Consider the following 72,089-nt stretch of genomic DNA (forward strand, 5'->3'; position numbering starts at 1 on the left):
GTGATGGACAAGATCCAATCCTAAGCATAGCTCAAAGATCGTGTAGTTCGTTTGCTATAGCTTTTCCGAATGTCAAGTATCAATTCCTTAGAACATGAGATTGTGCAACTCCCGGATACTGTAGGAGTCCTTTGGGTGTGCCAAACATCACAACGTAACTAGGTGACTATAAAGGTACACTACAGGTATCTCCGAAAGTGTCTGTTGGGTTGGCACGAATCGAGACTGGGATTTGTCACTCCGTATGACGGAGAGGTATCTCTAGGCCCACTCGGTAATGCATCATCATAATGAGCTCAATGTGACCAAGTGGTTGATCACGGGATCATGCATTACGGTACGAGTAAAGTGACTTGCCGGTAAAGAGATTGAACGAGGTATTCGGATACCGAAGATCGAGTCTCGGGCAAGTAATGTATCGATTGACAAAGGGAATTGTATACGGATTGATTGAATCCTCGACATCGTGGTTCATCCGATGAGATCATCGAGGAGCATGTGGGAGCCAACATGGGTATCCAGATCCCGATGTTGGTTATTGACCGAAGAGTCGTCTCGGTCATGTCTGCGTGTCTCCCGAACCCGTAGGGTCTACACACTTAAGGTTCGGTGACGCTAGGGTTGTTGAGATATTAGTATACGGTAACCCGAAAGTTGTTCGGAGTCCCGGATGAGATCCCGGACGTCACGAGGAGTTCTGGAATGGTCCGGAGGTGAACATTTATATATAGGAAGTTAAGTTTCGGCCATCGGGAAAGTTTCGGGGGTAATCGGTATTGTACCGGGACCACCGGAAGGGTCCCGGGGGTCCACCGGGTGGGGCCACCTATCCCGGAGGGGCCCATGGGCTGAAGTGGGAGGGGAACCAGCCCCTAGTGGGATGGTGCGCCCCCCTTGGGCCTCCCCCTGCGCCTAGGGTTGGAAACCCTAGGGGTGGGGGGCGCCCCACTTGGCTTGGGGCGCAAGGCACCCCCTTGGCCGCCCCCCCCCTTGGAGATTGGATCTCCTAGGGCCGGTGCCCCCCCTAGGGACCCTATATATAGTGGGGGGAGGGATGGCAGCCGCACCCTAGCCCCTGGCCTCTCCCTCTCCCTCCGGTGACACTCCTCCCTCTCCCTGTGCTTGGCGAAGCCCTGCCGAGATCACCGTTGCTTCCACCACCACGTCGTCGTGCTGCTGGATCTTCATCAACCTCTCCTTCCACCTTGTTGGATCAAGTTGAAGGAGACGTCTTCCCAACCGTACGTGTGTTGAACGAGGAGGTGCCGTCCGTTCGGCGCTAGGTCATCGGTGATTTGGATCACGATGAGTACGACTCCATCAACCCCGTTCTCTTGAACGCTTCAGCGCGTGATCTACAAGGGTATGTAGATGCACTCCTTCCTCCCTGGTTGCTAGATGACTCCATAGATTGATCTTGGTGATGCGTAGAAAATTTTAAAATTTTGCTACGTTCCCCAACATAAGTCAATGTTATATTCATGTCCCAATCATGAGCTCTCAAGAGAAATGATTATTCAAAAAATTTATGCTCGGCTTTCTGATAACGATCGCACCATGCTCGATACTTCTTGTGCTGGCTCTTTTATGATGAAGACTGTTGAATTCAAATGGGATTTATTGTAAAGAATTAAACGCAACTCTGAAGATTGGGATCTCGACAAAGGTAAGGAGTCAGGTATGACACCTAACTTTGATTGTGTTAAATCTTTTATGGATACCGATGTTTTCTGTAAATTTAGCACTAAATATGGACTTGACTCTGAGATAGTAGCTTCTTTCTGTGAATCTTTTGCTACTCATGTTGACCTCCCTAAGGAGAAGTGGTTTAAATATCATCCCCCCATAGAAGTACAAGTAGTTGTACCTATTAAAGTTGAAGAAAAGACTATCACTTATAATGATCCTATTGTTCCTACTGCTTATGTTGAGAAACCACCTTTTCCTGTTAGGATAAAAGATCATGCTAAAGCTTCAACCGTGGTTCATAAAAGCAATATTAGAACCTATACACCTCCTGAGCAAGTTAAAGTTGAACCTAATATTGCTATTGTTAAGGATCTCTTGGCTGATAATATTGATGGGAATGTTATTTATTTCTGTGATGAAACTGCTAGAATTGCTAAACCTTGTGCTAAAGATAAACATAGACCTGTGGTAGGCATGCATGTTATTTCTATTAAGATAGGAGATCATTGTTATCATGGCTTGTGTGATATGGGTGCAAGTGCTAGTGCAATACCTATTGACTTCTACAACGAAATTATGCATGATATTGCACCTGCTAAGTTAGAAGATATTGATATCACAATTAAACTTGCCAATAGAGATACTATTTCACCAATTGGGATTGTTAGAGATGTTGAAGTCTAGTGTGGGAAAACTAAATATCCTGCTGATTTTCTTGTTCTTGGCTCCCCACAAGATAGCTTTTGTCCCATTATATTTAGTAGACCCTTCTTAAACACTGTTAATGCTAGGATAGACTGCAAAAAGGATGTTATTACTATTGGTTTAGGTGATATGTCTCATGAGTTCAACTTTTCTAAATTTCATAGACAACACCGTGAAGAGGAATTGCCTAGTAAAGATGAAATTATTGGTCTTGCTTCTATTGCCGTACCTCCTAGTGATCCTTTAGAACAATATTTGCTAGACCATGAAAACGATATGTTTATGAATGAAAGAAGGGAAATAGATGAAGTGTTCTTTAAACAGGGACCTATTCTAAAACACAAATTGCCTGTTGAAATCTTAGGGGATCCTCCTCCACCCAAGGGTGATCCCGTGTTTGAGCTTAAACCATTGCCTGATACTCTTAAATATGCTTATCTTGATGAAAAGAAGATATATCATGTTATTATTAGTGCTAACCTTTCAGAGAAGGAGGAAGAAAAATTATTGAAAACTCTGAAGAAGCACCGTGCGTCTATTGGATATACTCTTGATGATCTTAAGGGCACTAGTCCCACTCTATGTCAACACAAAATAAATTTGGAGAAAGATGCCAAACCAGTTATTGATCACCAACGACGATTGAATCCTAAGATGAAAGAAGTGGTAAGAAAAGAAATACTAGAGCTCCTTGAGGCAGGTATAATTTATCCGGTTGCTGATAGTCAGTGGGTAAGTCCTGTCCATTGTGTTCCTAAGAAGGAAGGTATTACTGTCGTTCCTAATGATAAAGATGAATTGATTCCGCAAAGAATTATTACAGGTTATAGGATGGTAATTGATTTCTGCAAATTAAATAAGGCTACTAAAAAGATCATTACCCCTTACCTTTCATTGATCAAATGCTAGAAAGATTACCCAAACATACACATTTTTTCTTTATAGATGGTTATTCTGATTTCTCTCAAATACCTGTGTCAGCTAATGATCAATCAAAGACCACTTGTACTTGCCCTTTCGGTACTTTTGCTTATGCCTTTTGGTTTATGTAATTCACCTTCTACCTTTCAAAGATGCATGATGGCTATATTCTCTGACTTTTGTGAAAAGATTTGTGAGGTTTTCATGGACGATTTCTCCGTTTATGGATCCTCTTTTGATGATTGCTTAAGCAACCTTGATCGAGTATTGCAGAGATGTGAAGAAACTAACCTTGTCTTGAATTCGGAGAAGTGCCACTTTATGGTTAATGAAGGTATTGTCTTGGGGCATAAAATTTCTGAAAGGGGCATTGAATTTGATAAAGCTAAAGTTGATGCTATTGAAAATATGCCGTGTCCCAAGGACATCAAAGGTATAAGAAGTTTCCTTGGTCATGCCGGTTTTTATAGGAGGTTCATTAAGGACTTCTCCAAAATTTCTCGGCCTCTGACTAATTTATTACAAAAAGATATACCATTCATCTTTAATGATGATTGTGTAGAAGCCATTGGAATACTTAAGAAAGCATTAATCTCTGCACCTATTATTCAGCCACCTGATTGGAATTTACCTTTTGAAATTATGTGTGATGCTAGTGATTATGCTGTAGGTGTTGTTCTAGGGCAAAGAGTTGATAAGAAATTAAATGTTATTCAATATGCTAGTAAAACTCTAGACAATGCTCAAAGAAATTATGCCACTACTGAAAAAGAATTTTTAGCAGTTGTATTTGCTTGTGATAAGTTCAGACCTTATATTGTTGATTTTAAAGTAACTATTCACACTGATCATGCTGCTATTAAATATCTTATGGAAAAGAAATATGCTAAACCTAGACTTATTAGATGGGTTCTCTTGCTACAAGAATTTGATTTGCATATTGTTGATAGAAAGGCAGCTGAGAACCCCGTTGCAGACAACTTGTCTAGGTTAGAAAATGTTCTTGATGACCCACTGCTACCTCTTGAGCACTGCGTTGGTTTTCCCCGAAGAGGAAAGGATGATGCAGCAAATTAGCGTAAGTATTTCCCTTAGTTTTTGAGAACCAAGGTATCAATCCAGTAGGAGGCTGCGCGTGAGTCCCCCGTACCTGCACAAAACAAATAAATCCTCGCAACCAACGCGAATAGGGGTTGTCAATCCCTACACGGCCACTTCCGAGAGTGAGATCTGATAGATATGATAAGATAATATTTTTGGAATTTTTGTGATAAAGATGCAAAGTAAAATAAAGGCAAAGTAAAGAGCAAAGGAAATAACTAAGTAGTAGGAGAGTAATATGATAAAGATAGGCCCGGGGGCCATAGGTTTCACTAGTGGCTTCTCTCGAGGGCATAAGTATTCTACGGTGGGTGAACAAATTACTGTTGAGCAATTGACATAATTGAGCATAGTTATGAGAATATCTAGGTATGATCATGTATATAGGCATCACGTCCGAGACAAGTAGACCGACTCCTGCCTGCATCTACTACTATTACTCCACTCATCGACCGCTATCCAGCATGCATCTAGAGTATTAAGTTAAAAACAGAGTAACGCCTTAAGCAAGATGACATGATGTAGAGGGATAGTTTCATGCAATATGATAAAAAAAACCATCTTGTTATCCTCGATGGCAACAATACAATGCGTGTCTTGCTGCCCCTTCTGTCACTGGGAAAGGACACCGCAAGATCGAACCCAAAGCTAAGCACTTCTCCCATGGCAAGAAAAACCAATCTAGTAGGCCAAACCAAACTGATAATTCGAAGAGACTTGCAAAGATAACCAATCATACATAAAAGAATTCAGAGAAGATCCAAATATTGTTCATAGATAGACTTGATCATAAACCCACAATTCATCGGTCTCAACAAACACATCGCAAAAAGAAGATTACATCGAATAGTTCTCCACAAGAGAGGGGGAGAACATTGTATTGAGATCCAAAAAGAGAGAAGAAGCCATCTAGCTAATAACTATGGACCCGTAGGTCTGAGGTAAACCACTCACACTTCATCGGAGGGGCTATGATGTTGATGTAGAAGCCCTCCGTGATCGATGCCCCCTCCGGCGGAGCTCCGGGACAGGCCCCAAGATGGGATCTCGTGGATACAGAAAGTTGCAGCGGAGGAATTAGGTTTTTGGATCCGTATCTGATCGTTTGGGGGTACGTAGGTATATATAGGAGGAAGGAGTACGTCGATGGAGCAACAGGGGGCCCATGAGGGTGGAGGGCGCGCCTGGGGGGTAGGTGCGCCCCCCTACCTCGTGGCCTCCTCTTTTGTGTCTTGACGTAGGGTCCAAGTCTCCCGGGTCTTGTTTGTTGAGAAAATCATGTTCCCGAAGGTTTCATTCCGTTTGGACTCCGTTTGATATTCCTTTTCTTCGAAACCCTAAAACAGGCAAAAACAGTAATTCTGGGCTAGGCCTTCGGTTAATAGGTTAGTCCCAAAAATAATATAGAAGTGGAAAATAAAGCCCAATAATGTCCAAACTAGTAGATAATATAGCATGGAGCAATCAAAAATTATAGATACGTTGGAGACGTATCACCCACTACCTATTGATGATAGCTTTCCTGATGAACAATTAAATGTCATACATGCTTCTCACAGTGCTCCATGGTATGCTGATTATGCTAATTACATTATTGCTAAGTTTATACCACCTAGTTTCACATACCTGCAAAATAAAAAGTTTTTCTATGATTTACGACATTACTTTTGGGATGACCCACATCTTTATACAGAAGGAGTAGATGGTGTTATTAGACATTGTGTACCTGAGCATGAACAGGAACAGATCCTACGCAAGTGTCACTCCGAAGCTTATGGAGGACACCACGCTGGAGATAGAACTGCACATAAGGTACTGCAATCCGGTTTTTATTGGCCTACTCTCTTCAAAGATGCACGTAAGTTTGTCTTGTCTTGTGATGAATGACAAAGAATTGGTAATATTAGTAGACGTCAAGAAATGCCTATGAATTATTCACTTGTTATTGAACCATTTGATGTTTGGGGCTTTGATTATATGGGACCGTTTCCTGCCTCTAATGGATATACACATATTTTAGTTGTTGTTGATTATGTTACTAAGTGGGTAGAAGCTATTCCAACTAGTAGTGCTGATCATAACACCTCTATAAGATGCTTAAAGAAGTTATTTTTACGAGGTTTGGAGTCCCTAGATATTTAATAACTGATGGTGGTTCACATTTCATTCATGGTGCTTTTCCGTAAAATGCTTGCTAAGTATGATGTTAATCATAAAATTGCATCTCCTTATCACCCACAGTCTAGTGGTCAAGTAGAATGATAGAGAACTCAAATTAATTTTGCAAAAGACTGTTAATAGATCTAGAAAGAATTGGTCCAAGAAACTTGATGATGCATTATGGGCCTATAGAACTGCATATAAAAATCCTATGGGTATGTCTCCGTATAAAATGGTTTATGGAAAAGCATGTCACTTACCTCTCGAACTAGAACATAAGGCTTACTGGGCTATCAAAGAGATCAATTATGATTTCAAACTTGCCGGTGAGAAAAGGTTATTTGACATTAGCTCACTTGATGAATGGAGAACCCAAGCCTATGAGAATGCCAAATTGTTTAAAGAAAAGGTTAAAAGATGGCATGATAAAGGATACAAAAGCGTGAGTTTAATGCAGGTGATTATGTATTGCTATACAACTCTCGTTTAAGAATTTTTGCAGGAAAGCTTCTCTCAAAATGGGAAGGTCCTTACGTTATCGAGGAGGTCTATCGTTCCGGTGCCATAAAAATCAACAACTTCGAAGGCACAAACGCGAAGGTGGTGAACGGTCAAAGAATCAAACATTATATCTCAGGTAGTCCTATAAATGTTGAAACCAATGTTATTGAAACGGTAACCCCGGAGGAACACATAAGGGACACTTTCCAGAACGTTTCAGACTCCGAAAAGGAATAGGTATGTGGTACGGTAAGTAAACCGACTCCAAAACAGTTCTAATGGCAAATTTTCTCAGTTTTGGAATATTTAGAAAAATAGAAAAATAAGAAGCAGTCCGGGAAGGACACGAGGGTTCCACGAGGGTGGAGGGCGTGCCCCCCTGCCTCGTGGGCACCTCGTGCGCTCTCCGGACTCCGTTTTCTTGTACGATACATATTTTGGTCGGTAAAAATTCATTATATAATCTCCCGAAGGTTTTGACCACCATATCACGCAAAAATCTCATGTTCTTGTTTTGAGCTGTTTTCTGCCAGGTTGTCAAAGCCAAGCATCATGTTGTCTCCCTCCTCCTCCAACAATGAGGGCAACGATGCTTGGCTAATGAAGATAGAGCTGAACAGAGAAGAACCCATGGAGATCAACGAGGATGAAGGGATCAAGACGGCCACAGAGGACCAAGTTCCGGCAACAGAAGACATCCTTCAACTTGATCACAATCTTCTTACCCCAACTGAGATCGAAGCCTTCAAGATGATTGAGTTAGCTCGTATACAAAACAAGTATCTCACACATGAAAATATTTTGCTGAAGGAGCATATAATCGCACTCAAGGGCATTATCCGCAAGTTAGAAGACCTCCTACGCTCGATGTGCGAATATCCATCATCACCACCATCTTCTTCACCAATAGAGGAGACATAATCATAAGGGTATGGGCACCCCCCATTAGAAACTGCCAAGCTTGGGGGAGGTGCCCCGGTATCATATCACCATCACTTCTATCTTTACTGTTTTTCTTAGTTCGATCCTTTTGGTAATATCTTGATATAGTAGCATAAAAGTTTTAGTATGATCTAGTTGTGAGTTTTGCTTTATGATCCTTCAATGTAATCGAGTCCGTGAGCTATATATAATGAAGATTAGTGTTGAGTCAAGGGCTTGATTATTTTTGCCATGATATTGAATGAATAAAAGAAAAGAGAAGAAATAAAAAGAAACAAAGAGATCATATGGATCTTATGGAGAGTAATGAGCTCACATAGAAAGAGTATGATGAATAAAAGTTATTGAGAGTTGACAAACATAGTTTTGGTCATCGTTGCAATTAATAGGAAGTAATAAAGAAAGAGAGGTCTTCACATATAAATACACTATCTTGGACATCTTTTATGATTGTGAGCACTCATTAAAATATGACATGCTAAAGAGTTGACGTTGGACAAGGAAGACAACGTAATGGATTATGGTTTCTTACATCTGAGATAAATTATATAGTCATGGATCATCCAACATGACTGAGCTTGCCTTTCCCCCTCATGCGAGCCAAATTCTTTGCACCAAGTAGAGATACTACTTGTGCTTCCAAACACCCTTAAACCAGTTTTGCCATGAGAGTCCACCATACCTACCTATGGATTGAGTAAGATCCCTCAAGTAAGTTGTCATCGGTGCAAGCAATAAAAATTGCCCTCTAAATATGTATGACTTATTAGTGTGGGAGAAAATAAGCTTTATACGATCGTGTGATACGGAAGAAATAAAAGCGACGGACTGCATAATAAAGGTCCATATCACAAGTGGCAATATAAAGTGACGTTCTTTCGCATTAAGATTTTGTGCATCCAACCATAAAAGCGCATGACAACCTCTGCTTCCCTCTGCGAAGGGCCTATCCTTTACTTTTATCTCCTACCTTGCATAAGAGTCATGGTGATCTTCACCCTTCCTTTTTACATTTTATCTTTTGGCAAGCACAACATGTTGGAAAGATCCTGATATATATGGCTAATTGGATGTGAGTTTTCATGAACTATTATTGTTGACATTACCCTTGAGGTAAAACGTTGGGAGGCAAAACTATAAGCCCTTATATTTCTCTGTGTCCGATTAAAACTCCATACCCATAAGTATTGCGTGAGTGTTAGCAATTGCGAAAGACTATATGATAGTTGAGTATGTGGACTTGCTGAAAAGCTCTTATATTGACTCTTTTGTATGTTATGATAAATTGCAATTGCTCCAATGACTGAGATTATAGTTTGTTAGTTTTCAATGAAGTTTGTGATTCATACTTGAAATTGTTATTGAATTGTTACTCTAGCATAAGAGATCATATGACAAGAATTATATAAGTTGTTGTTCTAAGAATGATCATGATGCCCTCATGTCCGTATTTTATTTTTATCGACACCTCTATCTCTAAACATGTGGACATATTTTTCGATTTCGTCTTTCGCTTGAGGACAAGCGAGGTCTAAGCTTGGGGAGTTGATACGTCCATTTTGCATCATGATTTTATATTGATATTTGTTGCATTATGGGTTGTTATTACACATTATGTCATAATACTTATGCCTATTCTCTCTTATTTTACAAGGTTTACATAAAGAGGGAGAATGTCGGCAGCTGGGATTCTGGGATGGAAAAGGAGCAAATATTAGAGACCTATTCTGCATAGCTCCAAAAGTCCTGAAACTTCACGGAAGTCATTTTCAGAATATATAAAAAATACTGAGCGTAAGAAGTTCTAGAGGGGGGCCACACCCTGGCCACGAGGGTGGGGGCGCACCCTACCCCCCTGGGCGCGCCCCCTTGCCTCGTGGGCCCCCTAGTGGCCCTCCGATGCCCATCTTCTGCTATATGGAGTCTTTGTTGAGGAAAAAATGATAAGCAAGCTTTCGGGATGAGACTCCACCGCCACGAGGCAGAACCTTGGCGGAACAAATCTAGGGCTCTGGCGGGGCTGTTCTGCCGGGGACACTTCCCTCCGGGAGGGGGAAATCATCACCATCGTCATCGCTAATGATCCTCTCATTGGGAGGGGGTCAATCTCCATCAACATCTTCACCAGCACCATCTCCTCTCAAACCCTAGTTCATCTCTTGTATCCAATTCTTGTCTCCAAGTCTGGGATTGGTACCTGTGGGTTGCTAGTAGTGTTGATTACTCCTTGTAGTTGATGCTAGTTGGTTTATTTGGTGGAAGATCATATGTTCAGATCCTATATGAATATTAATACCCCTCTGATTATGAACATGAATATGCTTTGTGAGTAGTTACGTTTGTTCATGAGGACATGGGAGAAGTCTTGCTATTAGTAGTCATGTGAATTTGGTATTCGTTCGATATTTTGATGAGATGTATGTTGTCTCTCCTCTAGTGGTGTTATGTGAACGTCGACTACATGACACTTCACCATTATTTGGGCCTAGAGGAAGGCATTGGGAAGTAATAAGTAGATGATGGGTTGCTAGAGTGACAAAAGCTTAAACCCTAGTTTATGCATTGCTTCGTAAAGGGCTGATTTGGATCCATATGTTTCATGCTATGGTTAGGTTTACCTTAATACTTTTGTTGTAGTTGCGAATGCTTGCAATAGAGGTTAATCATAAGTGGTATGCTTGTCCAAGTAAGGACAGCACCCAAGCACCGGTCCACCCACATACCAAATTATCAAAGTACCGAACGCGAATCATATGATCGTGATGAAACCTAGCTTGACGATAATTCCCATGTGTCCTCGGGAGCGCTTTTCTCTATATAAGAGTTTGTCCAGGCTTGTCCTTTGCTACAAAAAGAATTGGGCCACCTTGCTACACTTTATTTACTTTTTTTACTTGTTGCTCGTTATAAATTATCTTATCACAAAACTATCTGTTACCTATAATTTCAGTGCTTGCAAAGAATACCTTGATGAAAACCGCTTATCATTTCCTTCTGCTCCTCGTTGGGTTCGACACTCTTACTTATCAAAAGGACTACGATAGATCCCCTATACTTGTGGGTCATCAAGATTGACCCCCTCCCGATGAGAGGATCATTGGTGATGGCGAAGGTGATGATTTCCCCCTCCCGGAGGGAAGTTTCCCTGGCAGAACAGCTCCGCCGGAGCCCTATTGGTTCTGCCAAGGTTCCACCTCGTGGCGGCGGAGTTTCATCCCATGAGTTTGCTTATGATTTTTTCCTCAACAAAAGACTCCATATAGCCAAATATGGGCATCAGAGGGCTGCCAGGGGTCCCACGAGGAAGGGGTCCGCGCCCCCCACCCTCGTGGACGGTGGGTGGCCCCCCTCTGGTACTTCTTTCGCCCAATATTTTTTTATATATTCTGAAACATGCTCCCGTGAAGTTTCAGGACTTCTGGAGTTGTGCAGAATAGGTCTCTAATGTTTGCTCCTTTGCCAGCCCAGAATTCCAGCAACTGGCATTCCCCCTCTTCCTGTAAATCTTGTAAAATAAGAGAGAATAAGCATAAGTATTGTTACATAATGTGTAATAACAGCCCATTGCAATAAATATCGATATAAAAGCATGATGCAAATGGACGTATCATGTGTTAATGGAGAGATGCCATAACCTGACCTTGAAGGTGGAGGTCAGCTCTATTTTACCTCCTCAAGCTGAGTGAACTTTCCGTTGCCGTCTGATTCCACATGGCTTTGTGCTACCTCTTGAGCACTGTGTTGGTTTTCCCTTGAAGAGGAAAGGTTGATGCAGCAAAGTAGCATAAGTATTTCCCTCAGCTTTTGAGAACCAAGGTATCAATCCAGTAGGAGACTACATGCAAGTCCCTCGTACCTACACAAACAAATAAGAACCTTGCAACCAACGCGATAAAGGGGTTGTCAATCCCTTCACGATCACTTACAAGAGTGAGATCTGATAGAGATAATAATGGTAAGATAAATATTTTTGGTATTTTTATGATATAGATTGAAAGTAAAGATTTCAAAATAAATGGTGTCAGAAATAACTTGTTGACGGGAGATTAATATAATGGAGAATAGACCCGGGGGCCATAGGTTTCACTACTGGCTTCTCTCAAGATAGCATAAGTATTACGGTGGGTGAACAAATTACTGTCGAGCAATTGATAGAAAAGCGAATAATTATGAGAATATCTAGGCATGATCATGTATATAAGCGTCACGTCCGTGACAAGTAGACCGACTCCTGCCTGCATCTACTACTATTACTCCACACATCGACCGCTATCCAGCATGCATCTAGAGTATTAAGTTCATAAGAATAGAGTAACACATTAGGTAAGATGACATGATGTAGAGGGATAAACTCAAACAATATGATATAAACCCCATCTTTTTTATCCTCGATGGCAACAATACAATACGTGTCGTTTCCCTTTCTGTCACTGGGATCGAGCACCGCAAGATTGAACCCAAAGCTAAGCACTTCTCCCATTGCAAGAAAGATCAATCTAGTAGGCCAAACCAAACTGATAATTCGAAGAGACTTGCAAAGATAACCAATCATACATAAAAGATTTCAAAGAAGAATCAAAAATTGTTCATAGATAGACTTGATCATAAACCCACAATTCATCAGATCTTGACAAACACACCGCGAAAGGAGTTACATCGAATAGATCTCCAAGAAGATCGAGGAGAACTTTGTATTGAGATTCAAAGAGAGAGAAGAAGCCATCTAGCTAATAGCTATGGACCCAAACGTCTGAAGTAAACTACTCACACATCATCGGAGGGGTCATCGAGTTGATGTAGAGGCCCCCCGTGATCGATGTCCCCTCCAGCGGAGCTCTGGAAAAGGCCCCAAGATGGGATCTCTTGGGTACAGAAGGTTGCGACGGTGGAAATAGGGTTTCGTGGTGCTCCTGGATGTTTTCGGGGTATATGAACATATATACGAGGAAGAAGTAGGTTGGTGGAGCCACGAGGAGGGAGGCGCGCCCAGGGGGTAGGCATGCCCCCTGCCTCGTGGCCACCTCGTTGGTTGCTTGACGTCTACTCCAAGTCCTCTAGATCACGTTTGTTCCAAAAATCACGCTCCCGAAGGTTTCATTCCGTTTGGATTCCGTTTGATATTCCTTTTCTGCGAAACACTGAAATAGGCAAAAACAGCAATTTGCACTGGGCCTTGGGTTAGTAGGTTAGTCCCAAAAATAATATAAAAGTGTAAAATAAAGCCCATTAACATACAAAACAGATAATATAATAGCATGGAACAATAAAAAATTATAGATACATTGGAGACGTATCAAGCATCCCCAAGCTTAATTTCGGCTCGTCCTCGAGTAGGTAAATGATAAAAACAGAATTTTTGATGTGGAATGCTACCTAGCATAATTCTCAATGTAATTCTCTTTACTGTGGCATGAATATTCAGATCCAAAATATTCAAGACAAAATTTTAATATTGACATAAAAATAATAATACTTCAAGCATACTAACTAAGCAATTATGTCTTCTCAAAATAACATGGCCAAAGAAAGTTCATCCCTACAAAATCATATAGTTTGGTCATGCTTCATTTTCGTCACACAAGAATGCTCTCATCATGCACAACCCCGATGAAAAGCCAAGCAATTGTTTCACACTTTACTAATCTCAAACTTTTTTCAACTTTCATGCAATACATGAGCGTGAGCCATGGATATAGCACTATGGGTGGAATAGAATATGATGATGGGGGTTATGTGGAGAAGACAAAAAAGGAGAAAGTCTCACATCGACACGGCTAATCAATGGGCTAGGGAGATGCCCATCAATTGATGTCAATGCAAGGAGTAGGGATTGCCATGCAACGGATGCACTAGAGCTATAAATGTATGAAAGCTCAACAAAAGAAACTAAGTGGGTGTGCATCCAACTTGCTTGATCATGAAGACCTAGGGCATTTGAGGAAGCCCATTGTTGGAATATACAAGCCAAGTTCTATAATGAAAAATTCCCAGTAGTATATGAAAGTGACAAAACAAGAGAGTCTCTATCATAAAGATCATGGTGCTACTTTGAAGCACAAGTGTGGAAAAATGGTAGTAGCATTGCCCCTTTTTATTTATTTTTCTTTCTTTTTCTTTTTTTGGGGCCTTCCTTTTTTTGGCCTTTCTTTTTTGGGGGACAATGCTCTATTCATGATGATCATCACACTTCTATTTATTTACAACTCAATGATTACAATTCGATACTAAAACAAAGTATGACTCCATATGAATGCCTCCGGCGGTGTACCGGGGAGGGCAATGAATCAAGAGTGACATGTATGAAAAATTATGAATGGTGGCTTTGCCACAAATACGATGTCAACTACATGATCATGCAAGGCAATATGACAATGATGATGTGTGTCATGATAAACGGAACGGTGGAAAGTTGCATGGCAATATATCTCGGAATGGCTATGGAAATGCTATAATAGGTAGGTATGGTGGCTGTTTTGAGGAAGATATAAGGAGGTTTATGTGTTACAGAGCGTATCAAATCACGGGGTTTGGATGCACCGGCGAAGTTTGCACCAAATCTCATGGTGAGAAAGGGCAATGCATGGTGCCGAAGAGGCTAGCAATGATGGAAGGGTGAGAGTGCGTATAATCCATGGACTCAACATTAGTCATAAAGAACTCACATACTTATTGCAAAAATCTACAAGTCATCAAAAACCAAGCATTACGCGCATGATCCTAGGGGGATAGATTGGTAGGAAAAGACCATCGCTCGTCCCCGACCGCCACTCATAAGGAAGACAATCAAATAACACCTCATGTTTCAAATTTGTTACACAACGGTCACCATACATGCATGCTACGGGACTTGCAAACTTCAAGACAAGTATTTCTCAAATTCACAACTACTCAACTAGCACACTATAATATTACCACCTTTATATCTCCAAACAATTATCAAGTATCAAACTTCTCCTAGTACTCAATGCACTTTTTATGAAAGTTTTTAGTATACCGATCTTGGATGCCTATCATATTAGGAGTAAATTCATAACCAAAGAAAATTACCATGTTGTTCTAAAGGAATTTCAAAATAATATAAGTGAAGCATGAGAGATCAATAATTTCTATAAAACAGAACCACCACCGTGCTCTAAAAGATATAAGTGAAGCACTAGAGCAAAATTATCTAGCTCAAAAGATATAAGTGAAGCACATAGAGTATTCTAATAAATTCTGATTCATGTGTGTCTCTCCCAAAAGGTGTGTACAGAAAGGATGATTGTGGTAAACTAAAAAGAAAATACTCAAATCATACAAGACGCTCCAAGCAAAACACATATCATGTGGTGAATAAAAATATAGCCTCAAGTAAAGTTACCGATAGAAGAAGACGAAAGAGGGGATTCCTTCCGGGGCATCCCCAAGCTTAGGCTTTTGGTTGTCCTTGAATTTTACCTTGGGGTGCCTTGGTAATCCCAAAGCTTAGGCTATTTCCACTCCATGTTCCATAATCCATCAAATCTTTACCCAAAACTTGAAAACTTCACAACAGAAAACTTAGACAGAAAATCTCATGAGCTCCGTTAGTAAAAGAAAACAAACCACCACTTAAGGTACTGTAATGAACTCATTCATTATTTACATTGGTTTTAAACCTACTGTATTCCAACTTTTCTATGGTTCATACACTTAAATACTAGCCATAGATTCGTCAAAATAAGCAAACAACACACGAAAAAACAGAATCTGTCAAAAACAGAACAGTCTGTAGTAATCTATAGGTTTCGAATACATCTGGAACCCCAAAAATTCTAAAATAAATTTCTTGACGTGAGGAATTTATCTATTAATCATATTAAAAAAGAATTAACTACATAGCACTCTCTCATGAGGGCTAAAGCTTCTGTTTTTTACAGCAAGATCGCAAAGACCTTCCCCAAGTCTTCCCAAAGGTTCTACTTGGCACAAACACTAATTAAAAGCACAAAACCACATATAAACATAGGATAGATGAATTATTGTTACTAAAAAGAATCAAACAGCAAGGAACAAAAATAAAATTGGGTTGCCTCCCAACAAGCGCTATCGTTTAACGCCCCTAGCTAGGCATAAAAGCAAGGATAGATCTAGGTATTATCATCTTTGGTATGCAATCCATAAGTGGCTCTCATAATAGATTCATAAGGTAATTTAATTTTCTTTCTAGGAAAGTGTTCCATGCCTTTCCTTAACGGATATTGGAATCTAATATTCCCTTCCTTCATGTCAATAATTGCTCCAATCGTTCTAAGGAAAGGCCTACCAAGAATAATAGGACATGTAGGATTGCAATCAATATCAAGAACAATGAAATCTACGGGCACATAATTCCTATTTGCAACAATAAGAACATCATTAATTCTTCCCATAGGTTTCTTAATGATGGAATCCGCAAGATGCAAGTTTAAAGAACAATCATCAAATTCACGGAAACCTAGCAAATCACACAAGGTTTTAGGAATCATGGAAACACTAGCACCCAAATCACATAAAGCAAAGCATTCATGATCTTTAATTTTAATTTTAATAGTAGGTTCCCACTCATCATAAAGTTTTCTAGGGATAGAAACTTCCAATTCAAGCTTTTCTTCATAAGATTGCATTAAAGCATCAATGATATGTTTAGTAAAAGCTTTATTTTGACTATAAGCATGCGGAGAATTTAGCACAGATTGCAACAAGGAAATACAATCTATTAAAGAACAAGTATCATAATTAAATTCCTTGAAATCCAAAATAGTGGGTTCATTGCTATGTAAAGTTTTTACCTCTCCCATCCCACTTTTATCAATTTTTGCATCAAGATCTAAAAACTCCGAATCATTGGGACGCCTTCTAACTAAAGTTGACTCATCTCCAGTCCCATCATTATCAAGATTCGTATTGCAAAACAAAGATTTAATAGGAGACACATCAATAACTTTTAGATCTTCATCCTTATTATCATCAAGTAATCTTTTTTAGCACGCATCCTAGCGGTTCTTTCTTTGCACTCATCAATGGAAATTCTCATAGCTTTGAGAGACTCATTGATATCATGCTTAGGTGGAATAGATCTAAGTTTCAAAGAATCATCATCAAGAGAAATTATATCCACGTTCCTAGCCAACTCGTCAATCTTAGACAATTTTTCTTCAATCAAAGCATTGAAACTCTTTTGCGAACTAATAAATTCTTTAATATTAGATTCAAAATCAGAGGGCATCTTATTATAATTTCCATAAGAATTGTTGTAGGAATTACCATAATTATTAGAGGAATTACTAGGAAACGGCCTAGGATTAAAATTACCTCTATATGCATTATTACCAAAATTGTTCCTACCAACAAAATTCAAATCCATAGATTCATTATTATTCTCAATCAAAGTAGACAAAGGCATATCATTAGGATCAGAAGAAACACTCTTATTAGCAAACAATTTCATAAGTTCATCCATATTGCCACTCAAAACATTAATTTCTTCTATTGCATTAACCTTTTTTACTAGTAGATCTTTCAATGTGCCTGTCGGTGTCAAAACCGGCGGATCTCGGGTAGGGGGTCCCAAACTGTGCGTCTTAGGTCGATGGTAACAGGAGACAGGGGACACGATGTTTACCCAGGTTCAGGCCCTCTCTATGGAGGTAATACCCTATGTCCTGCTTGATTGATATTGGTTAATATGAGTATTACAAGAGTTGATCTACCACGAGATCATAATGACTAAACCCTAAAAGTCTAGTCTGGCTATGATTACCCATCTCCTCTCCGGACTAAGTCCTCCGGGTTATATAGACACCGAGAGGATCTAGGGTTACACAAGGTCGGTTACAAATAAAGGAATCTAGATATTTGGTCGCCAAGCTTGCCTTCCACGCCAAGGAGAGTCCCATCCGGACACGGGTGCAGTCTTCGGTCTTCGTGTACCTCACAGCCCATCAGTCCGGCCCATGGCTAACAGGCCGGACGCCCGAGGACCCCTTAGTCCGGGACTCCCTCAGTAGCCCCTGAACCTGGCTTCAATGACAAAGTATCCGGCCCGTAGATCTCTCTTCGGCATTGCAAGGCGGGTTCCTCCTTCTGAACTCCAAGATAATCTTCGGACGTATTGATCGTGTCCGGACCTGTAACACACACACCACACACAACCGCAGAGAGAATATAATAATCCACAAGTCCAATATGCTGGCCACTTTTTACAACATGACATTACGTCTGCCCGGTCATAATTTTGAACCGTTTTTTGTTTGCCGCTCCAGGTTTCGAGACGCGGTTGCCATTGGCACGTCTTGTCGAAGCAGAAATTGTGTCCCCTTATTGCGGGATTCTCATCAATACGGGCGTGGGTAACCCAACCGTGTCGTTTACACAGCCCTTGGGAGTAGGGGAATTCTAAGGCGAGGGGGGGCGTTCAATATTCACTGCCCTTCTAAGGAGATAAGAATCCCCTTTCCTCTCCCACGCCTTCTTTCTTCCTCTGCCCTTCCACTCTTGAACTCCAACGCCAAAGTTCTCATCTTTTTCCCATTCGAGCAAGCACTCAACCATGTCCGGATCCGGAGGTCAAGGCAAGTGGATGGCCTCCTCCGTCAAGGAGAAGTAAATTGCCGAGCTTCGGGCGGCCGGGTACCTGGCGAAGGAAATCGCCCACCGCCTTCCAGCCAATGGACAAATCGTCCCCACACCAAAGCCCAGCGAGAGGGTAGTATTCATCCCCCATTTCCTCTTTGGGCTAGGGTTTCCACTCCACCCTTTCGTCCGTGGGCTGATGTTCTACTACGGGATAGATTTCCACAACCTATCCCCGAACTCCTTCCTCAATATCTCGGTGTTCATCGTTGTGTGTGAGGCCTTCCTCCGCATCCAACCCCACTTCGGGTTGTGGCTCAAAATCTTCAATGTGAAGCCAAAGGTGGTGGATGGCCGGCACGCGGAGTGCGGAGGCGCAATGGTGAGCAAGCTGACCAATGTCTCCTGGCTAAAAGGCACTTTCGGGGAGACTGTCAAGGAACGGCAGAAACAATGGTACTACATCACAGAACCACGCGATGCCACCTAGACCGCGGTTGCCGAATTCAACTCCGGCGCTCCCATGCGACTCACCTCCTGGGTCGAGAAGAGCCCAAACTGGTGTTCATCGGAGGAGCTGATAGCGCTGCAAACGCGCATCCAAAGCATGGTGGATAAAGACATCAAGCTCGTCGACGTGATCCAAGGATGCTGGTGCGCCGGATCCTCCCCTGCCAGAGCCGAAGCCGCCCTCTATGGGAGTTCAATCCAAAGAAGCACCATACCCTGGAGACACTCTTCGAAACAACTCACGAAGATGCCTGGAAGCTGCTCTTCAAGGGCAACGAGATACCGCCGGCCACAGATTTGGACCGCGGGCACGACATTAACCACCTCCCCAATGAGGTACGTTATCTTTAACACATACCCTACTTGCTTATCTCGAGGATGATATCTAAACTTTTTTTATCGTTGCTTCTTCAGAACTGGATGAAGAGGGCGAAGCAGATCCGGTGTCCGGCTCCGCTGCCTGAAGAACCAGTCATCCTACGTTTAGCAAAGATGCTGGAGCCGGCGCCCTATAAGGCGCTAGAGAAGAAGGCCCAGGGAAGGCCAAAGGGGTCCAGAGTGGCCCGCGCTGCAATGGCGCTTCGGATGCGACGTCCAAAGACAAGACCCGCTCCTCCACCGCCGAAGATGACGACGATGAGGAGGACGAGGAAAGCGATTCTCCCCTTGATGGGGGGAGGAAGAAGAAGGCGGCCTCCACAATTCTCGAGGCAGAGGTGCCCAAGAAGGTGAAGGGCCCACTCGTGGGCAGCTGCGCATGGGACGTCGAAAGCAGTCCGGAGCAACGCCCCCGCACTAAGCCTTGGGCTACATCGTAAGTGCTAAGACTCATATCTACCCATAAACCAAGTCTCTCCTCCTTGTTGTATTGACATGATTGGTTATGTTATTACAGTCCGGCCCACGACCGCCCCCAGCGATCCTTGTCAGGAGGTTCGTTGGATTCAAAGGCGGTGGCCAGCGAGTCACCGCAGGCCGCTCACTCCCCCAAGGCCAAGAACGATGCGGAGATGCTGTCCTGATGGACTTTCCCAGGACGGGGAGAGGCTCAGGAGGCGCCGGAAAGCGACGCCTCCGTTGCCGGACACCAGTGGGAGCCGATCCCCATGGAGACTGGTGATGAGGGGGCGTATTCAGTTCGGCCCTCAGCTGGACTCGATTCCGAAGACCGACATGGCTCTAGAATCCAGGACGCAACCTCCTTCGAAAGAAGGGGGTATGCCTATTCCGCCGGTGACCCCTGTCCAACCAGGGGCACCGGATAATCTGTTGGACGCGCTACGAGGCGCTTCCATTGTGGATGAGCACCGTGTTCTTATGGACATAGTAATTGAAAGGGTTCGGTCCGCCAAGAGCGGACTAACCGAAGCCTGCAGCAGCCTACTGACAGGTTTTGAGGTAAGCGACGCAAAAAGAGAAAATCCCAATATAGACAGTAGCCCCTGAGACACTGTCCGGTGTTCAGAAAGAAAGGCCAAACAGAGGATCAATCCTTTATTGCAAGAAACTAACTAAATTGTCTGAAATGAATATGCAGGCGTCGCTGTTGGCCGCCGCCTCACATACTGCCGAGGTCTCCGAACTTAAGCGGAGACTGGAGCAGGCGAGGAGGAGCTCGGCCAGGTGAGGAGGCAGCTCCAAGAAAAACAAGGTATGTGATAACCCGTTATGTATTCGAAAAATGTAAAATGATATGCATTTGACCGAAGTGTCATGATATGTACAGAAGCGACGACCGAGGTCAAGGCCCAGAGAAAGGCCCTAATCGAAGCCGAGGGGAAGGCTGGCAAGGAGCAGGCCGCCCGTAACAAGCTCAAGGCCCGGGTCAACGAAGTCCAACAGGAGCTCCAGGACGCGGTGAGGAAGTGCGAGACCTCAGAGCACAATGCGTCTACTCAAGAGGCCGAACTCGCCAAGGCTCGTAAGAGTGCGGAGACGGCCCGGAGTGAAGCCCAAGGCGCCCTCCAGGAGATCCAGGAGGCCAGGAAGATCGCGGTGGGTAAGGCATTCAATATGCAAAGCAAGAATGTGAAGAGGAACTATCTTTTACTCACCCGGATTCGGAGTTCTGCAGGGGCTTTTGTTGATCTGCCACGTAGTGTGACCGACGCCGCGGAGTTCCTCCGAGTCGAAGAAGGGAGCTCCACGGAGAAGCTGTTTGGGTCGCAATATCTTGTGCCAGAACATCTGGTGCCCTTCAGCGATCAGCTAAAACAGCTGGTCGAGCTGCACAGGGTGGCCGAACTGGCCATGAAGGATTTAATAATCCGTCTGTGGCCAGCCGAAGCTATACCCAGCAGTTACTTCGGCCTCGTGAAGAGGCTGGTGGATGCCTGTCTTCGGCTAGACGTCATCAAGCGGTCCGTCTGCATCGAAGGCGCGCATCTGGCCTTCTCCTATGTCAAGGTCTGGTGGGCGAAGATGGACGCCGTCAAGTTGGCGACCGAGGGGCCGCCTAAGGGCAAGGAGCACCGCACACCCGAGCGGTACGGCGATGTCTTGGAGGGGTCCCGCATTGTTGCGGATCAGTGTGTGAAAGACACGATCTTTGAATGACTGTATTCAAGTTCCTTCTACCTTGTACGATTAAACAAAGTGCATTTGTAATATAATGCTTGTTATGTTTTTAAATTCTACCTCCTGTGCGGCCGTGTTGTATGAAATCTGAGGGTTGGCCAGTCGTCGGCTTCTGCCCCCACGTAGGTAGTATGAGGGTGTTCGGGATGGTATCTAAACAATCTTGATCCAATTATATGGCCCTTGAAGGAGTTGTTTAGCGCAACGAACCAGGCAACCAGACTATGCGGCGTTAACGCCCTCACTTAGCCATAGGAGTTCGACAACAAAAACATGGGCGCAGCCCCTAGTATCCAAACTAGAGTGCTATAAGCGTCTGATCGGGAAGTACCGATCCTTCGCGTAATGCGAAAGAAATCTCCAATGATTTGCAACCTCTGAACAGCTGACTAGCTCTCGCGGCATCATGACAGTCAGTTTTCAGCTTTCTCTACTAAGGTGCTCCTTTGGATAAACCAAGGCACAATCGCAGTAATTCTCCCTTTACTACCTTAGCCGATATAGCGGAACGTAAGGCAGCAAGCATAGGAGCCGGGCAACCCAACTATTGACCAAAGACATGATTCGGGGCCAATGCATATAATGCTAAATTCGGGGTGTCGAACTATACTTATAAAAAGTGTTCGGACTTTTGTTGTCGTAGTGTGGGGTGCTATGAAGCCCCTGGCAAACATCAAACGTGCCAAAGTGTACAGGTGCTTCCTGATAGGGTTACCCATAGGGGAGGAAGAAAAAGAAGAAAAAAAGAAAGAAAGAAAACAGAAAAGGTGCAAAGGTGATAAGCTGGGGCTTTAAAGCTCCGGCCGCGAACTATTTTCATTGTAATTTGATTAATGTGTCGAGGCGCATTGATACAAGTAGTGAAATAAGCAATAGGTTATTTAATATGCCAAAAACCAAGGGAGAGCTGGATGTGGGTCCTGAAAAATAGGTAGAGTGATTGTTAATGAAACCACCTTGAAAATCCCCCGTATGTCTGCGTTTCTCGCCGTCTTGGTGTGTTTATCCATCAAGAGGGCTGGTGGTCAGGCCATCCGATGGGGCCTGCGGGGTTGAAACCTGAGAAGGAAACGAATAAAAGTGAAAGTATGTGTGTATACGGTGTCGGTTGAGCCGTACTATGGATCACAAACTAGCTATGCCTCCGTCGATGCCCATGGAATTTTGAGTGCGTGGTTATGTACGCGTTGTACGAATGCCACTACTTGACCGGGACTGAGACGGAGGCCGAATTGCTAGTCTAGCTCCTGATGAGCTGGGTTGTCCTGCTGCATGGTAGTTCGGACCCTCTTGATGATGTCCGTGGGCTCGGCAGCTGAATTAAGGTTCTGCTTGAGAAGGTCGATTTGTACTTCTGCTGCTAAGGCAGCTGTGTGCTCTTCTGTACGGAGAGTGCGTTCTGTATTTCCATTAATTGTTATGACGCCACGTGGACCGGGCATCTTGAGTTTGAGATAAGCATAGTGTGGCACTGCATTGAATTGGGCGAATGTGGTCCGTCCGAGCAGTGCGTGATAGCCGCTGCGAAAGGGGACTATGTCGAAGATTAACTCCTCGCTTCGGAAATTGTCTGGAGATCTGAAGACAACCTCGAGCGTGATTTTGCCCGTACAGCAGGCCTCTACACCTGGTATGACTCCTTTGAAGGTAGTCTTTGTGGGTTTGATCCGTGATGGATGAATGCCCATTTTGCGCACTGTATCCTGATGGAGCAAGTTGAGTCTGCTGCCACCGTCCATCAGGACTCGCGTCAGGTAGAACCCATCAATTATTGGGTCCAGGACCACTGCGGCTGAACCGCCATGACGGATACTGGTCGGATGATCCCGGCGATCAAAAGCAATCGGGCATGACGACCACGGATTAAATTTTGGGGCGACTGGCTCTATCGCGTAGACGTCCCTGAGTGCGCGCTTGCGCTCCCTCTTGGGGATGTGTGTAGCATATATCATGTTCACCGTTTTGACCTGAGGGGGAAATTTCTTCTGTCCCCCTATGTTTGGCTGCAGGGGCTCCTCTTCATCGTCCTTGCTCTATGATCCCTTTTCCTTGTTCTCGGCATTTAACTTCCTGGCTTGCTTAAAAACCTAGCAATCTCTGTTGGTATGGTTGGCTGGTTTGTCTGGGGTGCCATGGATTTGGCACAGACGGTTGAGTATGCGGTCCAGGCTGGATGGTCCCTGATTTTTTCTCTTGTACGGTTTCTTCCACTGGCTGGACTTGGAGCCGTTGAATCTGGCGTTGACTATACTGTCGTCGGTATTATTACCATTACTTCAACGTTTGTGTCTGCTACGTCGGAGCTTGTCGTTGCTGTTTTTGGCCTCAGAAGGGCCTGCGTCACTGGCCGTATTTTTACTACGAGCCAGCCAGCTATCCTCACCCGCACAAAAGTGGGTCATAAGTGCCGTGAGGGCTGCCATAGATTTCGGCTTTTCTTGGCTGAGGTGGCGGGCGAGCCATTCATCGCGGATGCTATGTTTAAAGGCCGCTAGAGCTTCGGCATCCGGGCAGTCGACGATCTGGTTCTTTTTGGTTAGGAACCTAGTCCAAAATTTCCTGGCTGACTCTCCAGGTGGTTGGACTATGTGGCTTAAATCATCGGTGTCTGGTGGTCGGACATATGTACCTTGGAAGTTGTCAAGGAAGGCTTCTTCCAAGTCCTCCCAGCTGCCGATAGAGTTTTCAGGCAGGCTGTTTAACCAGTGCCGAGCTGGCCCTTTGAACTTTAGTGGGAGGTATTTGATAACGTGGAGGTCATCTCCGCGGGCCATGTGGATATGGAGAATAAAATCCTCGATCCATACCGTGGGGTCGGTTGTTCCATCGTATGATTCAATGTTAATGGGTTTTAACCCTTTGGGGAATTCATGATCCATTACTTCATCGATGAAGCAAAGAGGGTGTGCGGCGCCTCTATATCAGGCTGCGTCACGACGTAGCTCCGATGGAGTCTGTCTGTGGTTATCGGCTAGGGTGTGACTAGGTTTGTCACGTCCGAATAGGTAGCCATCATCACGTGTCGAGGAACGTCCTCGCGATCCATAAATTGATCGGGTATATCCTGCTCCACTATCCAGGGTCTGCCGGAGGTCGTGTGTATGACCCCGAACTGTTTTGTCTCTGTTTTTCCATGGCGGCGGGGCGGGCTGTTGTTCGGCTTGAGTTGCCGGTCTATCCCGACCACCGGGTGGTCGGTCCGCCGCACTGTCCCGACCGCGTAGTGTTCGGTCGGCCGCATTACGCGAGGGAAGTATGGGCTCCGGCGCCTCATCGTCGAATTGAGGTAGCAATCTTCGTTTTGGGTAACTCTTAGCTAGGCGTCTGAGGCCGTATTCTTCGGCTGCCAGAACGTCAGTCCACCTGTCGACGAGCAGATCTTGGTCAGCTTGAAGCTGTTGATGCTTCTTTTTCAGGCTCCCTGCGGTGGCTATTAGCTGGCGCTTGAAGCACTCCTGCTCGAGAGGTTCCTCAGGCATGATGAAATCTTCGTTGCCGAGGCTTTCTTCATCCTCAGAGAGCGGATGATAACTACCATCCTCCGAGTCGTTGGGCCTGGCCTGTTCGTCGGGGCTGGCTTGCCCGTTTTCTTGCTCCTCATGTTCGGATGTTACCTCAGCAAGGTCTTCATTGTTTTCGGCATCGTCCGGAGTATTGTCCTCTACGGTGCTGGTATTGCTATCCTTTGAATGACGTGACTTAAAGCGGTGCTGAGGACGCCGGCGTTTTTGCTGTGTCTCGGGAGGTTTATTCTCAACTGGATTTTCTTTGTCATCGCCGCTATTCTCCTTTGATGCATCCACCATGTACACATCATACGAGGAAGTGGCCGTCCAACGCCCGGTGAACGGCGGGTCCTGGTCCACTACCTCTCTGGCATCGTCGTCCATACAGTCGATGTCATCGGAGCCGTAATCGAGCATGTCAGTTAAGTCTTTGACAGTGTCTATAAAGTGGGTGGCGGGTGGGGAGCGAAATTCCCTGTCATAAGCTTCTAGTTCGAACCGGATATAGTTCGGTTGTGAGTCCCCCGCCAAGGACAGGTTCTTTAATGAGCTTAGCACATCACCCAACGGTGAGTGCTGGAAGATGTCTGCGGCGCTGAACTCGAAGATCGATAAAAGATCAAGTTCGGCATCTGTGGACTCACATGGTTCGGAACTTACACCTAGAGACGAGTCCGGGGTTCCGGTGACACAAATATTGTGTGAGTTTAAGTCCATGTGCAGCTCCAACACCGAGGAATCTATGGCCTCCGTGGTGGGGTTGAACCTCCGGTCCTTAGATGGCGCCGTATGCTCCGGATCTAAGGCCAGAGCAGTTACAGGAGCTATCTCCTGAATGTGGTACGATGACAGATTTAGGTCATGTTCATCGAGGGGACCAGGAGCGATCGCCGCGGTCTCGAATCCAACGAAGATCAAATCTCCACGGATGTCCGCAACGTAGTTCAAGCTCCCAAATTTGACACGATGGCCAGGGGCGTAGCTATCGATCTACTCCAGATAGCCAAACGAGTTGGCCCGTGGTGCGAAGCCGCCGAACACGAAAATCTGTCTAGGAAGGAAGGTTTCTCCTTGGACAGCGTCATTATTGACGATTGAAGGGGCCATCGAACCTTTTGAGGATGGCATAGTGGAACTCTCAATGAAAGCACCAATGTCGGTGTCAAAACCGGCGGATCTCGGGTAGGGGGTCCCGAACTGTGCGTCTTAGGTCGATGGTAACAGGAGACAGGGGACACGATGTTTACCCAGGTTCGGGCCCTCTCTATGGAGGTAATACCCTACGGCCTGCTTGATTGATATTGATGAATATGAGTATTACAAGAGTTGATCTACCACGAGATCGTAATGACTAAACCCTAAAAGTCTAGTCTGGCTATGATTACCCATCTCCTCTCCGGACTAAGTCCTCCGGTTTATATAGACACCGGGAGGATCTAGGGTTACACAAGGTCGGTTACAAAGAAAGGAATCTACATATTTGGTCGCCAAGCTTGCCTTCCACGCCAAGGAGAGTCCCATCCTGACACGGGTGCAGTCTTTGGTCTTCGTGTTCCTCACAGCTCGTTAGTATGGCCCATGGCTAACAGGTTGGACGCCCGAGGACCCCTTAGTCCAGGACTCCCTCAGTGCCATTGAGAATAATTAACCATAATATTATCTAGGAGTTTAGTAGATTCTCCTAAAGTGATTTCCATAAAAGTGCCTCCCACGGCCGAATCTAAAAGATTTCTAGAAGCAAAATTCAATCTGGCATAAAAATTTTGTATAATCATCCAAAGCTTCAAACCATGTGTAGGGCAATTACGTAACATTAATTTCATCCTCTCCCAAGCTTGTGCAACATGTTCATGATCAGTTGCTTAAAATTCATATTATCGTTTCTAAGAATTATGATCTTAGTGGGAGGAAAATACTTAGAGATAAAAGCATCTTTGCGCTTATTCCATGAATCAATACTATTTTTAGGCAAAGACGAAAACCAAATTTTAGCACGATCTCTAAGACAAAATGGGAATAGCTTCAATTTAACAATATCATTATCCACATCTTTCTTCTTTTGCATATGACACAAATCAACAAAGTTGTTTAGATGGGTAGCGGCATCTTCACTAGGAAGGCCGGAAAACGGGTCTTTCATGACAAGATTCAGCAAAGCAGTATTAATTTCACAAGCTTCAGCATCGGTAAGAGAAGCAATCGGAGTGCTAATAAAATCATTATTGTTGGCATTAGAAAAGTCACACAATTTAGTATTATCTTGAGCCATCGTGACAAACAATCCAACACACAAGCACACAAGAGGCAAGCGAAAAGAGACGAACTTGGAAAAGAGAAGGGGAACAGAAAAAGAGGGCGAATAAAACGGCAAGGGTGAAGTGGGGGAGAGGAAAACGAGAGGCAAATGGCAAATAATGTAATGCGAGGGATAAGAGTTTGTGGTGGGTACTTGGTATGTCTTGACTTGTGCGTAGATCTCCCCGGCAACAGCGCCGGAAATCCTTCTTGCTACCTGTTGAGCACTGCGTTAGTTTTCCCTTGAAGAGGAAAGGGTGATGCAGCAAACTAGCATAAGTATTTCCCTCAGTTTTTGACAACCAAGGTATCAATCTAGTAGGAGACTACACGCATGTCCCTCGTACCTACACAAACAAATAAGAACCTCGCAACCAATGCGATAAAGGGGTTGTCAATCTCTTCACGATCACTTACGAGAGTGAGATCTGATAAAGATAATAATGATAAGATAAATATTTTTGGTATTTTTATGATATAGATTGAAAGTAAAGATTGCAAAATAAACGGTGCCACAAATAACTTGTTGACGGGAGATTAATATAATGGAAAATAGACCCGGGGGCCATAGGTTTCACTAGTGGCTTCTTTCAAGATAGCAAAAGTATTACAATAGGTGAACAAATTACTATCGAGCAATTGATAGAAAAGCAAATAATTATGAGAATATCTAGGCATGATCATGTATATAGGCATCACGTCCGTGACAAGTAGACCGACTCCTGCCTGCATCTACTACTATTACTCCACACATCGACCGCTATCCAGCATGCATCTAGAGTATTAAGTTCATAAGAACAGAGTAACGCATTAGGTAAGATGACATGATGTAGAGGGATAAACTCAAGCAATATGATATAAACCCCATCTTTTTATCCTCAATGGCAATAATACAATACATGTCGTTTCCCTTTCAGTCACTAGGATCGAGCACCGCGATATTGAACCCAAAGCTAAGCACTTCTCCCATTGCAAGAAAGATCAATCTAGTAGGACAAACCGAACTGATAATTCGAAGAGACTTGCAAAGATAACCAATCATACATAAAAGATTTCAGAGAAGAATCAAATATTGTTCATAGATAGACTTGATCATAAACCCACAATTCATCGGATCTCGACAAACACACTGCAAAAAGAGTTACATCAAATAGATCTCCAAGAAGATCGAGGAGAACTTTGTATTGAGATTCAAAGAGAGGGAAGAAGTCATCTGGCTAATAGCTATGGACCCGAAGGTCTGAAGTAAACTACTCACACATCATCGGAGGGGCCATGGAGTTGATGTAGAGGCCCTCCGTGATCGATGCCCCCTCCTGCGGAGCTCCAGAAAAGGCCCCAAGATGGGATCTCTTGGGTACAGAAGGTTGCGGCGATGGAAATAGGGTTTTGTGGTGCTCCTGGATGTTTTCGGGGTATATGAACATATATAGGAGGAAGAAGTAGGCCGGTGGAGCCACGAGGGGCCCACGAGGGGGGAGGGCGCGCCCCCTGCCTCATGGCCACCTTGTTGGTTGCTTGACGTCTACTCCAAGTCCTCTGGATCATGTTTGTTCCAAAAATCAAGCTCCCGAAGTTTTCATTCTGTTTGATATTCCTTTTCTGTGAAACACTGAAATAGGCAAAAAAAACAGCAATTTGCACTGGGCCTTGGGTTAGTAGGTTAGTCCCAAGATAATATAAAAGTGTAAAAATAAAGCCCATTAACATCCAAAACAGATAATATAATAGCCTGAAACAATCAAAAATTATAGATACGTTGGAGACGTATCACTTTGCTATTGTTGGGGTGGATGAAATAATGGAGGCATTTGAGGGGCTGGAGCTTGAGTACCCTACAGGTGAAGGGGAGATTCTTCTGGAAAATTCCTTAAGGAATACCTGCCTATGGAGAAAGGAGAACATCAAGCTTCCAAACTAGACGCCGCCTCAGCAGGCTCAGCCAGAGGAGGCCCCTCAGTAGACTCCACACAGTCCAGCTCAACCGTCTCAGCTGCCTAAGTCGTCTCCGGTGCGTGAGCTGTCTCCGCAGCCTCTGCCGCCATCTCCGGTGGAGGAGGCCCCTCAGTAGATTCCTCTTCCGCCTCAGCTGTCTCTGGCACATCAGCGAACTCTGTCTCCTCCTCCGCCTCCTCCGGCGCGTCAGCGAACTCTGCCGCCTCAGCAACGGCGGAAGAGAGCCGTCGCCACTCCGGCGACTAACAGTACAACAAGCGGGAAGAAATTCAGAGCTGGTCCAAGCCTGAAGGTTCCTCCAAAGTTACCATACGAGAGGACTGAGGAGGAAACCAAGGACATCGTGGATGACGAAGTGAGGGCCCATTTTGAACAAAAACATCCGCCTCTGAAGGAAACAATAGATCCGGTGAAAGCGAAGCGCACTCTGGATGCCCTAAAGCGACCACCACCGCATCCGCCACGATCACACTATGATCGCTGTATTGCAAAGACATATGATGAAGCGCAGCGGTCGGGAAGTACTACCAGAGTACCAGTGCTGAAAGAGTAAGTGGGAAAAAATTCCCCAGCTCGACGAAAAAGAGAAGCAATCGTGCCCCCCGCTCAAGGTGTCTAGCGCTATCGCTAATCATCTGGGGCTAGAGCCTAGTACCACTATTGGTGATTACTGTTGAGAACCGACATCAACGAAGCGGCTTTAGCGAATCGTAGTTAGGAAACATAGTTAGCGGTTATTAGTGTCCAAGCGTCGTACGGACGCATCTGTCCGTACAGGCGCCTCTTTGTATAGACGCCTTCACAATGCGTCCCAAATCTTGTATAAATATGTGATTCTCAATCAATGAAAGGATTAGATCATTCATACAATCACTTTTACTTTTACACGTTATCAGCACTGCTCTACCAAAAGTAAGATAGAGCCATCACCGGGAAGGACAAGAAAAGGTAGGTCATGGCAGGGAGAAACCTGTCATCAGCGGCTTTCGCTTTCGCTCGCTTTATCCAAAGAGAGAGCCGTCGCCTTTCCCGCACTCCTCGCCACCGTGTCGCACGTCACCGTCATGGCCTTGGTGTAAGGAGCGGCCCACGTCGCCGCTTCTTCGCCGGGAACCACCGCCAGAACCGCCGACGTGGATATGCACGCCATGGCAACCACCCTGTGCACCAGGCTGGGCCTTCCGCCATGGCCACTACTGCAAATGGAGAGATACCTGCAATGCGCCAGGCCGGGCTTTCGGCTTCGACAGTCGCCAACGAGTACGTCGGACACGCGACTACACCAACTGTCTTCTCCATCCCTCCGATGGAGTGGTTGCTTGCCGGGCCATCGGTGTCGTTTCTCGGAGAAGAGGAGATGTTCCCTTGTGAACTCGCGCCGCCACCACTGCCCCTGTACTGCCTGCAGCACGAGTTTGGACCGTGCCCAGCGCGTACGGGTGCACAACCGCGGCTGCCGTCACCGACGCCGTCGGATGAACTGCCGGAGCACTTCTTCCCTCCTGGATACGGTCCTGTCCCGGATCTCCCGTCTCCGACGCCAGCAGCAGTGGAAGTCCACGCCTACTCCACCGTCCCCGATCTGAACATGGCCATCAAGGAAGAAGAAGAGGAGATGGAAGGACAGGGCTTGTCGTCGACGCCGCCGCCGCCTCCTTCATCACCGGCGACACCACCCCTCCCTCCCACGCCCCCACCGGAGGCGCGTCGGATACTGCCGCAGTTCGCCGCGGCCATGGCGCAAAACCGCGCAGCCGACCGGGGCGCGTGGTCGCCGGCGGCCCTCGGCCTCACCGGCGCCCCCGGGGCGTGCAGCAGCGGCGGGGGCCGTGCGAAGATGCGGGGCACACCCCGCCTCCCTTGAAGACGACGCCATGAGCAGGGAAGAGACGATGTGGTGACGTGTTGTGCCAGATCAAGCAGAGAAGTGGGGAACGGGAGAAGCGGCGATGTGTGGGAAACCCTCGTGCGTGCTATCCTTATCCTTCTCTCTGTCGGTGCATGGGCCAGCCCAAGTCACGTACGTTCTCACCAAATAGGCCTACAGGCCAAGAAATCCAATAAATGGCTGCTGGCGCTGTGTCATTTCCAATAGGAAATAGCCATAGTGTATATATTGTACAGCAGCTTGTTCTTTCTATTTGAGAGTAGTATTTTATTGTATTAAGAACCTCTGCTTATCATATTCAGTACTGTATTATAAGTGTGAATATTTAGACTATGTATCGTCTAACATAAAGTCTCAGACTATGTGTACATATTCTGTATGATTGCTTCAGCATTTTATTTTAGAATATGTAGTTCTTAAGTACAGCAAATTTTATTTACAATTCATATTTTGGGATCACAAGGTAGATGAGGCATCTACTGCACTTTGCAGATTATCCTCGTTACTGAAAGATCTACATTTTGCCTATTTTGTTCTGGCAAAATGACTATCTTCGAGTGCTCTCCCAAATATGTGAATTGATGTGATTACCTCGACTATTATACAAGCAAAGCACAAGGTAACTGTGTGATCTACTGCATCAAATTGCAGACTATCCACTCTTACTGTGAGGTCTACATCTAGTTATTTGACAGATGACTACCTTCAAAGTGTTTTTGAAAAATGTAGTATGGCACAAGGTAATGGATATATGAACATCTACTGGTCAAAACCAGATTATGTTCTCCATTGCTGCGAGATCTACACCACAACGGTGACTATCTTCAAAGTGCCATATACATAAAATGAGGTCTACACATATAAGTATAAAGCATCAGCTATACTTGAAAATTTTGCTTCTTTGAAGCATTTTTTGTACTTATATTTTACTCTCATAGTAAAACTAAAATTATGCATGATAACACCATGCAGGAAATGGCTGGCGTCATGAACAGAGAATTTCATGAACTTGAACTAGATGGTAGTAACTATTTACCATGGGCTATGGATGCAAAGATAGCCCTTTAAAATCGTAAACTCGGTTCCACCATCATCACACCCATTGAAGGCGGCGGAGAAATCCCCACGGCAGCCAAATATACTGCTTTAAGTTTCTTAAGGCACCATCTCCATCCGGACATAAAGTCGGAATATTTGATGGAAGAAGATCCACTAGTTTTGTGGAACTCTCTCAAGGAGAGATATGACCAACAAAGAGCAGTTATGCTGCCAGAAGCACAGAGAGAATGGTCCCTCATAAGGTTCCAAGATTTCAAATCTGTGGCAGCATATAACTCTGCAGTTCACAAGGTTAACTCAAAACTAAGGTTTTGCAATCAAGCAATTTCCGAAGAAGACCTTATTGAGAAGACCTTGTGCACTTTCCACCCCTCAATGAGAGTACTACAATAGCAGTACCGTCAACAAAAATACAAAAAGTATTCTGAGCTCATATACACTTTACTTCAGGCTGAGAAACATGATGAACTTCTCATGAAGAATCATCAGACACGCCCAACGGGCTCCATGCCACTCCCTGAAGCACATTCTAACACTCAGTCTACTAAAAAGTATGGGGGAAATAAAAAGAATTTCAAGAAATTCAATGGAAAGTGGAAAAGGAACAACAAGCAGAAAACATTTGGTCAATCTAAAGGTAAAGGTCATTTCAAGAAAGATGACCGAAACACCAAATCCGAGATTTGTCAAAGGTGTGGATGTACTAACCATGGTACTAGCAAATGCCGAACTCCCAAGCATCTAGCGGATTTATATCTCAAATCCACCGGGAAAGGCAAACAAGTTCATGGAAAAGCAGAAGCTCACTTCAACGCTTTACAACAAGAAGAGAACCTTGAAGCTAGCACTTCTCAAAGCGCTCCTCAGGAAACAAGGAAGAAGGATGAAGATCTTCTTGATGTCGACAACATGATGGTGGAATACACCCAAGACGCATACGGAGATCTCATATAATCTCCACATCACTCATTTGATGTTATCAGCTATTTTATTGTAATAATGGAAGTTATAATTTGTATAACTCTAAGTAAAATAAAGTCCTACGGACAAATCATATTATGTAATTTAGACATAATGTCATATTTATATTTATAATTGTAATATGAATACTTTGTATGTATTTATATGTGAGTAATGAATAAAATTTCATCCTAAATATTCTCTCACTCTATATAGATTTTACGGGAAGATAATCCAATGGAAGAAGAACTATGTTTGGTGGACAGTTGTGCCACTAACACAATATTAAGGGAAATAAAATATTTCCAAACTCTAACTAAGAGAAAAGGGAATATTATGACCATCGCCGGCCGCGATGCCTCGATTATTGGTTCAGGACGAGCCACACTCGTTCTACCTATGGGTACTACAATTGTAATTGAGGATGCACTCTTGTATCCTGAATCTACACGCACCCTTCTAAGTTTCAAAGACCTCAGATCAAATAATTTCCATCTGGAAACAATTTCTGAAAATAATTCTGAATATTTACTTTTAACAAAGAGTACTGGGTCTGAGAAACAAATTCTTGAGAAATTCCCCTCGCTTTCATCTGGATTATATTACAGTTATACAAAACCCGTTCTTGCGTACAAAATAATTTTTCAAGACCTTGATAAATTCAAGACTTGGCATGACTGCCTAGGTCATCCTGGCATAGGGATGATGAGAAAAATTATTGACAATTCTATTGGTCACAGCCTTCCAACTAAAAACTTCCCTAAATCATCAGATTTTGTGTGCGCTGCATGTGCAACTGGGAAATTAATTATAAGACCATCTTATCTTAAAGTAAAAAATGAGTCACTTAATTTTCTTGAACGCATTCAAGGAGATATATGTGGTCCAATTCAACCACTATCGGGACCTTTTAGATATTTCATGGTACTCATAGATGCATCTACTAGATGGTCACATGTGTGTTTATTGTCCACACGAAATCATGCTTTTGCCAAGATAATTGCTCAAATTATCAAATTAAGAGCAAATCATCCTGAAAATAGGATAAAAACAATTCAAATGGATAATGCCGCTGAATTTTCTTCACGTGCATTCAATGACTATTGCATGGCTATGGGCATTCATTTAGAACATTCTGTGCCATATGTTCATACTCAAAATGGTTTGGCTGAATCTCTCATCAAAAGAGTAAAATTAGTTGCTCGACCACTATTACAGAATTGTAATTTACCAGCATCTTGTTGGGCACATGCGGTATTACACGCCGCCGATCTGATACAAATCAGACCAACTGCATATCATTCAACCTCCCCGATACAGATAGTACGTGGCACTCAGCCAAGTATTTCCCATCTGCGAAAATTCGGTTGCGCAGTATACGTACCGATATCACCACCACGGCGTACAACCATGGGCGCCCACAGAAAACTAGGGATCTATGTGGGTTATAATTCTCCGTCAATTATAAAATATCTTGAACCTCTTACAGGGGACCTGTTTACTGCCCGCTACGCTGATTCTATTTTTGATGAGGACCATTTCCCGGCATTAGGGGGAGAATCAAACCACAAAGAATGCCAGGAAATCGATTGGAATGTAACAGGCATCCAGTCCTTAGATCCACGTACTAAAGAATCTGAAACTGAAGTTCAGAGGATTATAGATTTGCAACACATTGCAAATAACCTGCCAGATGCATTTACTGATCATAAAGGTGTCACTAAATCACATATTCCCGCTGTTAATGCACCAGAACGAGTGGAGGTACCAAGTAAAACCACTCAAACCCCAAATGAGAGTAAGAGGGGGAGAAATCTGGTTAGCCGGAATATAGCTTCTCAAAAGCCTCCGCGGAAACAGAGGAAATCAAATCCTCTACCAGTAAATGCAATTCAACCTCAAGTTGAAGGACACCAATTAGATGCTCAACATCTAGAACCCAGCATAAATGCGCATACAAATATAATAACTGGGACATCGGAACGCCATGACTCTATTGTTGTGGGAAATCACATAGAGTCTGAAGGTATAAAAGAAATTTCCATAAACTATATAGAATCAGGAGAATCATACAACAGAGAGACTACAATTGTCGACATATATTTTGCCTCCGAAATTGCCGAAACCCTTCAACTGAATCCAGAACCAAAGACCGTCAGGGAGTGCCTCAAGCGTCCTGATTGGCCTAAATGGAAGGAAGCAATTAAGACAGAACTGTGCTCGCTCAATAAAAGAGAGGTATTTTCCTCAGTAATACCTACTCCTCATAATGTCTTCCCTGTGGGAGCGAAATGGGTTTTTGTTCGGAAAAGGAATGAAAACAATGAGGTGGTGAGATACAAAGCGAGGCTTGTAGCACAAGGGTTCACGCAGAGACCCGGCATCGATTACGATGATACATACTCTCCTGTTATGAGTGGAATAACGTTTCGATACTTAATATCTATGGCAGTACAAATGAGTTTATCTATGCAGTTGATGGATGTAGTGACAGCATACTTATATGGGTCACTCAAATCGGACATATATATGAAAGTCCCTGAAGGACTTAAAATGCCGAATCCAAAAGCAAATCGCAACGCATATTGTGTAAAATTACAAAAGTCACTCTATGGCTTAAAACAGTCGGGTAGAATGTGGTATAACCGACTGAGTGAGTTTCTTATTCAGAAAGGATACTCAAATAATGATGATTGCCCTTGTGTATTTATAAAGAAATCCTCAAATGGATTTTGCATCATCTCAGTGTACGTTGATGATCTCAATATCATTGGGAGTACACATGATATAGAAGAAGCACGCAATCATTTAATGATGGAATTTGAGATGAAAGATTTGGGAAAGACCAAATTTTGCTTAGGCATACAGCTTGAGCATCTTCCCTCAGGAATTTTAGTATACCAACCTGCTTATATTCAAAAGTTTTGGAGAAATTTAATATGGATAAATCATATCCAACCAAAACACCCATGGTTGTCAGATCCCTTGATATGAATAAAGATCCTTTTAGACCTCGGGATGATGACGAAGAGATATTAGGACCTGAGTTCCCGTATCTCAGTGCTATTGGTGCGCTAATGTACCTTGCAAATTACACCAAGCCTGATATTGCATTTGCGGTAAATTTACTAGCTAGACATAGCGCTGCTCCAACAAAACGTCATTGGACAGGAGTAAAGAATATCTTTAGATATTTACATGGCACAAAAGATCTTGGCTTATTCTATCAGAGAAACCAAGATATGACTATGGTAGGATATACTGACGCTGGCTATTTATCTGATCCTCACAATGCTAGGTCACAGACAGGTTTCGTATTCTTATATGGTGGAACTGATTTTTCATGGAAGTCACAAAAACACTCTCGTAGCAACTTCCACTAATCATTCTGAAATAATTGCATTATTTGAAGCATCAAAGGAATGTGTATGGCTTCGCAGGATGATTAACCACATTCAAACTTCGTGTGGTGTTGGTTCATTAGGATCACCAACTATTATCTATGAAGATAATGCAGCTTGCATTGCTCAAATGAAAATGGGTTATATAAAAAGTAATACCACAAAACATATTTCTCCTAAATTATTCTTTCCTCATTCATTACAGAAAGATGGAGAAATTGATATTTTGCAAACCAAATCATGTGATAATCTAGCAGATTTATTCACAAAGTCTTTACCAAATTCAACATTCCAGAAATGCATTCATGGAATTGGTATGAGACGACTTCGAGTTTTGCAAAGTTCAGGGGGAGAAATCTCCTTATGAGTTTTTCCAGATAATGAATATTGTACTCTTTTCCTTTATGAGTTTTTCCAATAGGTTTTTAACGAGACAATTAAATACAAGAGTTAATGTATGCCATATCATATTTCTCCTTATATTTTTCCTACTAGGTTTTAAAGGAGTTTTTCATGGCACATCTGATTGCACTCTTTTCATTATGAGTTTCTTTGAAAATTTTCTCATGATGTTTTAATGAGGCAAATATCTTCATAAAGATTATATGCTATACTTTCCATTTTTCCTATGAAGGTTTTTAAAGGAAAGTATCTAAAGCATGTTTATTGTTCTCTAACTCACTAATAATTTTCTCCTTCTTTAAAGATTTTTCTCATATGAGTTATCGAGAGACAATAATCTCTATATGTTGCATCATTTTCTCCTTATTATTTTTCCCACTGGGTTTAAAGGAGTTTTAGCAACATATCTATACCATTCTCCTCATATTTTTTTTCCACAGGGTTTTTGGAGGAGACTCTCAAGAGATGAATGATAAATATACAAGAAGCTTTCAAAGATGAATCAAAAGAAGAGACGTTGTACAAGGGGGAGTGTTGAGAACCGACATCAACGAAGCGGCTTTAGCGAATCGTCGTTAGGAAACGTAGTTAGCGGTTATTAGTGTCCAAGCGTCGTACGGACGCATCTGTCCGTACAGGCGCCTCTTTGTATAGACGCCTTCACAATGCGTCCCAAATCTTGTATAAATATGTGATTCTCAATCAATGAAAGGATTAGATCATTCGTACAATCACTTTTACTTTTACAATTACGTGGGCGTTCATGTACAGTTTGAAATGGTTGAGGTAGTAGAGGTCTATAGAAACGAGCACGGGAAGCCTCTCGTCAAACCAGATCAGCTCCCGCATATCTACCAACGATGATGTGAAGATTGCATGAGTGGTACTTGGAAACCTGCAGGAAGTCTGGGACTGACAGTCTGATGTTGGGAATTAAAGATGAACACGACTTCATTGGAGTCGACCTCATGCCTATTGAATTTGTGGAATTATTTCAGTTATTCAATCAACAGGCCCTCGACAAACAACTCATGACTTGCTACTGTCTGTAAGTATTATTTCTGTAATTAAGTCTCCAGCTCAACTCGTTCATTTCATGTATATATAATTATCCTCACTATATTATGCAGATTGAAGATCATCGAATGCAAAAGAGGACAAATCTATGACATTGGGTTCATTAGCCCAAATACCGTAAATGAATGGGCGGTACAAAATAGAGCCGAAGATACTGAGGATAACTTGCTAAAAGACATCAAAACAAAAGGGAAATACTCTTTCCTTACAACATCCAATGAATGTAACTGTCTTGTGCATATTCGGTTTTGCTTCTTCGAGGTTAAGTGTAATTGATGAGTTATGCGTGCGCAGGTTCCACTTTATTCTTCTATCCATTAAGCTTGACGGGGCGTTAGTAACTGTCTTGGACTCAAGATGTAAAGAGCAGAAGGAGTGGGCAAACATGAGTGAAATGCTCCAGAGGTAAGTTCAATCATTATCGCACCATATCGGCAACTTTCGTTCATTTCCTGATATCAAGTAATCATTTTCTTTGTCGGGCAGGGTTTGGAAAAAGTTCACTGGAATGGTCCCGGGTCTGAAGGAGCTGCGATTTACACACCCCAAAGTAAGTAGTACTAGCTAGTTCCGTGCATTTCTCATTGATTCTAGTTTCATCAATACCATTATCATGCTTGATTATCAGTTTGATTGAATTCTATTCTCGTAAAGTGCTTGTGGCAGGCACCCAAGACAGATTTATGTGGATACTACGTTTGTGAGTTCATTCGCAACTCGACCCTTGAGCAGGGCATAACTTCAAAACAATTAGAAGTACGTAAACAATATTCAAAATTATTTTTTATTACCATCAATTGTGTTGAGTTTCATTCATATATATGTATTGGCCCCCTTCTTTAAATTAGATCTGGCCGATGTGGATGAACTCCTACCACAAGATCGCATACGAGCAATTCAAGAGGAATTGGCAGGATTCTTTCTTGACCATGCGTCCATGCCATACATGAAAAGGGAGAATACCATACGAAAATTCAATGGGAGTTTGGTGCTTGATGATGTCAGGGATGTTATATTGTATATAACATATGTAGTAGCGTCAGATAGATATACAAAAACTTGTTGTTCAACCAAGCACGGCGAAAGAGAGGTCACTTCTCTCTATATATGTTCATGACGATCTTGTGTAATTAATGGTTCCTTCATTTGCTTACTAGCTAGCATCGACTTCTCTCTATATGTAGTAGCTAGCATCGGCCAAGCATGGAGAAAGAGAGGTCACTTCTCTCTAGTAGCTAGCTAACACAATATGAAACCCCTAAACACTCCAAAACCCCTAACCCGCCACCCCCCCCCCCCTCTCAAAAAAACAAAAACCCAGCGCCTGGGAGCTGCTGACGCGTGGCTGCCTTTTAGTCCCGGTCGGTGTTACCAACCGGGACTAAAGGTCCTCCTGCCTGGGCGCCCCACAGCGGCCACGTGGAGCTCCTTTAGTCCCGGTTCATAAGCCAACTGAGAATAAAAGTGAGGGGCTTTAGTCTCGGTCATTTTGTCCCGGTTGCAGAACCGGGACTAAAGGCCCTCTGGAACCGGAACAAGTGCCCTGTTTTCTACTTGTCGTGGAATCGTCATGGCAGATGTCCTAGTGTGAGGACTTAATCGTGAGGCCAACGCATCTATGTGGTAGCTTGAGAGGGGTTGAGAGGAATTGAGAGACGCAACATAAGACAAGGATTTAGACAGCTTCGAGCCCCGGGAAACATCATCTGGAATTAGCCCTACATGTTGTTTGTGGCTAGATCTCATTATGTTCATGAGAGAGTCGCCGCATAAGCCGACTCCCCCTTTGTGTCTAGCCCTAGAGATTATTTCCTTTTCTTCTTGAGGTGCCCTGCCCCTCCTTATATATGTTGAAGGGGCGGGTTACATGACTAGTCCTAGTAGGATTAGGATTACTAGTCGTCAACCCGTGCACCTGCACGGGCTAGCAATTTAAAGAATACAAAATTTAGTGTTAGAGAATCATAAGTAGTCACTAAATTGTTTCATGGTGATACATTCTAATAACACTTATTTATTTTTTACCATTGTTTTTCTTGATTTGTTAGATCCCTATTTACATTTATTTTAATATTGTTATTCCAAAGGCTCTGACGTAACTCAACATATTCTCATGAATATGTATATAAATCTACTTAACCTTTTTTCTTGAGGTTGTGTCAATTAGTTTGTTTGGAGGGAGTATTTAATTGCTACTCCCTCCGTTCCGAATTACTTGCCGTAAGTATGGATGTATCTAGATGTATTTTAGTTTTAGATACATCCATTTCTGCGATGAGTAATTTAGAATGGAGGGAGTATTTTTAATGGACATACACACATGCATGCATCTTTGGAGCATTTTCACTCATATCTAACTTTGATATATAGCTATATATTTAGGCCAAGTGTTCCTTGTCTCTAACTTTGTTATGGACATTAAAGTGTAGAAAGTAGCCGTTGCTATGCTTTAAATCATATATAGCTCCCAGTTGCTGCCCTTCACTATTTCGAATATATGTACTTCCTTTTATTTCTAGCATTTATGTGCATATGAAATCTAAGACATGGTAATGTCGTATATATATGCATGTGATTCGACCATTACATAATCCAAATATATGTGTGCCTTGTATAATCCAGATATATATGTGTCTCGTATATGACTATCCCTGCCATTTTCAAACCCTAGAATATATCAATACTTTTCATCAGAGGCGTCAGGCACCTGAATATATCATAATAACAACAATGATCACTGATGTACCTTGATCGGAGGCGCCGGACACGTCGTGACATCCAACACGTAAAATTGCTGGGACATTGGGACGACCACCATCTAAAATTCATGTCTGAGATTTTTTTGGACTTGTGCTTTATTTTTTTAGGTGAGTCTTGGTCCTAAACCAATAATTCTAGGGAGACACGTTTACAATGGTATACATAATTGTAAGCTTTTAGGACTCGACCCCAACTGAACTTCACGGTGCTTGCTTGATCCGAATGATCGTAGAATTTAGATCTTCAGGTCATTTTTATGTGTTTTAATAGGTCGACCTGGGGGTTTGTATGATGCCTCCCATTAGTAACAGATTATAATATACTATAAACCTCAAAGCGATTCTGAAACACATCTTAATGTCCAATAAAATAGTAAATCATGTTAGTAATAACTGATGAGGGGCCTCATAATACTAAGATTACTGAAATATATATTCGGAAATTAAATATGGTCATAAAATTAAATTCAAGTTCCAAGAATCTCTTACCACATCATTAGGTCGGGACATAATAAACTTCACCTCCCTTCACTTCCAACAAATAATTAAATTAAGTGAAGGGATGAAAAACAACGTATATATACTGGTATTGTCTTTCTTCAAACTTAACATATCTAGCAACGGATAAAGGACTTAGTAATAGCCATATTAATTAACTAAATGTAATACACAATGCGAACGGTGGCAAAAGGCAAAGTGAGAGGAGGCAGTCAAGACAGATTCGTTTTGTTCGTCTGCAATGGTGCGGTTTCTCGTTCTTAATGCACTTACGTGAAGAAAACAATCAGTTAACATGCTCATGCGTACAATTGTAACCAAATTTTACAGAACCCGACCATAAACAATTTCATCCACTTATTCAATCCATGCACGCGATTAAGCAATCAGACCAAACCTGAAGGTTCGTTTCCATCAAGCAATAGATGCTGGATTCAAACTTGATTTTCCCATGGTGGTAGCACGCAGCAGAACAGAAAGCGGAAGGTCATCCATCACAGAATACAACTCAACAATCAGAGAAGACGTGGCGCTGTCAGTCTCGACTGGTAGGTGCAGGAATATTGAAGGGGAGGAGATGGCCGCGGCCATGTACAGGAGTCGACGTCGATGTTTTTTTTCCTTTTTATTATATCCACAGTCAAGGTTGGCTAGAGGCATTGCGACGTGCTATAACAGAATCGTGGTAGATTTTTCTTCCCATCCGTGATGGTGGGATATTTTTCTCCTTTTTTATCTATCGATGGAGTTTTTATGGGTGGAGGCTTCCTTTGTTTTTTTTTCACCAAAGATTGAATCTATACCTGAAAGGAGAGGAACGTGGTGATGGCCTTTTTTTAGGAAACGTGCTCATGGTCCTGTTTTTTTCTATCTATCGATGGAGTTTTTATGGGTGGAGCTTCCTTTTTTTCCACCAAAGATTAAATCATACGTGAAAGGATAGGAACGTGGTGATGACCCATTTTTTTAGGAAACGTGCTCATGGTACTGTTTTTTTACAACTGTGCTCATGGTCTATCGATGGAGTTTTTATGGGTAGAGCTTCCTTTGTTTTTTTTCACCAAAGATTGAATCATACGTGAAAGGAGAGGAACGTGGTGATGACCCCTTTTTTTGGTAAACGTGCTCATGGTGCTGTTTTTTTGACAACTGTGCTGATGGTCCTGTTTCTTCCGAGATATGGTCTCTTATAACGATGTTTGTTTTTCTTCTGAGATCACGACTCTTATAATGTTTTGTTAAGGAAAATTGATTTTTTTCTGATGTTAACTATGACTATGTGCAGGTTGGGTCACGTTTATGTCCAGATTGGTTTTTTTTTGTCACAGGTGTAACGGAAATTGAAGGGTCGAGATAGAACAATTACATAGATCGGATGATTAAGAATGACTAACGCACTTTTAATGATGTGGATTAACATGGAGCTTCGTATGATGCCTCCAATTAGTAAATATATAAGAAAGATTCTATTACAAGTAGAGTCCTAGTCTTGCTTCCTTTGTAGGAGAATATTCCTTATGCATTTCCTCTTAAGCCGGCCCACCATAACATGAGTCAGTCTTTTGGGCCTTGTCATCCATCTAAAACACCCGCCGGGTCATCAATGAGTCTTCAGGCTCGTGAGTCGTCACACCAGTGACCCGCCAGACACGTGAGTCGCCAATCCTCTGGCGGGTTACCAATGAAACGCCAAGTCTGGCCGGGTCATATATCCGGTCGGGTCATACCGCGGGGTATATCCCCGACATTAGCCCCCAGTTTAATTTGGATTTATCCATGTTAAACTGATCTGCAATGTAAACACAAGAGCAAATTTGACAAGTTGTGATCCGGGTTAAATATTCTTGTAAGTCAACACCTGATCATCCTTAAGTCCTTGACATTTTCTTCTGGAAAATCCGGGTCAATAGGCCAGCTTCATAATCCATTTGCTGACATTGGCTCTTGTAAAGAAATATTATAAGAAATAATCCATTTGAGTCGGCCTTCAATGCTCTGACTTGACAAAAATATTGGTCTTGAAATATTCAACTGATATTCAGCCGGCTTAAAGATGTAGATCTTGCCGATTTATGATTGCCAAAATTGTCGGGTTATAAACAAATGATGCCAGGTCATGTAATTATTGCTGATACCGGGTTAATTTTATGATGACGCCGGGTCATAAACTTTGCAGATTTCTTCGATAATAATATAATACCTGATTTGCTCAAAACTGAGAATTTGAAGTTATTCCTCCCTTATATGCATATCACATGTAGCCCCCAAGTGTCGGGTTGTCATGCTTGCAGCAACCTGGGACTTGTAATTTCAACCAGTGTAGCCCCCAAGAACCAGGTCATTATGCAATAATGAGCAGGGACTTTGTAAATATGATCATGTAAACTTGAGCAGCAACGTGTAGCCCCCAAGGGCCGGCTCAGTAAGATATTACTGAGCCGACATTGTATATGATTCACTGACAATAAAATCATATGATGTAATCTCCACCATGGGGCTTGAACCCACGTCCACAAGGTTAAGAGCTTTGTACTCTACCAACTGAGTAGTGGATCTTTCAATATAATGGATTAAGGCTTCTGTACCTTGAATTTTTGACAGGAGCAATTGATAGCCCCCAAGGGCCGACTCATTTAGAATGTGATGAGTCGGGTCTTCAATAAGGTGAGCAAAAAATGACTTTGCATTAGCCCCCAAGTGTCATGGTGCATGCTTGCAGCGACATGAGACTTGCATGTTTGATGTAATCTCAACTTGAATAATGTAGCCCCCAAGTGTCGGGTCATAAGCCTGCAGCGACTCGGGACTATTCCTTCCATTGTAGAATAAATTATATCCATTGATAAAATAATAGCCATTGCGCTGAAGCGACTTCGAAAATCTCAATCATAATACTGGTTATTGATAACCATAATAAAAATCCAGCCATGTTGGCTATTAAAGATTTGAATAATATAATTCAGTTTGGAAAACCGGTTCCTGTGATATTGAATCATACTGCCGGTTTAGGACACCTGTGCAGTAAGGGTGATAACCCAATCTTTAGAAGCCAAAACTTCCAAATGTTTATGATTGTCATATATGGCGACTTATCATCCGAAGTCAAGCCGGTTTAATCGAAACCACATATATGCTTCAGATATGAACAAGAAGGTCTCAAGACAAAACCAAGGATTGTTTTCAAAAAACTTAAGCCAAACAGAGAAAAAATAAGGCTTCTGATTCAAATACGATCAGTAAACCGGACCAAAAGGGGTTATGCTAGGATTCGAATACGATCATGAAGCCCCCTAATGGTTTTGGAGTTGCGCCGATCAAGAGGGTACCGACAATTATGTTCTCTTTGGTTCGAATATGACCTATGTTCGAACAGGAAGCCCCATAATGACCTTGAGAGTTTTTTAACGACTCAGATTCGAATACGATCAAAGTCGGACCCAAAAGGGGTTAAGCTATGATTCAAATACGATCAAGAAGCCCCCTAGTGGGTTTGGCATTGCGCCGATCAAGAGGGTACCGACAGCTATGTTCTCTTTGGTTCGAATATGACCTATGTTTGAACAGGAAGCCCCCAAATGACCTTGAGAGTTTTTTAATGACTCTGATTCAAATACGATCAAAGTCGGACCCTAAAGGGGTTAAGCTATGATTCGAATACGACCAAGAAGCCCCCAAATGACAAATTATCATTAATATAGCAATGGCCTCTAGGACTGGGTTATCTTCCCTCCAATAACCCGGAGTTCCCGAATTCACTGAAACTGGCCGATTTCGCTGAGTCATGTCATTGTAGCCCCCGAGTCTTAAGACTACTCGAGGAGTTGGCTTGAGACTCTCCATACTTGACCGTGATAGGAACCGGCATATAGTTGAACAGCGGATTCCTGAAATATGTTGAATCCCAACGGGTTATAAATGACCCTGTCCATTGATCCATCCGATGTATGCAAGGGCCCTAGTTTGATGGTCTCCTTTGCCATTATGAATTCTGCATAAGAATTTGCACAAACGAGAGTAATTGTTCTCGAAGACAATAAAAATGTATCAATAGAAACTTGACGGGATGGATTTCACCTTATATGTTTTGTCAAGAATTATCAGCCGTAGGGTTGCAGCAATGATGTAAGAGGTGGCAGCTTAAAGCGCGTCACCGGGCGGCTCAGAAGGGAACCTCCAGGTCATGTTTTTTTAAACACCTGACCACTTTGACTTTTCGTCCAACCCGGCCTTTCTTGTTCTTTTTTGTTATCCAGATGGGCAAAAACCATGGCAGTTGAACATCATCAGCTGGCAAGGTGCAAGGTTCCCCCGAGCAGGGGCAGTTTAAAGCAAAACGCAACCGGCGGGGGCGGCTCAAGGCCGCACCGGCGGGTCAATGGAGTAGCTCCATAGCAGGGCGGCTCATTCGTGGTGGAGCGAGGCGGCTCAAGGAAGCCCCCGGCGAGGCAGAGGAGGAGCGTGGCCGACTAGAGTGGAGGTGGCTTCTCCAGGCGGCTCCATAGGGGCATGACGATGGAGATGACCCAGAACGGCAACTCAGCAGTAGTACATGCCGGCTTGGAGGCTCCAGACCACGACAGAGGCGGAGAGCAGCAGCGTCTCAACACGGGCGTCGGCAGGTTACGGCCTCGGTGGTTTCAAAAGAAGGGCGGCTCAGCAATGCGGATGAAGCACTCGGTGAGGCAAGGCAAAAGGCCCTTGAGGGAGTCCTGGATTAGGGGGTCTCCGGACAGCCGGACTATATCCTTTGGCCGGACTGTTGGACTATGAAGATACAAGATTGAAGACTTCGTCCCGTGTCCGGATGGGACTCTCCTTGGCGTGGAAGGCAAGCTTGGCAATACGGATATGTAGATCTCCTCCCTTGTAACCGACTCTGTGTAACCCTAGCCTCCTTCGGTGTCTATATAAACCGGAGGGTTTGGTCCGTAGGACGACAGACAATCATACCATAGGGTAGCTTCTAGGGTTTAGCCTCTACGATCTCGTGGTAGATCAACTCTTGTAATACCCATACAATCAAGATCAATCAAGCAGGACATAGGGTATTACCTCCATCAAGAGGGCCCGAACCTGGGTAAACATCGTATCCCCCGCCTCCTGTTACCATCCGCCTTAGACGCACAGTTCGGGACCCCCTACCCGATATCCTCCGATTTTGACACCGACATTGGTGCTTTCATTGAGAGTTCCACTGTGCCGTCACCATAAGGCTTGATGGCTCTGATACGTCTCCAACGTATCTATAATTTTTGATTGCTCCATGCTATATTATCTATTGTTTTGGACTATATTGGGCTTTATTTTCCACTTTTATATTATTTTTGGGACTAACCTATTAACCGGAGGCCCAGCCCAGAATTGTTGTTTTTTGCCTATTTCAGTGTTTCGGAGAAACAGAATATCAAACGGAGTCCAAACGGAATGAAACCTTCGGAAACGTGATTTTTCTCATCGGATAAGATCCAGGAGACTTGGACCCTCCGTCAAGAAAGCCACGAGGCGGCCACGAGGGTGGAGGGCGCCCCCCCCCCTAGGGCGCGCCCCCTGTCTCGTGGGCCCCTCAAAGCTCCACCGACGTACTTCTTCCTCCTATATGTACCTACGTAGCCCCAAACGATCGGGGATGGAGCCAAAAACCTAATTCCACCGCTGCAACTTTCTGTATCCACGAGATCCCATCTTGGGGCCTGTTCCGAAGCTCCGCCGGAGGGGGCATCGATCACGGAGGGCTTCTACATCATCATCCAAGCCCCTCCGATGAAGTGTGAGTAGTTTACTTCAGACCTACGGGTCCATAGTTAGTAGCCAGATGGCTTCTTCTCTCTTTTTGGATCTCAATACAATGTTCTCCCCCTCTCTTGTGGAGATCTACTTGATGTAATCTTCTTTTTGTGGTGTGTTTGTTGAGGCCGATGAATTGTGGGTTTATGATCAAGTCTATCTATGAATAATATTTGAATCTTCTCTGAATTCTTTTATGTATGATTGGTTATCTTTGCAAGTCTCTTCAAATTATCAGTTTGGTTTGGCCTACTAGATTGGTTTTTCTTGCCATGGGAGAAGTGCTTAGCTTTGGGTTCGATCTTGCGGTGTCCTTTCCCAGTGACAGAAGGGGCGGCAAGGCACCCATTGTATTGTTGCCATCGAGGATAACAAGATGGGGTTTTTATCATATTGCATGAAACTATCCCTCTACATCATGTCATCTTGCTTAAGGCGTTACTCTGTTTTTAACTTAATACTCTAGATGCATGCTGGATAGCTGTCGATGAGTGGAGTAATAGTAGTAGATGCAGGCAGGAGTCGGTCTACTTGTCTCGGACGTGATGCCTATATACATGATCATACCTAGATATTCTCATAACTATGCTCAATTCTGTCAATTGCTCAACAGTAATTTGTTCACCCACCGTAGAATACTTATGCTCTTGAGAGAAGCCACTAGTGAAACCTATGGCCCCCGGGTCTATTTCTCATCATATAAATCTCCATCACTTTATTATTACTTTGCTTTTACTTTGCTTTTACTTTTTACTTTGCATCTCTATACCAAAAATACCAAAAATATTATTTATCATCTCTATCAGATCTCACTTTCGTAAGTGATCGTGAAGGGATTGACAACCCCTAAGCACGTTGGTTGCGTTGAGCTATTGTTTTAGTGTAGGTATGATGGACTCGCGTGTAGCCTCCTACTAGATTGATACCTTGGTTCTCAAAAACTGAGGGAAATACTTACGCTACTTTGCTACATCATCCTCTCCTCTTCGGGGAAATCCAACGCAGTGCTCAAGAGGTAGCAAGAAGAATTTCTGGCGCCGTTGCCGGGGAGTCTGCGCAAAATTCAACATACCAAGTACCCATCACAATCCCTATCTCCCGCATTACATTATTTGCCATTTTCCTCTCGTTTTCCTCTCCCCCCAATTAACCCTTGCCGTTTTATTCGCCCTCTCTCTCTCCATCCTCCCTCTCTATTTGCCTCTTTTTGCCCGTTTGCTTTTTGTTTTCTTGTGTGTTAGTTTGCTCGCTTGTCATCATGGCTAGTCTCATATCTTCTCCGTTGTCTCCCGAGAATGAAGTTCTAAATTTTAAACAAAGGGAGGGAGAAAATCTAAAAGATGCTTGGTATAGAATTTGCAGTGCTCAAAATAGATCTACCAAGAAGCAATCTACTTCAGTTCTTCTCCGTAATTTTTATGTAGGTGCTAGTCCTTGGTATAGATATATACTTGATACCATTACCAGAGGGAATTTCTTGGGTAGCCATACTTTTGATTCTTATAATGCTATGTTAGATTTATTTGGCTCACCACCTCTTTTGGTTAATGGAACTATGTTAACTTTGGAGCATGTTATGCAAAGACTTTAAATTATTGAAAATAAAGTTGCTACTATTGAATTAATTGAAAATCTAGATAAAAAGATCCACAATCAAATTACCCAATACAGATTTAAGGTAGGAATGACTTTGAAAAATATTAAGGAAAAGGAACCCATAGTTAATGAGAAAATAAACTTAGATTCTACTAGAATCGATAAACTTGAGGGTATCATTACGAACTTGGGAACCGCTTTTTCTTCCGTAAAGAATACTCCAAGTCCTCCCACTAAAATTGCCAAGCTTATATATGTTCCTAAAAATAAGGGTGAATCATCTAGTAAGGAAACTGCGGATCTTAAATCTATAAGTATTCATCCCAATCTTTTTGCTATCATTAAGGAACCAATTGCTACAAATGAATTTTTCGATATTGTGCCTAAGAGTTTGATAATCACTAGAAAGAAAGAAATTCCTAAGGGAGATAGATGCCTCATTGAAGAATTGCCTACCAAAGATGGCAATACCTAGATCTATTCTTGCTTGTTATGCCTAGCTAGGGGCGTTAAACGATAGCGCTTGTTGGGAGGCAACCCAATTTTATTTTTATTCCTTAATTTTTGCTCCTGTTTAGTAATAAATAAATTATATAGCCTCTGTTTTGTTTTTTTTGTGTTTAATTAGTGTTTGTGCCAAGTAGAACCGTTGGGAAGACTTGGGGAAAGTCTTGTTGAACCTTCTGTAAAAAACAGAAACTTTAGCACTCACGAGAACTGCTGTCATTTTTATTTGGAAAGTGCTATTTAGTTAATTCTTTTTGAAGATGATTAATAGATAAATTCCTCATGTCCAGCAATTTATTTTAGAATTTTTGGGGTCCAGATCTTACGCTAGCTACAGATTACTACAGACTGTTCTGTTTTTGACAGATTCTGTTTTTCGTGTGTTGTTTGCTTATTTTGATGAATCTATGGCTAGTAAAATAATTTATAATCCATAGAGAAGTTGGAATACAGTAGGTTTAACACCAATATAAATAAAGAATGAGTTCATTACAGTACCTTGAAGTGGTCTTTTGTTTTCTTTCACTAACGGAGCTCACGAGATTTTCTACTTTAAGTTTTGTGTTGTGAAGTTATCAAGTTTCGGGTAAAGATTTGATGGATTATGGAACAAGGAGTGGCAAGAGCCTAAGCTTGGGTATGCCCATGGCACCCCCAAGATAATCTAAGGACACCTAAAAGCCAAAGCTTGGGGATGCCCCGGAAGGCATCCCCTCTTTCGTCTACTTCTATCGGTAACTTTACTTGGAGCTATATTTTTATTCACCACATGATATGTGTTTTGCTTGTAGCATATTTTATGATTTGAGTCTTTGCTTGTTAGTCTTCCACAATCATCCTTGCTGTACACACCTTTTGAGAGAGCCATACATGATTTGGAATTTGATAGAATACTCTATGTGCTTCACTTATATCTTTTGAGCTTTATAGTTTTGCTCTAGTGCTTCACTTATATCTTTTAGAGCACGGTGGTGGATTTGTTTTATAGAAACTATTGATCTCTCATGCTTCACTTAGATTATTTTGAGAGTCTTAATAGCATGGTAATTTGCTTAAAATCCTAATATGCTTGGTATGCAAGATTAATAATAAAACTTTCGTATGAGTGTGTTGAATACTAAGAAAAGTTTGATGCTTGATGATTGTTTTGAGATATGGAGGTAATAATATCAAAGTCATGCTAGTTGAGTAGTTGTGAAATTGAGAAATACTTTTTTTGAAGTTTGCAAGTCCCGTAGCATGCACGTATGGTAAACGTTATGCAACAAATTTGAAACATGAGGTGTTATTTGATTGCCTTCCTTATGAGTGGCGGTCGGGGACGAGCGATGGTCTTTTCCTACCAATCTATCCCCCTAGGAGCATGCGCATAGTGCCGAGGTTTTCGATGACTTGTAGATTTTTGCAATAAGTATGTGAGTTCTTTATGACTAATGTTGAGTCCATGGATTATACGCACTCTCACCCTTCCATCCTTGCTAGCCTCTTCGGTACCGTGCATTCCCCTTTCTCACATTGAGAGTTGGAGTAAACTTCGACGGTACATCCAAACCCCGTGATATGATACGCTCTTTCACACATAAACCTCCTTATATCTTCCTCAAAACAGCCACCATACCTACCTATTATGGCATTTCCATAGCCATTCTGAGATATATTGCCATGCAACTTTCCATCATTCCGTTCATCATGACATATTCATCATTGTCATATTGCTTAGCATGATCATGTAGTTGACATAGTATTTGTGGCAAAGCCACCGTTCATAATTCTTTCATACATGTCACTCTTGGTTCATTGCATATCCCGGTACACCACCGGAGGCATTCATATAGAGTCATCTTTGTTCTAGTATCGAGTTGTAATCATTGAGTTGTAAATAAATAGAAGTGTGATGATCATCATTATTAGATCATTGTCCCAAGTGAGGAATAAAAAAGGAAAGGCCATAAAAAAGAGAAGGCCCGAAAAAAGAGAAAGGCCATAAAAAGGCCCAAAAAATGAGAGAAAAGAGAGAGAAGGGACAATGTTACTATCCTTTTACCACACTTGTGCTTCAAAGTAGCACCATGATCTTCATAGTAGAGAGTCTCTCATGTTATCACTTTCATATACTAGTGGGAATTTTTCATCATAGAACTTGGCTTGTATATTCCAACAATGGGCCTCCTCAAGTGCCCTAGGTCTTCATGAGCAAGCAAGTTGGATGCACACCCACTAGTTTCTTTTGTTGAGCTTCCATACATTTATAGCTCTAGTGCATCCGTTGCATGGCAATCCCTACTCCTTGCATTAACATCAATTGGTGGGCATCTCCATAGCCCATTGATTAGCCTCGTTGATGTGAGACTTTCTCCTTTTTTGTCTTCTCCACATAACCCCCTCATTATATTCTATTCCACCCATAGTGCTATGTCCATGGCTCACGCTCATATATTGCGTGAAAGTTTATAGGTTTGAGATTACTAAAGTATGGAACAATTGCTTGGCTTGTCATCGGGGTTGTGCATGATGAGAGCATTCTTGTGTGACGAAAATGAAACATGACTAAACTATATGATTTTGTAGGTATGAACTTTCTTTGGCCATGTTATTTTGAGAAGACATAATTGCTTAGTTAGTATGCTTGAAGTATTATCATTTTTATGTCAATATGAACTTTTGTCTTGAATCTTTCAGATCTGAATATTCATACCACAATTAAGAAGAATTACATTAAAATTATGCCAAGTAGCACTCCGCATCACAAATTCTGTTTTTATCATTTACCTACTCAAGGACGAGCAGGAATTAAGCTTGGGGATGCTTGATACGTCTCCAACGTATCTATAATTTTTGATTGCTCCATGCTATATTATCTATTGTTTTGGACTATATTGGGCTTTATTTTCCACTTTTATATTATTTTTGGACTAACCTATTAACCGGAGGCCCAGCCCAGAATTGTTGTTTTTGCCTATTTCAGTGTTTCGGAGAAACAGAATATCAAACGGAGTCCAAACGGAATGAAACCTTCGGAAACGTGATTTTCTCATCAGATAAGATCCAGGAGACTTGGACCCTCCGTCAAGAAAGCCACGAGGCGGCCACGAGGGTCGAGGGCGCCCCCCCCCCCTAGGGCGCGCCCCCTGTCTCGTGGGCCCCTCGAAGCTCCACCGACGTACTTCTTCCTCCTATATGTACCTACGTACCCCCAAACGATCGGGGACGGAGCCAAAAACCTAATTCCACCGCTGCAACTTTCTGTATCCACGAGATCCCATCTTGGGGCCTGTTCCGGAGCTCCGCCGGAGGGGGCATCGATCACGGAGGGCTTCTACATCATCATCCAAGCCCCTCCGATGAAGTGTGAGTAGTTTACTTCAGACCTACGGGTCCATAGTTAGTAGCTAGATGGCTTCTTCTCTCTTTTTGGATCTCAATACAATGTTCTCCCCCTCTCTTGTGGAGATCTATTCGATGTAATCTTCTTTTTGTGGTGTGTTTGTTGAGGCCGATGAATTGTGGGTTTATGATCAAGTCTATCTATGAATAATATTTGAATCTTCTCTGAATTATTTTATGTATGATTGGTTATCTTTGCAAGTCTCTTCAAATTATCAGTTTGGTTTGGCCTACTAGATTGGTTTTTCTTGCCATGGGAGAAGTGCTTAGCTTTGGGTTCGATCTTGCGGTGTCCTTTCCCAGTGACAGAAGGGGCAGCAAGGCACGCATTGTATTGTTGCCATCGAGGATAACAAGATGGGGTTTTTATCATCTTGCATGAAACTATCCCTCTACATCATGTCATCTTGCTTAAGGCGTTACTCTGTTTTTAACTTAATACTCTAGATGCATGCTGGATAGCGGTCGATAAGTGGAGTAATAGTAGTAGATGCAGGCAGGAGTCAGTCTACTTGTCTCGGACGTGATGCCTATATACATGATCATACCTAGATATTCTCATAACTATGCTCAATTCTGTCAATTGCTCAACAGTAATTTGTTCACCCACCGTAGAATACTTATGCTCTTGAGAGAAGCCACTAGTGAAACCTATGGCCCCGGGTCTCTTTCTCATCATATCAATCTCCATCACTTTATTATTGCTTTGCTTTTACTTTTTACTTTGCATCTCTATACCAAAAATACCAAACATATTATTTATCATCTCTATCAGATCTCACTTTCGTAAGTGACCGTGAAGGGATTGATAACCCCTAAGCATGTTGGTTGCGTTGAGCTATTGTTTTTGTGTAGGTACGAGGGACTCGCGCGTAGCCTCCTACTGGATTGATACCTTGGTTCTCAAAAACTGAGGGAAATACTTACGCTACTTTGCTGCATCATCCTCTCCTCTTCGGGGAAATCCAACGCAGTGCTCAAGAGGTAGCGGGCTCCTTCGATCATCAGTAACGATGCGGTCCAGGGTGAGGTTTTCCTCCCCGAGCAAATCTTCGTATTCGGTGGCTTCGCACTGCGGGCCAACTCGCTTGGCCATCTGGAGCAGATCGAGAGCTACGCCCATGGCCATCAGGTCAGGTTCGGAAACTTAAACTACACTGCCGACATCTGCCGAGACTTGATCTTCGACGGATTCGAGCCCATGTCAGGTGCGCTGCACAATCACGACGAGCAGGACGTAACTCTGTCGTCGGACAGTGTTCGGGAGATCACACCTGCAACTACTCCGGCCCTCAATCCGGAGCAAATTGCGCCATCCGAGGACGGGGGGTAGACCCTGCCATGGAGGCCGCACTCTCAGTGGCGATGGAGCCAGATAGTGACTTCACCCCTTACGAGAGCCATGTTGCCGAACCACTGGATTCATCTCCGGCCACGGACTACGAGCCGCCTGCATCCGTGCCTATCGAATCCGATTGGACGCCGATCATGGAGTTCACCTCCGTGGATATCTTTCAGCCCTCACCTTTCGGCGATGTGCTAAATTCATTAAGGTCTCTCTCCTTGTCAGGAGATCCTTGGCCGAACTATGTCCGGCTAGAATGGGATGCGGACGACGAAGAAATTCGCTACCCACCCACCACCCACTTAGTATCCTATGTCGATGATTTAACCGACATGCTTGATTTCGACTCCGAAGACATCGACGGCATGGATGACGATGCAGGAGAGGAACAGGAACTAGTGCCCACGGGGCGCTGGACAGCCACTTCACCACATGACATATACATGGTGGATACACCCAAAGAAAACAATGACGAAGAACGGCAGGATGCAGCGAAGAATAGCTCCCTCGAGAAGCAAGCAAAGCGTCAGCATAGGCGCCGCTCAAAATCCCGCCTCGGCAAAAACAGCGATAACAGCGCAAGAGAAAATAACACTCCAGTCGACTCCAGAGGAAACGACGACCACATTGACCCAGCGGCAGAGCACGATGAAACTGCAAACGGCGAACATAGTATGGATCCGATGTCCGAACACGGCGACGCCGAGGATAAACCTCATCAAACCCCCTCTGGGGAGGAAAACAGTCCGGACAAAGATGCACACATCATCCCAGAAACGCACTTGGAACAAGAGAACCTCCGCAGAAGGCTTATTGCCACAGCGAGGGGTCTGAAGAAGCAGAAGCAAAGGCTTAAGGCCGCACAAAATATGCTCAACAGCAGGTGGAACAAAGTGCTCGACAACGAAGAAAAGTATGGTGGAAGTTACCACATAAAGAGCTATCCAAAGCGCAAGCTATTACCTGAATACGATGATGAGGCCTTAGAGCCCACACAGCCAAAAAATAAAACGGCCAACCGGCCGGATCAACCACCTTGTGACCGCGATAGAGCGGCTAACAAGGCCACACATAAGTCAACACATGATCTACGTGAGGACTTGCGCCAAAAATCCAGTATAACCAGATCCATCTATGGATCTAGGAAGAGCGGACTAACCGAAGCCTGCAGCAGCCTACTGACAGGTTTTGAGGTAAGCGACGCAAAAAGAGAAAATCCCAATATAGACAGTAGCCCCTGAGACACTGTCCGGTGTTCAGAAAGAAAGGCCAAACAGAGGATCAATCCTTTATTGCAAGAAACTAACTAAATTGTCTGAAATGAATATGCAGGCGTCGCTGTTGGCCGCCGCCTCACATACTGCCGAGGTCTCCGAACTTAAGCGGAGACTGGAGCAGGCGAGGAGGAGCTCGGCCAGGTGAGGAGGCAGCTCCAAGAAAAACAAGGTATGTGATAACCCGTTATGTATTCGAAAAATGTAAAATGATATGCATTTGACCGAAGTGTCATGATATGTACAGAAGCGACGACCGAGGTCAAGGCCCAGAGAAAGGCCCTAATCGAAGCCGAGGGGAAGGCTGGCAAGGAGCAGGCCGCCCGTAACAAGCTCAAGGCCCGGGTCAACGAAGTCCAACAGGAGCTCCAGGACGCGGTGAGGAAGTGCGAGACCTCAGAGCACAATGCGTCTACTCAAGAGGCCGAACTCGCCAAGGCTCGTAAGAGTGCGGAGACGGCCCGGAGTGAAGCCCAAGGCGCCCTCCAGGAGATCCAAGAGGCCAGGAAGATCGCGGTGGGTAAGGCATTCAATATGCAAAGCAAGAATGTGAAGAGGAACTATCTTTTACTCACCCGGATTCGGAGTTCTGCAGGGGCTTTTGTTGATCTGCCACGTAGTGTGACCGACGCCGCGGAGTTCCTCCGAGTCGAAGAAGGGAGCTCCACGGAGAAGCTGTTTGGGTCGCAATATCTTGTGCCAGAACATCTGGTGCCCTTCAGCGATCAGCTAAAACAGCTGGTCGAGCTGCACAGGGTGGCCGAACTGGCCATGAAGGATTTAATAATCCGTCTGTGGCCAGCCGAAGCTATACCCAGCAGTTACTTCGGCCTCGTGAAGAGGCTGGTGGATGCCTGTCTTCGGCTAGACGTCATCAAGCGGTCCGTCTGCATCGAAGGCGCGCATCTGGCCTTCTCCTATGTCAAGGTCTGGTGGGCGAAGATGGACGCCGTCAAGTTGGCGACCGAGGGGCCGCCTAAGGGCAAGGAGCACCGCACACCCGAGCGGTACGGCGATGTCTTGGAGGGGTCCCGCATTGTTGCGGATCAGTGTGTGAAAGACACGATCTTTGAATGACTGTATTCAAGTTCCTTCTACCTTGTACGATTAAACAAAGTGCATTTGTAATATAATGCTTGTTATGTTTTTAAATTCTACCTCCTGTGCGGCCGTGTTGTATGAAATCTGAGGGTTGGCCAGTCGTCGGCTTCTGCCCCCACGTAGGTAGTATGAGGGTGTTCGGGATGGTATCTAAACAATCTTGATCCAATTATATGGCCCTTGAAGGAGTTGTTTAGCGCAACGAACCAGGCAACCAGACTATGCGGCGTTAACGCCCTCACTTAGCCATAGGAGTTCGACAACAAAAACATGGGCGCAGCCCCTAGTATCCAAACTAGAGTGCTATAAGCGTCTGATCGGGAAGTACCGATCCTTCGCGTAATGCGAAAGAAATCTCCAATGATTTGCAACCTCTGAACAGCTGACTAGCTCTCGCGGCATCATGACAGTCAGTTTTCAGCTTTCTCTACTAAGGTGCTCCTTTGGATAAACCAAGGCACAATCGCAGTAATTCTCCCTTTACTACCTTAGCCGATATAGCGGAACGTAAGGCAGCAAGCATAGGAGCCGGGCAACCCAACTATTGACCAAAGACATGATTCGGGGCCAATGCATATAATGCTAAATTCGGGGTGTCGAACTATACTTATAAAAAGTGTTCGGACTTTTGTTGTCGTAGTGTGGGGTGCTATGAAGCCCCTGGCAAACATCAAACGTGCCAAAGTGTACAGGTGCTTCCTGATAGGGTTACCCATAGGGGAGGAAGAAAAAGAAGAAAAAAAGAAAGAAAGAAAACAGAAAAGGTGCAAAGGTGATAAGCTGGGGCTTTAAAGCTCCGGCCGCGAACTATTTTCATTGTAATTTGATTAATGTGTCGAGGCGCATTGATACAAGTAGTGAAATAAGCAATAGGTTATTTAATATGCCAAAAACCAAGGGAGAGCTGGATGTGGGTCCTGAAAAATAGGTAGAGTGATTGTTAATGAAACCACCTTGAAAATCCCCCGTATGTCTGCGTTTCTCGCCGTCTTGGTGTGTTTATCCATCAAGAGGGCTGGTGGTCAGGCCATCCGATGGGGCCTGCGGGGTTGAAACCTGAGAAGGAAACGAATAAAAGTGAAAGTATGTGTGTATACGGTGTCGGTTGAGCCGTACTATGGATCACAAACTAGCTATGCCTCCGTCGATGCCCATGGAATTTTGAGTGCGTGGTTATGTACGCGTTGTACGAATGCCACTACTTGACCGGGACTGAGACGGAGGCCGAATTGCTAGTCTAGCTCCTGATGAGCTGGGTTGTCCTGCTGCATGGTAGTTCGGACCCTCTTGATGATGTCCGTGGGCTCGGCAGCTGAATTAAGGTTCTGCTTGAGAAGGTCGATTTGTACTTCTGCTGCTAAGGCAGCTGTGTGCTCTTCTGTACGGAGAGTGCGTTCTGTATTTCCATTAATTGTTATGACGCCACGTGGACCGGGCATCTTGAGTTTGAGATAAGCATAGTGTGGCACTGCATTGAATTGGGCGAATGTGGTCCGTCCGAGCAGTGCGTGATAGCCGCTGCGAAAGGGGACTATGTCGAAGATTAACTCCTCGCTTCGGAAATTGTCTGGAGATCTGAAGACAACCTCGAGCGTGATTTTGCCCGTACAGCAGGCCTCTACACCTGGTATGACTCCTTTGAAGGTAGTCTTTGTGGGTTTGATCCGTGATGGATGAATGCCCATTTTGCGCACTGTATCCTGATGGAGCAAGTTGAGTCTGCTGCCACCGTCCATCAGGACTCGCGTCAGGTAGAACCCATCAATTATTGGGTCCAGGACCACTGCGGCTGAACCGCCATGACGGATACTGGTCGGATGATCCCGGCGATCAAAAGCAATCGGGCATGACGACCACGGATTAAATTTTGGGGCGACTGGCTCTATCGCATAGACGTCCCTGAGTGCGCGCTTGCGCTCCCTCTTGGGGATGTGTGTAGCATATATCATGTTCACCGTTTTGACCTGAGGGGGAAATTTCTTCTGTCCCCCTATGTTTGGCTGCAGGGGCTCCTCTTCATCGTCCTTGCTCTATGATCCCTTTTCCTTGTTCTCGGCATTTAACTTCCTGGCTTGCTTAAAAACCTAGCAATCTCTGTTGGTATGGTTGGCTGGTTTGTCTGGGGTGCCATGGATTTGGCACAGACGGTTGAGTATGCGGTCCAGGCTGGATGGTCCCTGATTTTTTCTCTTGTACGGTTTCTTCCACTGGCTGGACTTGGAGCCGTTGAATCTGGCGTTGACTATACTGTCGTCGGTATTATTACCATTACTTCAACGTTTGTGTCTGCTACGTCGGAGCTTGTCGTTGCTGTTTTTGGCCTCAGAAGGGCCTGCGTCACTGGCCGTATTTTTACTACGAGCCAGCCAGCTATCCTCACCCGCACAAAAGTGGGTCATAAGTGCCGTGAGGGCTGCCATAGATTTCGGCTTTTCTTGGCTGAGGTGGCGGGCGAGCCATTCATCGCGGATGCTATGTTTAAAGGCCGCTAGAGCTTCGGCATCCGGACAGTCGACGATCTGGTTCTTTTTGGTTAGGAACCTAGTCCAAAATTTCCTGGCTGACTCTCCAGGTGGTTGGACTATGTGGCTTAAATCATCGGTGTCTGGTGGTCGGACATATGTACCTTGGAAGTTGTCAAGGAAGGCTTCTTCCAAGTCCTCCCAGCTGCCGATAGAGTTTTCAGGCAGGCTGTTTAACCAGTGCCGAGCTGGCCCTTTGAACTTTAGTGGGAGGTATTTGATAACGTGGAGGTCATCTCCGCGGGCCATGTGGATATGGAGAATAAAATCCTCGATCCATACCGTGGGGTCGGTTGTTCCGTCGTATGATTCAATGTTAATGGGTTTTAACCCTTTGGGGAATTCATGATCCATTACTTCATCGATGAAGCAAAGAGGGTGTGCGGCGCCTCTATATCAGGCTGCGTCACGACGTAGCTCCGATGGAGTCTGTCTGTGGTTATCGGCTAGGGTGTGACTAGGTTTGTCACGTCCGAATAGGTAGCCATCATCACGTGTCGAGGAACGTCCTCGCGATCCATAAATTGATCGGGTATATCCTGCTCCACTATCCAGGGTCTGCCGGAGGTCGTGTGTATGACCCCGAACTGTTTTGTCTCTGTTTTTCCATGGCGGCGGGGCGGGCTGTTGTTCGGCTTGAGTTGCCGGTCTATCCCGACCACCAGGTGGTCGGTCCGCCGCACTGTCCCGACCGCGTAGTGTTCGGTCGGCCGCATTACGCGAGGGAAGTATGGGCTCCGGCGCCTCATCGTCGAATTGAGGTAGCAATCTTCGTTTTGGGTAACTCTTAGCTAGGCGTCTGAGGCCGTATTCTTCGGCTGCCAGAACGTCAGTCCACCTGTCGACGAGCAGATCTTGGTCAGCTTGAAGCTGTTGATGCTTCTTTTTCAGGCTCCCTGCGGTGGCTATTAGCTGGCGCTTGAAGCACTCCTGCTCGAGAGGTTCCTCAGGCATGATGAAATCTTCGTTGCCGAGGCTTTCTTCATCCTCAGAGAGCGGATGATAACTACCATCCTCCGAGTCGTTGGGCCTGGCCTGTTCGTCGGGGCTGGCTTGCCCGTTTTCTTGCTCCTCATGTTCGGATGTTACCTCAGCAAGGTCTTCATTGTTTTCGGCATCGTCTGGAGTATTGTCCTCTACGGTGCTGGTATTGCTATCCTTTGAATGACGTGACTTAAAGCGGTGCTGAGGACGCCGGCGTTTTTGCTGTGTCTCGGGAGGTTTATTCTCAACTGGATTTTCTTTGTCATCGCCGCTATTCTCCTTTGATGCATCCACCATGTACACATCATACGAGGAAGTGGCCGTCCAACGCCCGGTGAACGGCGGGTCCTGGTCCACTACCTCTCTGGCATCGTCGTCCATACAGTCGATGTCATCGGAGCCGTAATCGAGCATGTCAGTTAAGTCTTTGACAGTGTCTATAAAGTGGGTGGCGGGTGGGGAGCGAAATTCCCTGTCATAAGCTTCTAGTTCGAACCGGATATAGTTCGGTTGTGAGTCCCCCGCCAAGGACAGGTTCTTTAATGAGCTTAGCACATCACCCAACGGTGAGTGCTGGAAGATGTCTGCGGCGCTGAACTCGAAGATCGATAAAAGATCAAGTTCGGCATCTGTGGACTCACATGGTTCGGAACTTACACCTAGAGACGAGTCCGGGGTTCCGGTGACACAAATATTGTGTGAGTTTAAGTCCATGTGCAGCTCCAACACCGAGGAATCTATGGCCTCCGTGGTGGGGTTGAACCTCCGGTCCTTAGATGGCGCCGTATGCTCCGGATCTAAGGCCAGAGCAGTTACAGGAGCTATCTCCTGAATGTGGTACGATGACAGATTTAGGTCATGTTCATCGAGGGGACCAGGAGCGATCGCCGCGGTCTCGAATCCAACGAAGATCAAATCTCCACAGATGTCCGCAACGTAGTTCAAGCTCCCAAATTTGACACGATGGCCAGGGGCGTAGCTATCGATCTACTCCAGATAGCCAAACGAGTTGGCCCGCGGTGCGAAGCCGCCGAACACGAAAATCTGTCTAGGAAGGAAGGTTTCTCCTTGGACAGCGTCATTATTGACGATTGAAGGGGCCATCGAACCTTTTGAGGATGGCATAGTGGAACTCTCAATGAAAGCACCAATGTCGGTGTCAAAACCGGCGGATCTCGGGTAGGGGGTCCCGAACTGTGCGTCTTAGGTCGATGGTAACAGGAGACAGGGGACACGATGTTTACCCAGGTTCGGGCCCTCTCTATGGAGGTAATACCCTACGGCCTGCTTGATTGATATTGATGAATATGAGTATTACAAGAGTTGATCTACCACGAGATCGTAATGACTAAACCCTAAAAGTCTAGTCTGGCTATGATTACCCATCTCCTCTCCGGACTAAGTCCTCCGGTTTATATAGACACCGGGAGGATCTAGGGTTACACAAGGTCGGTTACAAAGAAAGGAATCTACATATTTGGTCGCCAAGCTTGCCTTCCACGCCAAGGAGAGTCCCATCCTGACACGGGTGCAGTCTTTGGTCTTCGTGTTCCTCACAGCTCGTTAGTATGGCCCATGGCTAACAGGTTGGACGCCCGAGGACCCCTTAGTCCAGGACTCCCTCAGTGCCATTGAGAATAATTAACCATAATATTATCTAGGAGTTTAGTAGATTCTCCTAAAGTGATTTCCATAAAAGTGCCTCCCACGGCCGAATCTAAAAGATTTCTAGAAGCAAAATTCAATCTGGCATAAAAATTTTGTATAATCATCCAAAGCTTCAAACCATGTGTAGGGCAATTACGTAACATTAATTTCATCCTCTCCCAAGCTTGTGCAACATGTTCATGATCAGTTGCTTAAAATTCATATTATCGTTTCTAAGAATTATGATCTTAGTGGGAGGAAAATACTTAGAGATAAAAGCATCTTTGCGCTTATTCCATGAATCAATACTATTTTTAGGCAAAGACGAAAACCAAATTTTAGCACGATCTCTAAGACAAAATGGGAATAGCTTCAATTTAACAATATCATTATCCACATCTTTCTTCTTTTGCATATGACACAAATCAACAAAGTTGTTTAGATGGGTAGCGGCATCTTCACTAGGAAGGCCGGAAAACGGGTCTTTCATGACAAGATTCAGCAAAGCAGTATTAATTTCACAAGCTTCAGCATCGGTAAGAGAAGCAATCGGAGTGCTAATAAAATCATTATTGTTGGCATTAGAAAAGTCACACAATTTAGTATTATCTTGAGCCATCGTGACAAACAATCCAACACACAAGCACACAAGAGGCAAGCGAAAAGAGACGAACTTGGAAAAGAGAAGGGGAACAGAAAAAGAGGGCGAATAAAACGGCAAGGGTGAAGTGGGGGAGAGGAAAACGAGAGGCAAATGGCAAATAATGTAATGCGAGGGATAAGAGTTTGTGGTGGGTACTTGGTATGTCTTGACTTGTGCGTAGATCTCCCCGGCAACAGCGCCGGAAATCCTTCTTGCTACCTGTTGAGCACTGCGTTAGTTTTCCCTTGAAGAGGAAAGGGTGATGCAGCAAACTAGCATAAGTATTTCCCTCAGTTTTTGACAACCAAGGTATCAATCTAGTAGGAGACTACACGCATGTCCCTCGTACCTACACAAACAAATAAGAACCTCGCAACCAATGCGATAAAGGGGTTGTCAATCTCTTCACGATCACTTACGAGAGTGAGATCTGATAAAGATAATAATGATAAGATAAATATTTTTGGTATTTTTATGATATAGATTGAAAGTAAAGATTGCAAAATAAACGGTGCCACAAATAACTTGTTGACGGGAGATTAATATAATGGAAAATAGACCCGGGGGCCATAGGTTTCACTAGTGGCTTCTTTCAAGATAGCAAAAGTATTACAATAGGTGAACAAATTACTATCGAGCAATTGATAGAAAAGCAAATAATTATGAGAATATCTAGGCATGATCATGTATATAGGCATCACGTCCGTGACAAGTAGACCGACTCCTGCCTGCATCTACTACTATTACTCCACACATCGACCGCTATCCAGCATGCATCTAGAGTATTAAGTTCATAAGAACAGAGTAACGCATTAGGTAAGATGACATGATGTAGAGGGATAAACTCAAGCAATATGATATAAACCCCATCTTTTTATCCTCAATGGCAATAATACAATACATGTCGTTTCCCTTTCAGTCACTAGGATCGAGCACCGCGATATTGAACCCAAAGCTAAGCACTTCTCCCATTGCAAGAAAGATCAATCTAGTAGGACAAACCGAACTGATAATTCGAAGAGACTTGCAAAGATAACCAATCATACATAAAAGATTTCAGAGAAGAATCAAATATTGTTCATAGATAGACTTGATCATAAACCCACAATTCATCGGATCTCGACAAACACACTGCAAAAAGAGTTACATCAAATAGATCTCCAAGAAGATCGAGGAGAACTTTGTATTGAGATTCAAAGAGAGGGAAGAAGTCATCTGGCTAATAGCTATGGACCCGAAGGTCTGAAGTAAACTACTCACACATCATCGGAGGGGCCATGGAGTTGATGTAGAGGCCCTCCGTGATCGATGCCCCCTCCTGCGGAGCTCCAGAAAAGGCCCCAAGATGGGATCTCTTGGGTACAGAAGGTTGCGGCGATGGAAATAGGGTTTTGTGGTGCTCCTGGATGTTTTCGGGGTATATGAACATATATAGGAGGAAGAAGTAGGCCGGTGGAGCCACGAGGGGCCCACGAGGGGGGAGGGCGCGCCCCCTGCCTCATGGCCACCTTGTTGGTTGCTTGACGTCTACTCCAAGTCCTCTGGATCATGTTTGTTCCAAAAATCAAGCTCCCGAAGTTTTCATTCTGTTTGATATTCCTTTTCTGTGAAACACTGAAATAGGCAAAAAAAACAGCAATTTGCACTGGGCCTTGGGTTAGTAGGTTAGTCCCAAGATAATATAAAAGTGTAAAAATAAAGCCCATTAACATCCAAAACAGATAATATAATAGCCTGAAACAATCAAAAATTATAGATACGTTGGAGACGTATCACTTTGCTATTGTTGGGGTGGATGAAATAATGGAGGCATTTGAGGGGCTGGAGCTTGAGTACCCTACAGGTGAAGGGGAGATTCTTCTGGAAAATTCCTTAAGGAATACCTGCCTATGGAGAAAGGAGAACATCAAGCTTCCAAACTAGACGCCGCCTCAGCAGGCTCAGCCAGAGGAGGCCCCTCAGTAGACTCCACACAGTCCAGCTCAACCGTCTCAGCTGCCTAAGTCGTCTCCGGTGCGTGAGCTGTCTCCGCAGCCTCTGCCGCCATCTCCGGTGGAGGAGGCCCCTCAGTAGATTCCTCTTCCGCCTCAGCTGTCTCTGGCACATCAGCGAACTCTGTCTCCTCCTCCGCCTCCTCCGGCGCGTCAGCGAACTCTGCCGCCTCAGCAACGGCGGAAGAGAGCCGTCGCCACTCCGGCGACTAACAGTACAACAAGCGGGAAGAAATTCAGAGCTGGTCCAAGTCTGAAGGTTCCTCCAAAGTTACCATACGAGAGGACTGAGGAGGAAACCAAGGACATCGTGGATGACGAAGTGAGGGCCCATTTTGAACAAAAACATCCGCCTCTGAAGGAAACAATAGATCCGGTGAAAGCGAAGCGCACTCTGGATGCCCTAAAGCGACCACCACCGCATCCGCCACGATCACACTATGATCGCTGTATTGCAAAGACATATGATGAAGCGCAGCGGTCGGGAAGTACTACCAGAGTACCAGTGCTGAAAGAGTAAGTGGGAAAAAATTCCCCAGCTCGACGAAAAAGAGAAGCAATCGTGCCCCCCGCTCAAGGTGTCTAGCGCTATCGCTAATCATCTGGGGCTAGAGCCTAGTACCACTATTGGTGATTACTGTTGAGAACCGACATCAACGAAGCGGCTTTAGCGAATCGTAGTTAGGAAACATAGTTAGCGGTTATTAGTGTCCAAGCGTCGTACGGACGCATCTGTCCGTACAGGCGCCTCTTTGTATAGACGCCTTCACAATGCGTCCCAAATCTTGTATAAATATGTGATTCTCAATCAATGAAAGGATTAGATCATTCATACAATCACTTTTACTTTTACACGTTATCAGCACTGCTCTACCAAAAGTAAGATAGAGCCATCACCGGGAAGGACAAGAAAAGGTAGGTCATGGCAGGGAGAAACCTGTCATCAGCGGCTTTCGCTTTCGCTCGCTTTATCCAAAGAGAGAGCCGTCGCCTTTCCCGCACTCCTCGCCACCGTGTCGCACGTCACCGTCATGGCCTTGGTGTAAGGAGCGGCCCACGTCGCCGCTTCTTCGCCGGGAACCACCGCCAGAACCGCCGACGTGGATATGCACGCCATGGCAACCACCCTGTGCACCAGGCTGGGCCTTCCGCCACGGCCACTGCTGCAAATGGAGAGATACCTGCAATGCGCCAGGCCGGGCTTTCGGCTTCGACAGTCGCCAACGAGTACGTCGGACACGCGACTACACCAACTGTCTTCTCCATCCCTCCGATGGAGTGGTTGCTTGCAGGGCCATCGGTGTCGTTTCTCGGAGAAGAGGAGATGTTCCCTTGTGAACTCGCGCCGCCACCACTGCCCCTGTACTGCCTGCAGCACGAGTTTGGACCGTGCCCAGCGCGTACGGGTGCACAACCGCGGCTGCCGTCACCGACGCCGTCGGATGAACTGCCGGAGCACTTCTTCCCTCCTGGATACGGTCCTGTCCCGGATCTCCCGTCTCCGACGCCAGCAGCAGTGGAAGTCCACGCCTACTCCACCGTCCCCGATCTGAACATGGCCATCAAGGAAGAAGAAGAGGAGATGGAAGGACAGGGCTTGTCGTCGACGCCGCCGCCGCCTCCTTCATCACCGGCGACACCACCCCTCCCTCCCACGCCCCCACCGGAGGCGCGTCGGATACTGCCGCAGTTCGCCGCGGCCATGGCGCAAAACCGCGCAGCCGACCGGGGCGCGTGGTCGCCGGCGGCCCTCGGCCTCACCGGCGCCCCCGGGGCATGCAGCAGCGGCGGGGGCCGTGCGAAGATGCGGGGCACACCCCGCCTCCCTTGAAGACGACGCCATGAGCAGGGAAGAGACGATGTGGTGACGTGCTGTGCCAGATCAAGCAGAGAAGTGGGGAACGGGAGAAGCGGCGATGTGTGGGAAACCCTCGTGCGTGCTATCCTTATCCTTCTCTCTGTCGGTGCATGGGCCAGCCCAAGTCACGTACGTTCTCACCAAATAGGCCTACAGGCCAAGAAATCCAATAAATGGCTGCTGGCGCTGTGTCATTTCCAATAGGAAATAGCCATAGTGTATATATTGTACAGCAGCTTGTTCTTTCTATTTGAGAGTAGTATTTTATTGTATTAAGAACCTCTGCTTATCATATTCAGTACTGTATTATAAGTGTGAATATTTAGACTATGTATCGTCTAACATAAAGTCTCAGACTATGTGTACATATTCTGTATGATTGCTTCAGCATTTTATTTTAGAATATGTAGTTCTTAAGTACAGCAAATTTTATTTACAATTCATATTTTGGGATCACAAGGTAGATGAGGCATCTACTGCACTTTGCAGATTATCCTCGTTACTGAAAGATCTACATTTTGCCTATTTTGTTCTGGCAAAATGACTATCTTCGAGTGCTCTCCCAAATATGTGAATTGATGTGATTACCTCGACTATTATACAAGCAAAGCACAAGGTAACTGTGTGATCTACTGCATCAAATTGCAGACTATCCACTCTTACTGTGAGGTCTACATCTAGTTATTTGACAGATGACTACCTTCAAAGTGTTTTTGAAAAATGTAGTATGGCACAAGGTAATGGATATATGAACATCTACTGGTCAAAACCAGATTATGTTCTCCATTGCTGCGAGATCTACACCACAACGGTGACTATCTTCAAAGTGCCATATACATAAAATGAGGTCTACACATATAAGTATAAAGCATCAGCTATACTTGAAAATTTTGCTTCTTTGAAGCATTTTTTGTACTTATATTTTACTCTCATAGTAAAACTAAAATTATGCATGATAACACCATGCAGGAAATGGCTGGCGTCATGAACAGAGAATTTCATGAACTTGAACTAGATGGTAGTAACTATTTACCATGGGCTATGGATGCAAAGATAGCCCTTTAAAATCGTAAACTCGGTTCCACCATCATCACACCCATTGAAGGCGGCGGAGAAATCCCCACGGCAGCCAAATATACTGCTTTAAGTTTCTTAAGGCACCATCTCCATCCGGACATAAAGTCGGAATATTTGATGGAAGAAGATCCACTAGTTTTGTGGAACTCTCTCAAGGAGAGATATGACCAACAAAGAGCAGTTATGCTGCCAGAAGCACAGAGAGAATGGTCCCTCATAAGGTTCCAAGATTTCAAATCTGTGGCAGCATATAACTCTGCAGTTCACAAGGTTAACTCAAAACTAAGGTTTTGCAATCAAGCAATTTCCGAAGAAGACCTTATTGAGAAGACCTTGTGCACTTTCCACCCCTCAATGAGAGTACTACAATAGCAGTACCGTCAACAAAAATACAAAAAGTATTCTGAGCTCATATACACTTTACTTCAGGCTGAGAAACATGATGAACTTCTCATGAAGAATCATCAGACACGCCCAACGGGCTCCATGCCACTCCCTGAAGCACATTCTAACACTCAGTCTACTAAAAAGTATGGGGGAAATAAAAAGAATTTCAAGAAATTCAATGGAAAGTGGAAAAGGAACAACAAGCAGAAAACATTTGGTCAATCTAAAGGTAAAGGTCATTTCAAGAAAGATGACCGAAACACCAAATCCGAGATTTGTCAAAGGTGTGGATGTACTAACCATGGTACTAGCAAATGCCGAACTCCCAAGCATCTAGCGGATTTATATCTCAAATCCACCGGGAAAGGCAAACAAGTTCATGGAAAAGCAGAAGCTCACTTCAACGCTTTACAACAAGAAGAGAACCTTGAAGCTAGCACTTCTCAAAGCGCTCCTCAGGAAACAAGGAAGAAGGATGAAGATCTTCTTGATGTCGACAACATGATGGTGGAATACACCCAAGACGCATACGGAGATCTCATATAATCTCCACATCACTCATTTGATGTTATCAGCTATTTTATTGTAATAATGGAAGTTATAATTTGTATAACTCTAAGTAAAATAAAGTCCTACGGACAAATCATATTATGTAATTTAGACATAATGTCATATTTATATTTATAATTGTAATATGAATACTTTGTATGTATTTATATGTGAGTAATGAATAAAATTTCATCCTAAATATTCTCTCACTCTATATAGATTTTACGGGAAGATAATCCAATGGAAGAAGAACTATGTTTGGTGGACAGTTGTGCCACTAACACAATATTAAGGGAAATAAAATATTTCCAAACTCTAACTAAGAGAAAAGGGAATATTATGACCATCGCCGGCCGCGATGCCTCGATTATTGGTTCAGGACGAGCCACACTCGTTCTACCTATGGGTACTACAATTGTAATTGAGGATGCACTCTTGTATCCTGAATCTACACGCACCCTTCTAAGTTTCAAAGACCTCAGATCAAATAATTTCCATCTGGAAACAATTTCTGAAAATAATTCTGAATATTTACTTTTAACAAAGAGTACTGGGTCTGAGAAACAAATTCTTGAGAAATTCCCCTCGCTTTCATCTGGATTATATTACAGTTATACAAAACCCGTTCTTGCGTACAAAATAATTTTTCAAGACCTTGATAAATTCAAGACTTGGCATGACTGCCTAGGTCATCCTGGCATAGGGATGATGAGAAAAATTATTGACAATTCTATTGGTCACAGCCTTCCAACTAAAAACTTCCCTAAATCATCAGATTTTGTGTGCGCTGCATGTGCAACTGGGAAATTAATTATAAGACCATCTTATCTTAAAGTAAAAAATGAGTCACTTAATTTTCTTGAACGCATTCAAGGAGATATATGTGGTCCAATTCAACCACTATCGGGACCTTTTAGATATTTCATGGTACTCATAGATGCATCTACTAGATGGTCACATGTGTGTCTATTGTCCACACGAAATCATGCTTTTGCCAAGATAATTGCTCAAATTATCAAATTAAGAGCAAATCATCCTGAAAATAGGATAAAAACAATTCAAATGGATAATGCCGCTGAATTTTCTTCACGTGCATTCAATGACTATTGCATGGCTATGGGCATTCATTTAGAACATTCTGTGCCATATGTTCATACTCAAAATGGTTTGGCTGAATCTCTCATCAAAAGAGTAAAATTAGTTGCTCGACCACTATTACAGAATTGTAATTTACCAGCATCTTGTTGGGCACATGCGGTATTACACGCCGCCGATCTGATACAAATCAGACCAACTGCATATCATTCAACCTCCCCGATACAGATAGTACGTGGCACTCAGCCAAGTATTTCCCATCTGCGAAAATTCGGTTGCGCAGTATACGTACCGATATCACCACCGCGGCGTACAACCATGGGCGCCCACAGAAAACTAGGGATCTATGTGGGTTATAATTCTCCGTCAATTATAAAATATCTTGAACCTCTTACAGGGGACCTGTTTACTGCCCGCTACGCTGATTCTATTTTTGATGAGGACCATTTCCCGGCATTAGGGGGAGAATCAAACCACAAAGAATGCCAGGAAATCGATTGGAATGTAACAGGCATCCAGTCCTTAGATCCACGTACTAAAGAATCTGAAACTGAAGTTCAGAGGATTATAGATTTGCAACACATTGCAAATAACCTGCCAGATGCATTTACTGATCATAAAGGTGTCACTAAATCACATATTCCCGCTGTTAATGCACCAGAACGAGTGGAGGTACCAAGTAAAACCACTCAAACCCCAAATGAGAGTAAGAGGGGGAGAAATCTGGTTAGCCGGAATATAGCTTCTCAAAAGCCTCCGCGGAAACAGAGGAAATCAAATCCTCTACCAGTAAATGCAATTCAACCTCAAGTTGAAGGACACCAATTAGATGCTCAACATCTAGAACCCAGCATAAATGCGCATACAAATATAATAACTGGGACATCGGAACGCCATGACTCTATTGTTGTGGGAAATCACATAGAGTCTGAAGGTATAAAAGAAATTTCCATAAACTATATAGAATCAGGAGAATCATACAACAGAGAGACTACAATTGTCGACATATATTTTGCCTCCGAAATTGCCGAAACCCTTCAACTGAATCCAGAACCAAAGACCGTCAGGGAGTGCCTCAAGCGTCCTGATTGGCCTAAATGGAAGGAAGCAATTAAGACAGAACTGTGCTCGCTCAATAAAAGAGAGGTATTTTCCTCAGTAATACCTACTCCTCATAATGTCTTCCCTGTGGGAGCGAAATGGGTTTTTGTTCGGAAAAGGAATGAAAACAATGAGGTGGTGAGATACAAAGCGAGGCTTGTAGCACAAGGGTTCACGCAGAGACCCGGCATCGATTACGATGATACATACTCTCCTGTTATGAGTGGAATAACGTTTCGATACTTAATATCTATGGCAGTACAAATGAGTTTATCTATGCAGTTGATGGATGTAGTGACAGCATACTTATATGGGTCACTCAAATCGGACATATATATGAAAGTCCCTGAAGGACTTAAAATGCCAAATCCAAAAGCAAATCGCAACGCATATTGTGTAAAATTACAAAAGTCACTCTATGGCTTAAAACAGTCGGGTAGAATGTGGTATAACCGACTGAGTGAGTTTCTTATTCAGAAAGGATACTCAAATAATGATGATTGCCCTTGTGTATTTATAAAGAAATCCTCAAATGGATTTTGCATCATCTCAGTGTACGTTGATGATCTCAATATCATTGGGAGTACACATGATATAGAAGAAGCACGCAATCATTTAATGATGGAATTTGAGATGAAAGATTTGGGAAAGACCAAATTTTGCTTAGGCATACAGCTTGAGCATCTTCCCTCAGGAATTTTAGTATACCAACCTGCTTATATTCAAAAGTTTTGGAGAAATTTAATATGGATAAATCATATCCAACCAAAACACCCATGGTTGTCAGATCCCTTGATATGAATAAAGATCCTTTTAGACCTCGGGATGATGACGAAGAGATATTAGGACCTGAGTTCCCGTATCTCAGTGCTATTGGTGCGCTAATGTACCTTGCAAATTACACCAAGCCTGATATTGCATTTGCGGTAAATTTACTAGCTAGACATAGCGCTGCTCCAACAAAACGTCATTGGACAGGAGTAAAGAATATCTTTAGATATTTACATGGCACAAAAGATCTTGGCTTATTCTATCAGAGAAACCAAGATATGACTATGGTAGGATATACTGACGCTGGCTATTTATCTGATCCTCACAATGCTAGGTCACAGACAGGTTTCGTATTCTTATATGGTGGAACTGATTTTTCATGGAAGTCACAAAAACACTCTCGTAGCAACTTCCACTAATCATTCTGAAATAATTGCATTATTTGAAGCATCAAAGGAATGTGTATGGCTTCGCAGGATGATTAACCACATTCAAACTTCGTGTGGTGTTGGTTCATTAGGATCACCAACTATTATCTATGAAGATAATGCAGCTTGCATTGCTCAAATGAAAATGGGTTATATAAAAAGTAATACCACAAAACATATTTCTCCTAAATTATTCTTTCCTCATTCATTACAGAAAGATGGAGAAATTGATATTTTGCAAACCAAATCATGTGATAATCTAGCAGATTTATTCACAAAGTCTTTACCAAATTCAACATTCCAGAAATGCATTCATGGAATTGGTATGAGACGACTTCGAGTTTTGCAAAGTTCAGGGGGAGAAATCTCCTGAAAATATAATCCTTTTAGTTATCAGCAGATAATGAATATTGTACTCTTTTCCTTTATGAGTTTTTCCAATAGGTTTTTAACGAGACAATTAAATACAAGAGTTAATGTATGCCATATCATATTTCTCCTTATATTTTTCCTACTAGGTTTTAAAGGAGTTTTTCATGGCACATCTGATTGCACTCTTTTCATTA

At 43.8% G+C, this 72,089-nt stretch overlaps 2 protein-coding genes and 2 pseudogenes across 2 annotated transcripts; all 4 read left to right on the forward strand.

Moving 5' to 3' along the window:
- The first annotated feature begins 30,390 nt into the window (after positions 1-30,390).
- Positions 30,391-31,299, forward strand: LOC147961530 (uncharacterized). The gene has a single exon (XM_087533849.1). The coding sequence runs from the start codon at positions 30,391-30,393 to the stop codon at positions 31,297-31,299; it is 909 nt and encodes a 302-aa protein (XP_087389975.1).
- Positions 31,300-32,298: 999 nt separating this feature from the next.
- LOC147961531 (uncharacterized) lies at positions 32,299-33,336 on the forward strand (annotated as a pseudogene).
- Positions 33,337-65,179: 31,843 nt separating this feature from the next.
- LOC147961532 (uncharacterized) lies at positions 65,180-66,088 on the forward strand. Its single transcript, XM_087533850.1, has one exon. The coding sequence runs from the start codon at positions 65,180-65,182 to the stop codon at positions 66,086-66,088; it is 909 nt and encodes a 302-aa protein (XP_087389976.1).
- Positions 66,089-67,087: 999 nt separating this feature from the next.
- LOC147961533 (uncharacterized) lies at positions 67,088-68,125 on the forward strand (annotated as a pseudogene).
- The last annotated feature ends 3,964 nt before the right edge of the window (positions 68,126-72,089 follow it).

The sequence above is a fragment of the Triticum urartu genome, chromosome 7A, assembly GCF_056163025.1.
Source record: "Triticum urartu cultivar PI428250 chromosome 7A, HENAU_Tu73, whole genome shotgun sequence".
Taxonomy (NCBI): Eukaryota; Viridiplantae; Streptophyta; class Magnoliopsida; order Poales; family Poaceae; genus Triticum; species Triticum urartu.

Bases quoted from the DNA above. Each gene is read 5' to 3' on its own strand.
- LOC147961532 (XM_087533850.1), top strand. From the start codon at position 65,180: ATGGCAGGGAGAAACCTGTCATCAGCGGCTTTCGCTTTCGCTCGCTTT.
- LOC147961530 (XM_087533849.1), top strand. From the start codon at position 30,391: ATGGCAGGGAGAAACCTGTCATCAGCGGCTTTCGCTTTCGCTCGCTTT.